Below are 72,089 nucleotides of genomic sequence, written 5' to 3'. Positions count from 1 at the left end.
GATAAGATAAGAACAAATTCAAAGCACCACGTGTCGACCCTTAGAAAACGATTAAAGGCATTATTATGTATTAATTATCATCCCTTTGTTAACATATTAAATGTGATTTTTACGGTTTCCAAATACTGTTGTTTGAGTATTCATATTTCTAAAGATATTAATTAATTTCTTAATAATTAAAGTATCAATCGGAGTACCAAACTCTTGACGGAAGACTGATTTCCGAAACGAACATCAACATCAAAAAATAAAATCACAAAAATACTGAACTCCAAGGAAAATTCAAAACGGAAAGTCTCTAATCAGATTGCAAAATCAAAAGCTCAAACACACCAAACAAATGGAAAACAGAGTTAATTGGTGCATGGACTAAATTTTTGGGCCGGAAAAATCTAGGTATTTGGTGTAAAAAAAGTGCAAAATATTATATAAATAATCTTTATATTGAATCGACTTTAGTCCTCAATTGACAGAACTGGTCCAATCCAATTAGTTATGATAATGATATAAGATAAAACTTAATAGTGCAGTTGATGAAATTGAATATCTTTTAAGTGCAGTTGATAAAATGGAATATAATCTAATTCATTTTCAAGACTTGATTTTGAAAATCGTGACTATCAAAGTTGCATATACTTACAAAATAGTTGTTTGCCTCATCTCAGATAGGGATTTAAACACAGCCTTTCACCTCATTTCCTCACCAATGAATTTTATGTCAAGATTCTGACTTTTACAGACGCATCTACTGACAAAATATTATTTCTAAATAAACGAGTTGTATCTCATATATGGACTCTAACGCAAAATTTATTCAGTCACTCATATGTGAAATGTAGGTCACAATAACCTTATTTTTATCAGGACCCTTTGGTTATTCAAGACGCATCTCTGAACAAAATCTCATCAACTATAACTTATACTTCCACAGATAGATGTGGAATCGTGGTGTAGTGGTTAGTGCATCGAACTACTAACACAAAGGTTCCTGGTTCGATCCCCGTTCCGGCTCTTCCTTGACACCATTTGTAAGTGTGGTCTTAAGAATGATGATAGTCCGTCGCAAGGGGACGACAAATGGCTGACCCGTCTTAATAGAGAGCCATATCTCTTGCACGTAAAAGACACCCTTGTAGATTTCGAAAAAGAGAAAGCTAATTCCGCTAAAAGGCAGCATTCGCACCCTCAAAGTGGAAAGGGATTAATATAAGTTGCGTTAACTTGTTTCCCAATCCAGTATAAATTAATATGTTTAAACTAGATAGATGGACTTTAACTTTATGATGGACAGATGAAACACTAAATCCCTTCCCTAACTTCGTTTGACAAAAGATATCAAAATCTTAAATATCAAATTATTCCTCCCAGGAAAGGTTGAGAAATCCTAGACATAATGTTTTCATTTCTATTCGCTTTTGGTGAAATTTAAAAGTATAAAAAAACAGTCATAAAAATAATAATGTAGCTTTGTATGACATGTAACCATAAATTCTGCTCAAATCAATGCGAAGGGTCAACTTGAACTTACTACCAGTTATGAGAAATATTGATCATTGTTGTATGCCTTATGGTGTCTTGCAGATAAAGGACACCAATAAAAACGTTCCATATTTGTGTTTTACCATGTACTGATAACTAATAGTGTCTCGTGTACATTTACTCCATATCCCTTTCATATTTTCATTGGGTATACGACAGACTAAAAAGACTGCTTCATACTACAACTTAAAATCAGAAATCTTCAGACAGTATAGCAAATTATTCTTTTCGTAACAACTGACAAATCCTTGACAAAACGTTTTTATTTCAATCTGTTTGGTTGCAGTAAAATTGCAAAGTATTAACAAACACCAAGTGGATATTTGAGAGGTTAGAAAATGACTTTCAGTTACTGAAACATGTTACCAATAAAAACTCCGGAGATCGTTTAGGGGACGACCATTTGATATTCCGGGGGAGGGGGAACACGAGGATTTGATTTTGATCGGTTATTTTTTTTTGTAAGCTAAGAGGACATGTTACCTATTTTCTGCACTACCGAAGCAAGATTTTTTATTTTCATTAAAGCAAGGGACTGATTATTTATTTTCACAACTGTATTTATAATATTCGAAAACATACAATTTTTAAATAATTTGTTTATTATAAATAATACATGTATAGTCAAGTCATTATGTATCATTTAATCACAATTAATCATCATCCTCTGCAGAAAAGAATCTTCTATATTCTGAACTGCATATACATTTATTGCATACATACACAGTATTGAAGTTTGGTGGTATTTAGACTTTTTTTTAAAGGTTTGACGAACATGTTACACTGAGCGGAGCGAGGCAACTTTTTGGGGCCACTGAAGGCCCAAGAAGCTATAGAACAAAGGATGCAACATCATGCTTCCTGGGTGTTCCCCAGATCCTTTCTTAATCTGAGAATGAAAGTTCTGTTTTAAAAAAATTTTGACAATAGTTTGGTCTCAAAGCAAAAGGTATAGATTCAGTGTAAGACTTAAATTTCTACGGACAACATCAAAAGACCAATATGCATGATAAAGCAAAACTGTAATCCACATACTTAAGTCTGTGGCTTCTGTTTTTTTTTTAAACTCATGATCAAGTTAATAACACAATTACTAAATTACAGAAGGAATGCAACACTAACAGAATACAGAAAGGCATTTCCCTCAATGTAGTTACGACCCTGTAATAAAAGTGAGGTAAGTGTTCCTGAGAAAATATACTTCAAGTTAAATGAAACCAATTTTTATACATTTCAAGAATATTTAAAAATAATTATACTTTTCTTATTAAAAGATTTGGGAAGTGTTTCCCGATTGCTTTTAGGAAAAAAAGATGAATTTATGAAGAATCTGGTGCCATTTTATACTTTTTATTAGACCTGCTAAGTTATTTATTTTCAATACATTGCAAGTCAGGTAATTTATTTTCAAACTACCACAGAACAAACCATTTATTAGTGTGATTATCAAGGCTGAGTAATTTAAAACTTCCAGTCCCCCCCCCCCCAGAATATCAAATGGTCGTCCCCTTACGTTTAAAGTAACGATATCTGTATTATGATTATTTTTCTAAATGATGAAAACTGTATATACTTTAATCAAAATAGAATATAAAATGATAAAATATCGCAAACTATAAATCATTTCCCATGTTTCGACGACGAGTTGTGGTAAGAACATGGTACCTTGTTTACATTTCTAAAAATAACCTGGTTAGGGCGAAAATATAAAGAATAGAAAACATTGGATAAAAAGATAGAGAACAGAAAATAATGACATATAAAACTATATAATACAGAAACCAATATCCTTATATCCAAACCCACTTATATCTAATAAAACTGCGACAGTTTAGTTGTAATATAGGTATGGTCATAAATATCGTTACATTAAATTTGCAGAGAAATTATTAAAGGGACAATTAAATCCAGCATTGACGTTAACTTGATCAAGTCTAAATTCTAGACCAAAAACATTGTCCAGAAACGGGTCAATTTCAGTAAAAAATACCAAAAACAGTAAATTGTTATTCAGTCTTGTATTACAACATGTTAACTCAAATAATTGAAGAATTACTAAACATAAAACTAAGATGTGTATTTTTTTTTTAAATAACGTTATTTATATGACATAATGTAACGTCATAATAATGATCAAGTCACGTCCTAAGTAAGTTTCGCGTTTTCCAATGAGCTAACGTCAAGCACTTTGCAGTGTTTTGAAGGAAAAAAAAAAGTTTAGTTTTTGCAAAACAGCACTATACTTTACAAAATGTCAAGACAGTTTTACTTATTTTCGGAAGGTGATCTTAGATCAAATCAAATATTGCATTGGATAAAAAAAAAAAAAACATATAAAAAATATGACATTGCGTAATCCAAGTGTACTACAACATACATGTCATATATATGTTCCAGACCGTATGAGTATTTGGACCGTACGCGTACGGTCGGACTGATTTTAATAAGTAGATCAAGTTCATAGATACGAATGTATATTACAGGTCAACATAACTGAAATCTCGAATTAATATAAAATCTTAAATGGTAATTGGAATAAAAACATAATATTTTAATTATTAAAAAAAGTCGCGTTAATTTAATCCGTTAATCTCATGTATTTAGCATGTCAGAAATACATGTACACGAAATTGAATATTGCTTACTGAATTGAAGTTATTAGATTATTTAGAAGTAAACAAAATGTGGGAAGAAAAGTTTTTCGAATATTTAGGAACTTTACTAGAAAATCCGTCAAACCAGCTGTTTACTTGTGAGAAAACTGAGAGAATTAGAAGTGTTTTGATAAATGGGAAAATTGATTCAGCGAGATTCCGACAACATGTTAAGGAAAAGCAATTCGCATTGATCAATTGTCCTGAATTTGGAATGGAAAACGAACTCTGCATTCCAGCAAATGAGGTGAGGTTTAAGAATAATCTTTATTTAGTATGCCTTACATATAATATTATCAACTTCTTGTGTTTTCTCCTATCATATTAACTTTCGTTCAGTGGTGAAATGGTTAGTTAGCGTGCTGAATAGGGGTCCAACCTATCAACCATCCATTATCACCAATAACCATCATAATCATTATCAGCATCATCATCATCACCATTCAATTTGGCAGCGATATCTATCGTTTAAACTTGTTTAATCAAAAGGGGGAACACACTACTATTCCTTTTTTTGTTTTTTAAAACTTTATCTCTTTTGATATGAGTATCATAATACTTTTTTATATAATTTAAGATTTTCTGTTGTTTCCCTTTTAAAATTGAGTTTTTTTTCCCGTAGGAATCTAGAAGAATGGGAATTCTCGCCAATTGGAAAAAAGTTGTTACAGTTGATAAGATATTTGAAGTACTTAAGTCTGTACACGAGGGAGCTAGGGCGCATACAGGATACCATAAATTGTACAAGGACGTTGAACAAACGTATAATGGGATTCCCGGAAAAGCTTGCATGGAATTCATCAAAGGATGTGTTCAGTGTGCATGTAAAAAGCCACAAAGAAACGTTGCTCCACTGACGCCTATCACATCCAAATATTTTATGCACAGGGGGCAGTTAGACTTAGTTGACAAGCGTGCTGACCCAGACGGGCAATACTGTTGGATCGGTCACTACATTGACCATTATACAAAATTTAATTTCTTCTGGCCTCAGATGAATAAGTCTGCAGATGAAGTAGCACACAATTTATCAGTGCATGTGCTTTCTGTTGTTGGTCTTCCGTCTATTCTACAGCATGATAACGGGAGAGAGTTTTGCAACGCAGTAATAAGAGAAACTTTAAAACTGTGGCCCGGCGACGGAGATGTTAAGATAATAACAGGAAGACCTAGACATCCAAGAACACCGGGTTTAGTGGAACAGGTTCATGACTCACTTCATAAACTGTTGGCATCAAAACGAGCAGACAAACCTGGCTCAGGATGGCTTTAGTTTTTGTATGGGATACAGTATTCACTAAACACACAGTGTCATTCTAGTATTAAAATGACGCCTTTTGAAGCTGTATTTGGTCAAAAAGCTAATGATGGTATTTGTGTAGGTTCGCAAGAGACTGATGAGTTCATTGACGAAGAGAATATTGAGTACATGATTGAAGCAGAAGGAGACGTAATAACTGACGGACAGACGGAAAACGAGACTGACTCACAGACAGAAAACGAGACTGACTCACAGACGGAAAACAAGACTGACTCACAGACGGAAAACGAGACCGACTCACAGACTGAAGCTGAGACCGACTCACAGACAGATGCTGAGACCGACTCACAGCCGGATGCTGAGACCGACGTACAGACAGAAACTGTTCAACCTGCCCGAAAACGACGACGAACTGAAACGTCAGAAATATCTACAGAGAAATACGATGGTACAGACTACAGGCCAACACACGACGAACTCATGGCAGTTGATGATTTTATGATTTTGAATGACATTATAACTGACCCTCCTGAGGAAAACAACTGTACCGGCATAGCAACGGACGACGGAAAATTACTACTCACGACAGAATACGAAAGATACTTGACAAAAATTATAAAAAATCTGTCGAAAATACAATGAGAAAATATAATAAAAAAGTGTCAAAAACTAATGCAAAAATTGAAAAAGGTAGCTTTGTCACTGTGCGAATACCAGTTGTTGATAGGGCATCGGGAGATCTTCCCAGATTATTATGTAGGGTTGATGATATCATCGGTAAAGATGAAAGTTTGTACAAGCTATCATGTGAATTTGGTATACTGAACTCATGTTATGATATGGGTGATATTGAACTTTTGACAAGGAAAATTGAAACTGAACATTGGAGTACAAACGGAATTTCCTTGCATGTGGCCGCAAAAAAAGAAAGTTTTTCTCTTGCAAGTAAGAGATGCAAATGTAAAGAAACATGCACGAACAAGACATGCAAATGTAAGAAATCAGACGTTCCTTGTGGTAGCAAGTGTCACCCGGGCCGAGAGTGCCAAAACAGGATTTCGATAGACAATTAATTTCAGAACTATTCAATTCAATTTAATGTTCATTTATTCACTTTATTTATCTAATTGTAATAAATTAATGTTAATTTGTAAAACTCAATTATAGTTTTTTGATAAATGTTTGTCTAAAATAAACCCATACGGTCCAAATACCGGTATGGTCCAGCTCGTACTGGACCGTATGAGTATACTCGTACGGTCCGACCGTACGAGTATACGCATACGGTCCGGACCGTAAGCGTACGGTCCAAATACTCGTATGGTCTGAAACATATACAACATGACAAATAATGTACAAAAAACATAATGTTTAATAAGAGAAAATTAATTATATGCTGTATCTATAGCTACAAGTCTATTTTTTGTATAATACTTCCATTATTTATGGTAGACATGCTGACATTAAGGATTGTTTTTAACTTTAAATTGGGTTTTTCTCATTGTTTATGCCCATTCTGTTGCCTGTTATTGCTTACATCCACTTCATTTGAACTTTGGTGGATAGTTAGTTTTATGCCCCACCTACGATAGAAGATGGGCATTTTTCGATAGTAGAGGGACATTATGTTTTCTGGTCTGTGCGTCCGTTCTTCCGTCCGTTCGTTCGTCTGTCCCGCTTCAGGTTAAAGCTTTTGGTCAGGTAGTTTTTGATGAAGTTGAAGTCTAATCAACTTGAAACTCAGTAAACATGTTCCCTGAAATAGGATCTTTCTAATTATGTATGCCAAATTAGAGTTTTTATCCCAATTTCATGGTCCACTGAACATAGAAAAATGACAGTGCGAGTGGGGCATTCGTGTACTGAGGACACCTTCTTGTTTTTATTTATTTTTTCAATAGTCAGGATTTACCATCAACATTACAGCACCACCTGACTAAGGTGTTACAGGGTTTCAAGAATATAACAACAAAAGACTATTGTTTTACCAAGATATAAATAAACTAAATTATAAATATTTTTAAATCTGTTTTTTGTCTCTCTGATTCTCTCTTTCTTTGGTGGATAGTTGTATCATTGCCAAATTGACAATCATACCACATCTTCTTTTATATATTCAATTGTTTATCTTATTTATTTACAAATTTTATCAGCCAACTTATTTTGATTAATTAAATATGATACTGATTTGATAACATTATTTCTAAACAATTCTTTATAACTTAAACATAAATACTCCCGAAGGTTTTTATATTAGGGACATTATAAAAGGAAGTGTGCAAAATTATTCTGCATTATCTCCGAAATAAATTACAGAAAGTATCAGTTGCCAGTAACATCCCGTTTCAATAGCAATTGATGTACACTTATTTCTATTTTTGTGAGAAGTAAACTCTATTATTTTGGTATATAAAAAAGTGGGATCGCCCCGATATTCCGACACCCCATTGGTCCGACACCCCATTTGTTCGACACCCTAATAGTCCGACAAAGGTTAATAAATGCAGTATGATAGAAAAATCTACTTCATGAGGGTGTGAATTTGGGTTTACAGAATAATGGTCAAAATATAAAGAAAAATGGACCAAAAATAGAGAATAGAGAATAATGAAGTGCTAAAAAATAGAGATAAGAGAATAATGAGCAACAAGTATAAAGAATAGAGAAAAAGTCCTAAAAATAAAAGAGTACAGAAATGAATAACGCCCATCCCCCTAAAATTCAGAAACTCCTTCGTAGAATTGTTGACGTGGTATTTGAGCAACTCTTTCTTACAGAAACAGATTAAACCATCCCACCTATCTGGTAGTACTATGAGAAATCGAGAACCTTGCAAATACAAAGGAGGGGTGAAAGATATCAAAGGGACAGTCACAACTCATAGATCGAAAACTCGACTGACAACGCCATGGCTAAAAAAGAAAAACTACAATATGTGTTCCATATGTAAACACATTTAACTAAAAAAAATAAATGTCATCAGCAGTGCAAACTCTCATCATAAATAATAATGTCATGTGCAGATAAGGTCTCGGATATAGTCAAAACTGTAAAAAAAAAATCATTTTACCATAAAGAGGAACTATTGTTTCCAAGCATCATTATTTCCATTCATCTATGCTGTACACGGGCTTAAAGATCGAAAACTTAAAAAGAAACTGAAAACAATATTTCGAATTGTTAATTCACCCGAATATTAGTGAGTTTAAGTTTATATAAACATCGATGATAAAATTGTCCAAACGGTGATAATTTTTCTTTACAAAAAAAAGACTTTCTTAAGGAGGTAGACCTAGGTTAAGGGAAATAACTCTTAAAATCATCAGTACGTTTGTGTCAACCATTTTCAAAAACATATTCTAAGCTTCTAGGTTACATAGATTATTTTTAATCTGTTTCAGGTAAATGCTTAAAAAACATTGATGAACTTGACTTTTACAAACGCTTAACTGATTTAAAGAGTTATCTCCCTGAACCAAGGTCTACCCCCTTAAGGTTGAAACTTCTATAAAAATTGATGAAATGTACTGTCAGTATGAATTTGAACGGATTATAGTCGTGAAACATCTGCCTCTGGACATACGACAAATAAATTACTACCCAGCATGTACAAATATACATGTATTACATCTATACTACTAAGAGAAGATACTGTATGGTCTGATTTAATCGCAACTCCTCTGAAACTGTACAAAGTCAGAAATATTGTGATATGACGATATACATGTAATGTTATGTACTACATCCTAAAGTTGTCTTCGAAACAATCTTTTTCCACAGAAAACGACAATCTTTTAGAAAATATCAAAATTTCAAAGACCGTTATCGTTGATCCGTATCTCACATACGATTTCGCTCATGCTAAAGCGCCGTACTGAATGCGCAATCTATGTTTTGATGGATTATCCCTTTCGGTAATATCAATGGATTTTACGTAGCTCACACATTTATTCTGAGTTAAAAGGCTTACAAACTACAGAAAATCACACTTTAATACAATAAAGATAGCACACTCTTTTATTTACGTCCCAAGTCAGAAGCCTGTAATTCAGTGGCTGTCGTTGGTTCATGTCTGACACATTTATTTTACATAAATTAAATTGTTATAAATTATGCCGTTAGTTTTCATGTCAGTTTTACATTTTGTCATGTTTGGGACTTCTTTAGCTGGCTATACAATAAGGGGCTTTTCTCATTGTTTGGCTGATTCCTGCTACTAACAATTTTTGAATAACTCCATAGTCAATAGTAGCTATCAGTTTTTGCACATAAACTAAAGTTTATGATAGCTAATAATACATAAAAAAAATATTCAAAAAGCTGAATGCTATGTTATGCAAAATTTACAATTCGTGTCAGTAAATTAATTGTAGACTTATTTATTTATTAAATTCGTTGTTTAATTCATTTGTTTTCGAACAAGTAAAAAAATCAAGTTTAACACTTAGTATATATATCGGTGTCCTTTCTAACAATTGTTTAAAGTATTTATTTATTGTGGGTACAAGAACTAAAACCAATTAGCAAATATTTTTGTTTGTCAGTATTGCTCAATGACTATTTGTTCATAAAGGTGGGGTTTTTTCCTGTTTTTTTCTGTTTCATACTATGATTCTATGTTATCTTCATGATCTTATCAATAAGAATGAATAAACTTCCATTTCTAAAATTTTATAGCGCTATCTAGCCTTAAACCGAATTACGCCGTAAATTGCCATCAAATAATATATGACGTAACGATGACGTTTTATGAAAAAGATGGATACAAAGAAAACAACAAGATAACAACCACATAATGAACAAAATGTATTCAATAATTGAAGGAATGGTGATTGTTTTAGAAATATTACGAAATGGAAAAAATTAAATATTTTTTCACACAAAGGACAGATATGTCCTTCCCGCAGTAAGCCAGACCAATATGCATGATAAAGCAAAACTGTAATCCACATAGTAAAGTCTGTGGCTTCTGTTTTTTTTTTAAACTCATGATCAAGTTGATAACAAAATAACTAACTTACAAAAGGAAGGAATGCAACACTAACAGAATACAGAAAGGCATTTGCCTCAATGTAGTTACGACCCTGTAATAAAAGTGAGGCAAGTGTTCCTGAGAAAATATACGTTAAGTTAAATGAAACCAATTTTTATACATTTCAAGAATGTTTAAAAAATAATTATACTTTTATTATTAAAAGACTTGGGAAGTGTTTCCCGATTGTTTTTAGGAAAAAAAGATGAATTTATGAAGAATCTGGTGCCATTTCATACTTTCTATTAGACCTGATAAGTTATTTATTTTCAATACATTGCAAGTCAGGTAATTTATTTTCAAACTACCACAGAACAAACAATTTATTTGTGTGATTATCAAGGCTGAGTAATTTATTTTCAAAATCCTCCACGCCCCCCCCCCCCCCCCCCCCGAATATCAAATGGTCGTTCCCTTACGTTTAAAGTAAAGATATCTATATTTTGATTATTTTTCTAAATGATGAAAACTGTATATACTATAATCAAAATAGACTATAAAATGATAAAATATCGCAAACTATATAAATCATTTCCCATGTTTCGACGACGAGTTGTGGTAAGAACATGGTACCTTGTTTACATTTCTAAAAATAACCTAGTTAGGGCATAAATATAAAGAACAGAAAACATTGGATAAAAAGATACAGAACAGAAAATAATGACATATAAAAACTATATGATACAGAAACCAATATCCCTATATCCAAACCCACTTATATCTAATAAAACTGCGACAGTTTAGTTGTAATATAGGTATGGTCATAAATTTGCAGAGAAATGATTTAAGGGACAATTAAATCCAGCAATGACGTTAACTTGATCAAGTCTTAATTCTAGACCAATAACATTTGTTTTCATTCAACAATATGAATACGTGAAAAATTAATAAACACGATTGGTTTCAGATTGAAAGCAATTTATTAGCTTGAAAAGCTTTTAAACCAAGAGTTCGAAGTGGTGAAGTTGAGGTTTATTTGCTCAAATTATCAGTTCAAGTTTGACAACATTTTTGTTTAACTAAAATAATTTTCTTAAGGTGTCTAAACTGACAGATCTTAATTTATTATACAGTTCAAACCGGAAAAGTGTCATGTGCGAGCTGACTTAACTCATTACATAGTTGATATTTTTTTTAGTTCGAAGTATAGTATTAATCGGAATACCAAACCTTTATATCTTATTATCCTTCTCTCCACCCTTGGCAGACTTTACTAAAATTTGTTATAGCAATGTTGCTCCATCTATCAGTTGATTAAAGTCATGCCCATTCCGAATACATTATTCTTGACCAATGATTTGTTTAGGTGGAATGGAAGAAGGGGAGGGGGTAAAGACATGTTGCACAATCAGCACGTGTCAATTGATAACCTACATTTTCTAGATTTACACGTGATCATGATAAAGGCGCTTTTTGATTGGATACAGAACAGCCAGTTACGACTGCATTCTATGAAAAGAATTACATCGTGTCTATGAACTCTCTATTAATCCGCCAAGCGTGGAGAGGATGGAGTGGATTTTAACCCTCGGCTAGCGAAGATTTCATATCACTTGCGGGTCAAAGTAATCACAATCTGAAAAAAAGATTCACAATTGCATTTAAAGACTAAACTTCACAAAACGCACCATGTCATTTCTTTATCAAGAGAAATAAAATGGAAACAAAATATTGAGTATTATTTCTACTGGAAGATATAAATCAATATATGTTCCTAACGGAATAAAAGGTATAGAATATGTGTTCCAACAAGAACATATATTACGACATTATTTATAACAAAGTTTCTAGTAGAAAATAAAAGAATAAACATATCAATATCTTCATATCCGGACCCTCCCCATAAAACTGCGACAGTTTAGTTGTTGTATAAATTTGGTCATACGAGACAATGAATTGCAACACTGACGTCAACTTGATAAAGACAAAACTTTAGATCAAGGACATGTTATTTCATTTAACATTGTGACGTATTTAAAAATGATTTCAGAATGTTGGTTTCAGATTGATTGAAATAAGTTGGCTTGATAAGCTTTTACATATGATAACTTTATGGGATTTTACATATGGAAAGCCAACGGGGTCAAAATTCTTAATTCGTAACTTGTCAATTCGTTACTTGTAACTGTGTTATTTCTAAATTGTTAATTCGTAAATTGTTAATTTGCAACTTGTTAGTGTGAAATTCATAATGCTTAATTCATAAATTGTCAATTTGTAACTTGCACCTTTGTAGTTTCAACATTCTCAATCGGTAAATTGTCAGTTTGTTACTTGTAACTGTGCAATTTCATAATGCTTCATTCGCAAATTGTTGATTTGTAACTTGTAGAAAACCCTATCTTTGTATTAAAATTCAACATTCTTCATTTGTTAATTGTCAATTTGTAACTTGTAGATTTCAAAATTCTTTATTGGTAAATTGTCTTTTTGTATATTGATGTTTAGTAACTTGTAACATGTGACTTGTCGATTCGTGAATTGTCGATGTATGAAATGTCGAAGTGTTAAATGTCATCGCCGTTGTATTATGCTAACGATCATTATGACGACAGATGGCGCTCGGTTTTTTCTTCTGTGTATAAGCTTCATGTTAGTGGGAGCACCGCCATACGGAATATATACCAAAGGAGTTTAAATCAATTATGTACAGCGCGTACATATAAAAGATAACAAATAGATAAATGGAATACATTCATTTTGTTTGTTTTATATGGCATGTATAAAAGGGACTCGGTTTTATATTGAGGTAACCTCGTATAAACATGTTTCTTGTGTATAATTCGGAGTTTAGTATGACGTCCATTATCACTGTACTATTATGCATATTTTAGGGGCCAGCTGAAGGACACCTACGGGTGCGGGAATTCTCGCTACATTGAAGACCCATTGGTTGCCTTCGGCTGTTGTTTGCTCTATAGTCGGGTGGTTGTCGCTTTGACATATTCACCATTTCCTTTCTCAATTTTATTGTTTACTGTACTGGTCACCGAACCTGCAATGAGGTTTGTCACTTCCTTATTAAGGTATATAGATGTGTCGCTGGAACGGGCTTCCTTATCAACTTCGCAAATATATTACTGTCACTTGGCAAGAAATTTTTACTTAATATTTAACCGGGTCAAAACGAGACTAAAACATGAAAAATAAGACGGTGCTGGAAAAATACTAATATTGTCCTGGGCCCGCAAATTTTTTGACAACCATCATTCATTAATATTATATTCTCAATATTAAAATTTCAGAAAAGAATGTAATTATCTAATGATATGTTTTAATACAAGAAACAAATGGACGAACAGCCTTTATTTATTTGGCTCCTGAGTAGTTTCGTTTGTTTATGTAATTTATACGTGTTTCTCGTTTCTTATTTTTTTTTATATAGATTTGACTGTTGGTTTTCCCGTTTGAATGGTTTTATACTAGTAATTTTGGGTCCCTGTATAGCTTGTTGCTCGGTGTGAGCCAAGGCTCCGTGTTGAAGGCCGTATCTTGACCTATAATGGGTTACTTTTATAAATTGTTATTTGGATGGAGAGTTGTCTCATTGGCGCTCATACCACATCTTCCTATATCTATAAAAATGTTTAATGATATCATATAAGTACTTTGCAAAACAAACTGAATGAAAAATTATTTTAAATGAGTCACTTAGTTGATGTATACTATATATCAAAACTGTGTTGAATATGCACTTTTTTTGTAATAAAATCTAAAGGAACCAGAAAACTAATCGAGGCCCTAAAACTTGAGATATTGTCAACCGGAATTCGAGAAAACCGCATATATTTTAATGGTCAGGTCAATAATGGGATATGGTCAATAGTATGGGACCAGAACACATCTACAAACATCAATAAGCTTGAAAGAATACAACGACAACCTGTGAGGTTTATATAACAGGAGAGTACAAATCCAGAGAACACGCTCACAAAACTTAAACTACAAGACATACAGACAAGACGCTCAAGCCAGAAGCTAGTATTTCTGTACGAGGTGGTCGCAGTGCTATAGAACTAGACCATCTTCCTATATCAATTTAAAAAAAAAACTCGTCCAAAAAGAACACTAAATTGCTGTCAAGGGCCCGATTTAACAATGATCAGTCAAGAAATGTTGTGAACAAACATGCAGATAAAAAACTACACGAGGTGTTTTGAGATTTCAACGAGTAAAATACAACAATATTCTAAATCATTTTTCGTAAAATAGTATTCGAATAGAACCACATTGAAGAAGCGTAGTGCGTACACCGAGCGTTGACAGCCGTTCAGAAACTACTCTCGTGCATCGTCAATACATCAACGATGCTCTCTCTACCGTTGAATTAAAGTCGGTATTTGTATCCACAACGTTCTCCTACAGTAACAGATCTAAAATGATCATGGTACAAAATCGAAATATACTAGGAGGTGTCCCCTCTACATATTGTTAATGACCATGATCGTTAAACTATGAGACTGTTTATTTTTTACTATACACGCGTCACCTACATAAATTTGAGAATGAAGATGGGGAATGTATCAAAGATACAATAACCCGACCATAGAGCAGACAACAACCGAAGGCCACCAATGGGTGTTCAATGCAACGAGAAACTCCCGCCCCCGTAGGAGTCCTTCAGCTGGCCGGGGCGGCCCCTAAACAAATATGTATACTAGTTCAGTGATATACCGGACGTCATACTGAACTCCGAATTATACAAAAGAAACAAAAAATAAAAATCATACAAGACTAACAAAGGCCAGTGTTTTTTCGAAATCTTAAAACCCCATTCCTAATACTCCCACTTTTAAACAAATTGACGCCCTCTCCCTCTGACTTGTCAGAGAACAGATCTTGCTATGTCGCCGTTTGCATGAAAGAGGCAATTATCTCTTATATGCTAATACTATTAATCATACCCCACGCAACGAAGTTGCGGAAGGTGTAATTTTTGACTCGTCCGTCCGTACGTCAGCCCATAGGTCATGTTTCTTGTCATCGCAACTCCTCTCAAACCACACAACAGAATTTCATGATAATAAGGACATACTAAGTAGATTTGCATATCGACAAGAAATTGCAATTCAATTTTTTCTAGAAGTTACGCCCCTTTGAACTTATGTGCTTCGATATACCTCTGCAACAGTTTATCGTCGCAACTCCTCTGAAACCACACCACAGAATTTCACGAAACCTTGTAGATAATAAGGACATACTATGTAGATGTACATATCGACAGGAAATTATGATTCATTTTTTTTCTTATACTTTTTTTTTCTTTCAGTTATTTTATTTCTCCAGTGACAATGTGGGGACGTGGGGCATGTGAGCGCACTCACTAAAGTTCTTTAATTTTATTTCTCCACGAAAATATTTGCACATTATTTGGGGTTTGGCGGCCAAAGGAGTATGTATTTGGTCATTTTTAGAGTAAAATGATAGCCTGGGATCCTAGCTGACTTCTCGACAGAAGAGCCAGGCGGAATACAACCTGGTTTGTCAATAGGATATTAGGATGTTACGAATTCATTGCAAATGATTTTTTATTTTATATTTGACATGCAAATTAAAAAAAAAAGATTAGGTATATTGATTAACATCGTGAATCATTTTAGTTATTAAAGATTGACAACATGTTAGATTTAGTAAGGTTGCCGGGCTATAAGGAGGTGTGGCACCAGGTGGGGTTCATATCGGGAGTATGGGACATTAAGCAGCTTTTGAGATCGAGGGACTCGTGAATATTTTGGTCTTTTTGGTTGTACATTTTTATTGTAGGAAATCTGGTAGCGGCAATTTTTAAGCTTCTTGTCCAGAAAAATTCAGTAGGCATTTTATTAATACATAAAATTGAGAATGAAAATGGGGAATGTGTCAAAGAGACAACAACTTGACCATATAACCGACAACAGCCGAATATAATATATATGTCAGCCCTTTCCTGTCAGAATAAAATGGTCCGATAATAGCATTTTATGATTAATAGAAATCTTTTATTACTAGTACCTGGGGTTTTCAGTAATGATGTAGCCTTTTAAAGCCGACTATATGGTATACGGTTTTGTCATTGATGAAGGCAGTAGGTTGCCTATAGTTGCTTACATGGACTTTAATTGTACTTCGCGTTGGTGGATAGTTGTCTCATTGGCAATCATACGGTTTATCACCACATTTCCTTATTGTATATACATGAATAATCCAGTCGTAATATTCCACTGACCAACGGCTATTTCATTTACCTCGTAATTAGGAGAGATCTATTATGTTGAGGGACTGATCTAGTCGCGATGTTTTTTTATTTAGTTTCCGAACGAAAGTCCACGTCAGTAATAAAAATAAAACTGGGATCCTGTAAACATGCAATTTTTGTTTTGCTTTTTTTTAGACGCATTTGCTGTAATTAATGGATTAAAATTACTTAGGTACATGTATATATTCCACATGGAGGTACTCCGACTTACGGGAGGATTATACACCGAAGAAGAACCCGAGCGCCATCTGTCGTCATAATGATCGTTAGCGTAATACAACGATGACATTTAACACTTCGACATTTCACACATTGACAATTCACGAATCGACAAGTCACATGTTACAAGTTACAAAACATCAATATACAAAAAGACAATTTACCAATAAAGAATTTTGAAATCTACAAGTTACAAATTGACAATTAACAAATGAAGAATGTTGAATTTTGATACAAAGATACAAGTAACAAATCGACAATTTACGAATGAAGCATTATGAAATTGCACAGTTACAAGTAACAACCTGACATTTTACCGATTAAGAATGTTGAAACTACAAATGTGCAAGTTACAAATTGACAATTTACGAATTAAGCATTATGAATTTCACAGTAACAAGTTACAAATTAACAATTTACGAATTAACAAATTAGAAATTACACAGTTACAAGTTACGAATTGACAAGTTACGAATTAAGAATTTTGACCCCGTTGGCTTTCCATATTTACATACGTCAACTTTGATTCCCATGGGTTTTGTATTGTTACTACACTGTAAAGTATCTATTAAACTACAGACAGAAGTTACCTACAGTTGATTCACCTTTTGTCAATCAAGGTAAAAAGTCCAATCTTGATGAAAACATTTTGAATATAAATACCAAAGAGTCTCAACAATGCTGTTTTTATGTTAGATATTTGTAAGTCAAATCAAGAAATTTGCTTTGTCAGCACATAAATTTTATTAGTTGCTATTTTCTTTTGAAAAGTTTAACGTATGTCCATACAATCAAAATGAAAATGTGTTTATGTGCATAGAACCTATAACAAAAATAATTTCACTAATAGTTGATAGACAGTATTTTCTGTATTTTTGATAAAATTGTCGTTTTAGCTGAGGACGACATTTACTCCACAATTCCTTTTAAAATGCAGATGTACTTCAAATATACATTGTAGTCTCTAAATCGTTTGAAATTGCAGTTTTAAGCCATCTTTAAGAAATAATCATTACTAGTCATTATTTATTACAAAAATAATATTAAAATTACAAATGCAAAATACAGAAATTAAACTGGTATTCTCTAAATCAATCGTTGCATTTAAATAAACAGGTATCCAGGTCATTTGCTTATATTTTTCAGTTCGAGTTTATCATAATTTTATTCGAACAAAATTATTTGCTCAATATGTCGAAACTGTCAGTTCTTAGGTCAATCTTGACATTTATTATAGTGTTCAATAGTTATCAAATGTAACAATTTGATACGCCAGACGCGCGTTTCGTCTACTTAGACTCGTCAGTGACGCTCTGATCAAAATAGTTAGAAAGCCAAACAAGTATAAACTTGTCAAGTGCTATTTACGGGATGACTGAACTCATTTCGAAATTGATTTTTTTAGTTTAAAGTATAATATTCATTGGAATACGAAAGATTGGCGAAAGATACCAGAGGTACAGACAAACTCATAGATCGAAAATAAACTGACAAGCCATGGCTAAGAAAGAAAGATACCAGAGGGACAGACAAACTCATAGATCGAAAATAAACTGACAATGACATGGCTAAGAAAGAAAGATACCAGATGGACAGACAAACTCATAGATCAAAAATAAACTGACATTGCCATGGCTAAAAATTAAAAGACAAACGGACAAATAATAGTACACAATACACAATATAGAAAATGAAAGACTATGCAAACATTCGACGGAGAGTGTATCTGAAACGAACATCCATATCAAGCAAAACATCCTCAATCAACTATCTACATAAGACATAATAACAGGGAAATACAATAATTTTCATTGAGCATTATGATGCAGGTCTTCCCATATAAAAAAGGCTGGCATTTTTTTTTTCATTTAACCCGATTCTTGCAAAATAGTTTTTTTTATAAAGCAGAGGGAAATTATGATCTGTTTGAAGATTAACGCATGCTTCTTAGAGTGCAACTCATAATTCCATATTCACAGGGGAAGATTAAATCTTTCATTGTGGTTGTTTAAAATGTGCTCAAATTGCAACTTAAAGTGGTACCTAACACTACAGGGAGATAACTCTGTAATGTCAGCTAAACGTTTTAATTACGTTGTATTGTAAAAGGAATATTAAGCTTCTCAGTGATCAAAATTGGGGTTTGTCAAACCACTATATAACCAGTGTAATATTTCTGATAAAATGGTTGGTTTGAAATTTTTATATTTTTGTTAAAGGGTCAAAGTAAATACTTTGTCAAAATTTTTTGAAAATTAAACGAGCCAAATTAATTTTAGTGAAAGTGTTGGGTACCACCTTAACCATGTTAGTTCGTGAAAATGTAGTTATTTTCTATATGTTTTAGGAAGACCTTTTTTCGAGATATATTTGTCTATGTATTTAAACTTCATTTTTTTGGAATGTTGAGTGGTTACTTACATGTCTTTTTTTATAAGTGTATGTATTCAAATTGTTAACGTTGGATGCTATCTAAAATTAAAAATGAGAATGGAAATGGGGAATGTGTCAAAGAGACAACAACCGACCATAGAGCAGACAACAGCCGAAGGCCATCAATGGGTCTTCAATGCAGCGATAAACTCCCGCACCCGGGATAGTTCAGTGATAATAGATGTCATACTAAACTCCGAATTATACACACGTAACTAAAATAAAAACCATACAAGACTAACAAAGGCCAGAGGCTCCAGACTTGGGACAGGCGCAACATTGCGGAGGGGTTAAACATGTTTTTTGAGATCTAAACCCTCCCCTATACCTATAGCCAAATCATATTTGTTGTTCTTTGCTTAATTTGTATATAACTCAGGATGTTGTGTTTTTCTTGTTTGAATGGTTTCATATTTTGTCATTTTGTGACCTTTTAAAGCTTACTCATGCATGCATCATATGTATGTTAATTGTGCATTATTTAAAACCGTACGGTAACATGTAGATTCTTGCTTCCTCTATATATTGTTCTCTTGTAGATAATTTTCTCATTTCCAATCATACCTATTCTTCTTAAGTTTTATATCAATAAAACATGTTTTAAATCTACGGACAAAAGATACTCGTGCAATCATACCATTAGACGTATTCTCTATTCATACACATCTAAAATTCAATATAACACCTTCAGTGATTTTTTAAGTGTGATGTATTATCCTTTCAAGTTATATAAGAACCTGGTAGACAAATGGAGTTATTCTATATTATATTCCCGGAAGTGAAGTAATTTATAAAAATGTGCTTATATTTCCCGACATAGCGCAATTGGTTTTAAATCTTTCATTTTAGATTTCAAAAAGAAGCTTTCGTCATCTACTACTATACAAAATCATAATGCCTCGTGCTATTATTATAAGATTCTCAATATTCATTCTAACATAGATTTTCAATAATGGGTACAATACCACTTAACGTTAAAGCTCTTGACTACTAATACAAAATAAACCATTAGCAAGGATTAAGTGGTGTAAATAAACACTCAGTTCAAAATATGTACCTATTTAATAGAATTGAATCACTGATATGCATAAGACAGCTACGGTGTTCCATAGATATGCGTTCTTCAATTATTTGAAAGATTCTAAACAAAACATGTTTGGTACCATGTTTAGCAAAATTTTTCGATAATGGTACAATATCACTTAACGTTACAGCTCTTGACTACTAGTACAAAATAAACAATTAGCAGGTATGAGGTGGTGTAAATAAATACTCAGTTCAAAAAATGTAACTATTAAAAAGAGAGATTGTGTCCAATTGAATCACTTAAACATCTACGGTGTTTCATAGAAATGTGTACTACAATTTCAATATTTGTAAGATCGGAGACTTCACATGTTGGTACCATGTTAAGCAAAATATTTCGATAATGGTATAATAGCTCTTAACGTTAAAGCTCTTGACTACTAGAAAAAAATAAACAATGAGCAGGGATTAAGTGGTGTAAATTAACTCAGTTGAAAAAATGTAACTATTAAAAAAAGAGATTGTGTCCAATTGAATACTGCATATTCAGGAATATCTGACAGCTACGGTGTTTAATAGATATGCGTACTTCAATTTCAATATTTGTAAGCGCGGAGACTAAATATCTTGGTACCATTTTAAGCAGAATATTTCTCTGAAAGACAAAAAGACATTGTGCATCAATTTATGATACTTCTAGAATGCCTACACGATAGTCTTGGTGGGGTTTAAAGATTAGCGAGCAAAGGGTAGAAAACTAATGAATAGAGAGAAAAAGTCAAATTATTTAAAGAATAGAGAATAAAGGATGAAAAAAATAATATAGAGATGTAGGCAATAAAAAAAAGATAAAGATTACCAAATAAAGGGTAAACCAAGAATTAGAGAGATTAAGGCCAATAAGATAAAAAATAGACATTTGCAATAAAGGATAAAAAATAAAGATGTGGGCCGATAAGATAATTTATAGAGAATAAAGGATAAAAAGAAAGAATAGAGAAATTCAAGATATTAAGATAAAAAAAAAGAGAATAAAAGGCTAAAAAAATAATTAAGAGATTCAAACCAATAGTATAAAGACTAGACCCTGGAGGATAAAAAAGAATTAAGAGATTTAGACCAATAAACTAAGAATAGAGAAAATGGGATGTTGAAACATATAAAAAAAAAGGTAGAGAATAATAGTAAAAAGAGAAAAAATCTTTTAAGAATAGAGAATAAAGGTTGAAAAGATTAAGGCCAATAAGAGAAAAATTAGACAATAAAGGATAAAAAAAAAGATGTGGGCCGATAAGATAATTTATAGTAAAAAAAAGGATAAAAAAGAAAGAATAAAGAAATTCAAGATATTAAGATAAAAAAAAAAAAGAGAATAAAAGGCTAAAAAAAATAAATTAAGAGATTCAAACCAATAGTATAAAGACTAGACCCTGGAGGATAAAAAATAATTGAGAGATTTAGGCCAATAAACTAAGAATAGAGAAAAATGGGATGTTGAAAAATATAAAAAAAAAAAAAGGTAGAGAATAATAGTAAAAAGAGAAAAACTGTCAAAATCTTTAAAGAATATAGAATTTAAAGCCCCTCATCAAGACCCTTCTATGTACGATTTACAAAACATAAAGCAAAACTCTTTCATTGTTTTCATTCATTATTCAGAGTATAGCCTTCAACAAGGTGTACACTGCAATTTCACGATCCTAAAACATTTACTGTAACGGAGAGGGAAAAGGAGACAGCACATACTATAAAGTCCAACAGTCTCTGTAAATAAAATTTATAAAAAAAAAACAATGCAATTAGTTAAATAGTCCGGCATTGGGTTCATCTTAATATTTTATACATTAATGAATAAGTAACATTAAACTGATGGAATGCATACAAATATCGATCTACATACCAATCAAAGAAAGAAAGATAAGAAATTTTAATCAGTATCAAGAAAGACAAAAACTAAACGATTGACGCAAAGTCATCAAAAGTATTATCCATTATCAAAAATGATGTGTATTATATATTGTACTAAACTAATACAGTTTTGGTTTTGATCATTATTGAAGGCCCTACGATGACCCATAGTTCGTATAACTTTCATGTCATTTTGTTTTAGTGGAAAGTTGTCTCATTGAAAAACACACATATTCTTATTTCCTCATAATATCTCAACTTACTACCTTGGGTAAACTTGTACCCAGATGGTTTTAGCTATTTTATCTGATAGTAAAATTGAGAAAGGAAATGGGGAATGTGTCAACACAACAACAACTCGACCATAGAGCAGACAACAACCGAAGGCCACCGATGGGTCTTCAATGTAGCGAGAAACTCCCGCGCCGGGAACGTTCTTCAGCTGGCCCCTAAACAAATATGTATACTAGTTCAGTGGTAATGGGCGTTATACTTAACTCCGAATTATACACAAGAAACTAAAATTATAGAAGAATAACAAAGGCCAGAGGCTCCATTACTTGGGACATGCGCAACACTTGTTTTTGATGCCTGAAATACTTCATTTTCCTAAACACTAAGCGAACCCAAACAGGTTATTTCACACTAAAAGTCACGTTTCATGAAAAAGAAAAAAGAGACATCTGGTTTACAATGTTCAACAAGATGCGCATTTCGTCTATGTAAGACTTTCCAGTGGCGTTCAATCAAAACAATTTGAAGGTCAAATCAATCAAAAAGGGGCATATCATTCATAACCAAAACTTTCACAATTTGTTTAAATACTTGGGATAGATAGAAACCCAACATTATATGAACCAAAAATTATGGCCTCCAAATTATGTATAAGGCAACACTAATTTATATCACCTTAAAGGTTTATGTGGATTTATATTGCTCAGTCGTTGGTTTTCTGTATATATTTTTTCTGTGTTGTTTGTTTGTTTTGTCTTGTCGTTTTTTTTCTAAAACATAAAACTTCATTGATATTTGATTTTATTTTTCACTTATGATTTTATATTGTCCCTTTGGTTCGGTTTCTTTTGGCCCTCGTTTATGAACATACATGTAGGATAAACATATTTTGGTTTCTTGGCTTACATTAACAAAATCTTAAATTGTTTGATTATAGAGGGTCCAAATATATATATATATATATATATATATCAATATTTTACTGATTCTAATGTCATGAATGTAATAAGCAACGACTGTAAAACTGCTTTTTTGTCTGTAAAACCAGAACCAAAATCGTCAACTTTATATGAAAAATGAAATATAATTCCTCTAAGATTAAAAAAATGTTTTGGTAGAGAAAAACATTACAATAAAAAAAGGCTTGAACTTAGGACTGTTATTATCACAATCATTTCTTTCTGTGCCAACAACTAGACGATCATGGCTATGAACAGCTCACATGTTTCACTTCAAAATTGACATAATGATATATTCTACATTTTTAGCAAGAGCAATTTTGCTTGGATTTCTGCAAATAATGCTACTTTATTGACTGATTGATGATGGATGCCAAATGTAATGACGTTAAACTAAGCTTAACACTATTAAAACAAAGACCATTCTTTGCATGTGTTCCTCATCAACAGGAGTATTGCGACGACGTATTTATATCTCATTTAGAACTTTCACCTATTCATTCGTTCATGTACATGTTACAGGTGCATTGAAGATCTAACGACTTTGACTTTCAACTACAGTTAAATATATGGAAGTGTTTAACGACCTTGACTGGCTATACAGCCCTCGCACGGTCGGCTCGGTGCCCGAAGGCGATTGGTGAGCTTTATCATATATTGATGCCGTGGGTCAGGAACAGGTAGTAGAGGACGCCATATGTAGGCCGCCATCTTGGTTTTGGTAAGTTGTTTTTCTTTTGTTGACTATTTTGATGTTGGTTTACTTCACAACGGCTGCTTTCAGGGCCAGTTTGGTCAGCTTGGCAGCCCGCTAACCTCGATGATGGAGTACTGGTAGATGATATCGGACGTAGTTCGAAAGATGACAGGAAGTGTTATCAGGACCAAAGCCGTGAGGCAGTAAAATGAAGATCGTATCACCCAACAGCCTAGGATACAGCTCTCGGACGTTAATCGGCATAACACTCCCCATGATACAATGGTTTTGGAATGTATGTTAACGCGGGTACGCCAACTACTACGTCTATCTGTACGGCATGGACTGGTTTGTGTCATCTTAAGTAGTAAGTCGATGATATGTAACTGTAAACCCTCATCGAAGATAGCGGGTAAAGGAGAGCTGGCCCAGCACGTTCGTTCAGCTGTAATGACTGAGACGTGACTACTTTGACTACAGTCATGAAATGCTATACATTGTATAAGTAAATATTAAAGGTGTCTTAATGTTGGTTATTAATTTTTTGTAACTTTACAAAAAGTCTTTTAAAAAATCCGTATATTGATTATATGTCTTTATGAATAAATTATAAAAATTAAAATCTAATCAATGTAAATAATTTGATATGATTAAACATTCAATTTGATTGAAAGAATTATTTACAAATATAAAATCTGGTATTAAAAAGGGGAGATTACAACAGATTTAAGTTAAATTGAACTTATATTAAGTTAAATATAAATGTGAACCGTGTGGATCTAATCATTTCCAGCTATTAGAGAATAAAAAAGACAAAATACAAAATTATTTACATAAAATTCTGTTGATTGATTGTTAGATTATACAACAGATAGTTATTTTACTAGAAATGGGTTAAGCTAGAGAATTGATAAGAAGTAGTGGATTCGAAAACGATAATCAACTCGCGACTACAGTTCAATGCACCTGTAACATGTACATAAACCTACATGATAATGTACTATTGATATCAAGTACAATGCAGTTGACAAGATAGGATGTTTATTAATATATCTGTCGAGTACGTTTCGTGCAGAGACAATTAAAAGTAAACAATAGTATGGTGATTGTATTTTTTTTAATTGTTTGTAAAACTCCTACCGGGGGTAAATGTTATACAATCCCTTCTGTCAATGAATAGTATACAAAGAGTTAGATCGCTACTATTAATATTTTACCATTGATCAGAGATGGTTTCGCATTGGGCAAAATTTGGCATTATACTGTTTTACAAATTATAATGAATTGTTTGCAATAATAATCTATTTTTAGATACATGTATACGTAAATGAAAACACCTTTAAGAGTTTTACTTTAATACCAAAAGAATATTTATTGACAAGTTTTGTTCTTATCAATTTATAAAAAAAAATGTTAATACGTGTTTATGGTATTTCGGGATGTTTTTAGTGCAAGGCGCACGGGGTCTGGGGATTTACAACCTACTAGTATTATGAAGCTCTAGATGGGGGTTTATATAGAACAGGGAATAAATTACCATCTTACGAAAAATGGCCTACAAAATTAAGAATATCTACAAATAGGCCGTAAACCAGGACTAGAGAACAATAGGGTGCTAAAATTTTAAAAAATAATGAGAATAATTGTCAAAAATTAATAAAAATATATAGAAAAGAAGACCCCTAAACCCATCTACTATTGCAATAAAGATTGACTACGTGTACAAATGAATAGAATAGAATATTTTTATTTCCCAAATTACAGGGCCCATAAAGAGCCCATAAAGAACCCACAAAGGGCATAAAATCAGATACAATTGATTTACATAATTGGTAATAACAACAATAATAGCGGCATATACATATATATATTTGGAATATAAGCATTGATCAGAATCAAGTTAAAAACCACATACCGGGTATATATTGTGAATAAAATTTTAATAAAATTACATTATACAATGTATTTATTCTCATATTATTTACTTGACTCAGTGTCAGTGTTCATACCTAATCTCCTTAATTCAAAACAGTCACAAATATAACAGCCCAGTTTTTCCATAAGAGTAACAGTTTTATAGAAAAATAAGTACCAAATAAAGGCAACAGTAGTATACCGCTGTTCAAAACTCATAAATCCAGGGACAAAAAACAAAATCGGGGTAACAAACTAAACCCGAGGGAAACGCATTAAATATAAGAGGAGAACAACGACATAACACCGAAACGTAACACACACAGAAACGGACCAAGCATCAGACAAAACACCACGAGAATAACAAATATAACAAGAAAACCAAATACATGAATTTGGGATAGACAAGTACCGTGCCACGTCTGATCTCAATATCTAAAAAATAAGAGAAAACACAAACGACTCAAGCTTGCCTTTTTCGAGTTACTTGTTTGATACTTCAGTGTATTCCAAAATGTTAAATAACTTTTACATAGTTTATTTTTAACATACTGACATACAGAACAAATGTTAACTGTATTAAAGTTGTTCTGAAAAATTGTACGAGTCCTAAGATCATATTCGAAACTTTTCAAGACGATTCATATCATTTACACCACCGGTGAAAGTTTTTGATAGAAACCGTCCTGTCCCTAATTTAATCACAAGAATGGCATTTATTAAACATTCATGATTCATGATTCACTCTAACATTGGAATACTAAAAAATATGTGAGTGTTGCTGGCATCAATTGAACGTGAACTATCTCACTATGCGGTATGGGCTTTGCTCATTGTTGAAGGCTGTACGGTGACCTATAGTTGTTAATGTCTGTGTCATTTAGGTCTTTTGTGGATAGTTGTCTCATTGGCAATCATACCACATCTTCTTTTTAATATATTTACTGTATACGGTGCCTATAAACAAATAATAATATAGTACATGTAAAATATAGAAACAATAATATATGGGTGTCATGATCAATGACACCAAATTAGTACATGATGCAGAGCAAAAAAACATACAAAGAGCAAAGGAACAGCGCTTATATTGCGGTTCTTCATCTCAGTCACAGTGAGGCTTTCAGCACGGAGTTAAAGAAACTCTTACATCATTGCAAGATAAAGACGGTCATTGTACCAGCTTGAGCGGAATTCCTTTAAAAATATACACCGTATTTACTAATTCAACATGTACCTACTTTTCATTTTATTTACAATTTAGAAATACCATAACAGTATAATTTATGTAGTTTTATTTATATAAGTAGGACTTAATATCATCATAAATTAATACATATATAAATTATACAAAAGTATGTTCATTACCGTCATTATAATACTGAAATCCGCAACCTAATGTAGAGAAAATATGATATACAAAATGTATGTATACATGTTGTAGAGAAAATATGATATATGCCGGTATACATGTTGTAGAGAAAATATGATTTATGTATACATGTTGTAGAAAAAATAGGATATATGTATACATGTTGTAGAGAAAATATGATATATGTATACATGTTGTAGAGAAAATATGATATATGTATACATGTTGTAGAGAAAATAATTTATGATATACAAGTATGTATACATGTTGTATCTATGTTAATCTAGTAAATGTCAATTGGATAGATAATAAAGATAAAGAGCCCTATACATGATCAGTTATTGCAAACTACATGTAGATACTTGGGAAATGTTAGCTATACATATTGCGACCAGAAGACGTTAATAGATTAGTTATACTTGGGAAATGTCAGCTATACATAATGCGACCAGAAGGCGTTAATACCAGATACTTGGGAAATGTCAGCTATACATAATGCGACCAGAAGGCGTTAATCGATTAGTTGATTGATTGATTTAAGAATCGAAACAAAATTGCAGTGGCAAGTACTTGCCTACACGTCATTTGTGGGTAGCTGTACTAAATCATATCGTTTGTTCCTTAAGTCTATGTTAAACAATAGCGGATCCAGGGGAGGGAAGTAGACGGTTCGAACACCCCCCCCCCCCTTTTTATGGGTCGACCAATGAATTTGAATGGGGACATATTGTTGAACACCCCCTTTAATCCTAGGTTGAATACACCCTTTAAAAAAATGGCTGGATGCGCCCCTGTTATACTATGGTTATCCCCAAAAATAAACTTGTTGATAAAAAAAAAAATATTTCCGTCCCATTGGAAATCCTTTATTTTATTATATATCCAAATTCTTAGTCTGAGGAGGGGACGTACAATTGTGGATTGCTTAAGGTGGAAACGCTTGGTTGGGAATAAAAACTTTTTAAAATCAATAAGGAGCTTGTAATAATAAATATTTTCATCAATCTTACGTGAAACAGATTTGAAAATATGTGTTCAAAAATTAATTATAGAATCGAAGAATACAAATATAGAAAAAAATATTTTCCGAAGATATCTACCGGACAACACATTCATTCACGAGTGCGAGTAGCATTAAATCCGATTCAGACGTGATAACATTTACAATTAATTCAAAAGTTAGATTTTTCAATGGAATGGTTAATGTTTACGATTGCTCAACCTTCCCCTAACCAGGGACAGTGGTGTTGCAAACACAAAATAACAACAAAATGAAGGAAAAAAATAGTTGAAATTGAAAAAATCAGTAAATCCGTATGAAGCACAAATACACACACTAACATAAAAAAATTAATAGACACAAATTTAGATAGGGAGATGTGGTATAAGTGCCAACGAGACAACTCTCCATCCAACCGTGGTGTACTGGTTAGTGCATCGGAATACTAACACAAAGGTTCCTGGTTCGATTCCCGTTTGGGATGAACATTTCAGCAACTCAATTTTCGGCTCTCCCTTGATACCATCTGCGAGTATGGTCTTGAGGAAACGATGATAGTCCGTCGGAAGGGGACGATAAGTGGCTGACCCGTATTAAGAGAGAGCCATAGCTCTTGCACTTTAAAGACACCCTTGTAGATTTCGAAAAAAGAGTAGTTAATGCCGCTACAAGGCAGCACTCGCACCCGCAAAGTGGAAAAGGATTAATATAAGTTGCAAAATTTGTTTCCCAATCCACTATAAATAAATATGTTTAAACTTTAGACTAACTCTCCATCCAAGTCACAATTTATAAAAGTAAACCATTAAAGGTCAAGGTACGGTCTTTCAACACGGAGCCTAGGCTCACACCGAACAGCATGTTATGAAGGACCCAAAAATTACTAGTGAAAACCATTCAAACGACAAACACTGAACATCAGATTCCTGACTTAGACAGGTGCAAACAATTGCAGCGGGATTAAACGTTTTAATGGTACCAAACCTGCTCCCTTTTCTAAAACAGTAATATAACATCACAACATAGAAAGACACACTATAAACAAAGCATTGATTTAAAAGTACTCGCAGTGGCTTCATAACATCAAAGCCAAATCCAACCCATAAGTACAGTGGAGATCACTTCTAACCTCTCATTAGAACTGTCAGAATATTCTGTCATAGAACTGTTCTAACCTGTCCTAGAACAGTTCTAGCTAGAACAGTTCTACCCTAGAACTGTTCTAGGTAGAACTGTCAGGATCAGTTCTAGGTAGAACTGACTAAATCAGTTCTAGGTAGAACTGTCAGGATCAGTTCTAGGGTAGAACTGTCTAAAACTGTTCTAAGTAGAACTGACCAAATCAGTTCTAACCGTAGAACTGTCAGCAGAACTGACTAAATCAGTCAGGACTGTAGAACAGTTCTAAATGACGTCACTGCAGAAAGGGCAATTTAGAATTTAGAAGAAAAAATCAGTTCCAATTACTTTACTATATATAATAGCAGATGTTTCTATATTTTTTACTGATCAAAAGTTACATGTACAAATATCGAAGTGGATAGGAGGTTATCCAACTCATCGGAGAAATAATTTTATGAGATTGCAAATGAAACATCATTGTTTACGTTTCTTCGTTCCCCGTTTTTAACAGTCTCTTCGTAAATATAACTCTGCATTTAATATTCAAGTAAATTTAATCTGAATTTACCTTGTTTGCCTTGGATTTACATTCATGATTTAAGATTCTGTTTTGACAAAATGTTCAAAGGAAAATTGTACAGTGGATGAATTATGGGATATCATAGTAATGAATACAGTGTTGTTAAACGCAAGAAAACTATGTACATTTGCACTGAGGTCTCAGATTTGCATTATCTCGTTGCCAAACTTATCCATAACGATAATGAATAATATCTGGGAGTCTGGAACGTCAGAAAAATATACTCGATCTGAACATGAATGAAATATTTGCCACTGGACGTAAGGCTACAAACAGAACCAATCATTTTCCTTCTTCAAATTATATTAACAGTAGAGTCAGTATACCTTTCCAAGAAGAGAACTTCTCATACATGAACTTTTCATTTTAAAATAAAGTATATGAACCAGTGATGTGAGTGCATGTTGGATTAAGCCGTTAAACAGTTTTGTTTAAAAAAAAACATCATGAACTACTGACCATGCTGACTTAAAAAGTCACTTTTTGTGACGGTTCATTATTTAACAATTTAAGTTTGGATGTAACGGGTCTTCTGTCGTTATTGTGTTATCAGCGCCCATAGACATAAGTTAGTCATGTGACCGTAATGTCATCAACGTTTTTTCATGGTTTGGCAAGGTTTAAAATGGAATTTAGAATTAAATTATAAGAAATGACTTATCATTTTTTTCTGTCTATTCGAAATAACGTAAAAAATGTGGTGCACACTATTAAAAAACCAGCTTCACACTTTTTACATTAAAAAAAGCAAAATGGTCAGTTTTGGCTGATGCAGTCATCATATATGGTCAGATTTGGTTGATGCTGTCAAATATGGTCAGTTTTGATTGATGCAGACACATATTTTTGTTACATGAGTCAGTCTGAGGTATGAAAACTACTGAAGTTTGTTCAATTTCCAATATTTCAGTTATTTATATATACTACAGTAAAAAAAAATATAACTGAAGTACTGTGCAACTATATAGACTCACATAAAAAAAAGCAAATATGGTCAGTTTTGGTTGATGCGGTCAAAAGATTTTTTTATACAACTCAGTCTGAAGTATGAAAACTGCTGATATTTGTTTACGATTCAATACTTTGAATAAAAAGAGGATATACTGGCACTATAAATTCATGCGAACAAAATTTTGAGGTAATTGTTTTCCAATATTGCTGTAACTTGTATATTACAGTCCCTCTTGACCTAAAATTATAATTGAATTACTGTACAGCTATATAGATTTGCAGAAAGAAAGAGCAAATAAGGTCAGTTTAGATTGATGCGGTCAAAAGATTTTATTACACGACTCAGTCTGAAGTATGAAAACTACTGATATTTGTTTAGGATTCAATACTTTGAATAAAAAGAGGACATGCTGGCACTATAAATTCATGCGAACAAAATTTTTAGGTCATTGTTTTCCAATATTGCTGTAACTTGTATATTACAGTCCCTCTTGACCTAAAATTATAACTGAATTGCTGTACAGCTATATAGATTTGCAGAAAGAAAGAGCAAATACGGTCAGTTAAGATTGATGCTGTCAAAAGATTTTATTACACGACTCAGTCTGAAGTACGAAAACTACTGATATTTGTTTACGATTCAATACTTTGAATAAAAAGAGGATATGCTGGCACTATAAATTCCTGTGAACAAAATTTTGAGGTAATTGTTTTCCAATATTGCTGTAACTTGTATATTACAGTCCCTCTTGACCTAAAATTATAATTGAATTACTGTACAGCTATATAGATTTGCAGAAAGAAAGAGCAAATAAGGTCAGTTTAGATTGATGCGGTCAAAAGATTTTATTACACGACTCACTCTGAAGTATGAAAACTACTGATATTTGTTTACGATTCAATACTTTGAATAAAAAGAGGACATGCTGGCACTAAATTCATGCGTACAAAATTTTGAGGTCATTGTTTTCCAATATTGCTATAACTTGTATATATTACAGTCCCTCTTGACCTAAAATTATAACTGAATTACTGTACAGCACCCTTTTTATGGACGATCAATGCATTTGAATGAGGACAATGAATTTTAGTTGGACCCCCCCCCCTTTTTTTAAACTGCTGGACCCGTCCATGGTGGTTCGGGCCGGAATAACGTATTACATTAAGGTCAGATAATTTTGTAATGTAATACGAGTCATCCTGACTCCCCGAATGACAAATGTAAAATAAATGAAATAATAATGCCCCCCCCCCCCCCCCCCCAATATTAACGGCTTAATTTATGTTAAAAAAATGAAAGAAAAACAAATAATTTATGTAACACATCAACAAAAGAAAATCACTGAATAACAGGCTCCTGACTTGGAACAGTCACTCACATACATGCAGAATATGGCGGGGTTAAAACCGGCAAAATAGCAAAACTCTTTATAATATTAATCGGTATTTTGCCGAAGCCTTTATATTAAGACAAAGAGTTCTTAAATTTAAACCAAATCAATTCTAGCCGTAGAATTTATAAATCAATTTTAGCTGTAGGATTTATAAATCAATTTTAGCCGTAGAATTTATAATTTAATTCTGGCCGTAGAATTTATTATAAATCAATTCTAGCCGTAGAATTTGAAATCAATTCTAACCGTAGAACTGTTCTAGAAGTAGAACTGACCAAAGATCACTAGAACTGTCTAAAACTGTTCTAGGGTAGAACTGTCAGGATCAGTTCTAGCTAGAACTGTCCAAATCAGTTCTAGGTAGAACTGACCAAATCAGTTCTAGCTAGAACAGTTCTAACCCAGAACTGACTAAAAGGTGTCAGGCTGACAGTTCTACATACTGTTCTAGAACAGTTCTCCTGACAGATACTGACAGAATTTATGAGAGGTTAGAACTGATCTCCACTGTAAATAACGTTTTCCCGGAATAAAGTAAGTATTTTTGCGCCTGTTCCAAGTCAGGAGACTCTGGCCTTTGTTAGTCTTGTATTATTTTAACTTTTAGTTTCTTGTGTACAATTTGAAGTTTAGTATGGCGTTCATTATCACTGAACTAGTATATATTTGTTTAGGGGCAAGATGAAGGACGCCTGCATGTGCGGGAATTTCTCGTTGCATTGAAGACCTATTGGTGACCTTATGCTGTTGTCTGCTCTATGGCCGGGTTGTTGTCTTTTTGGCACATTCCCCATTTCCATTCTTAATTTTATATTCTTTGCTAAAATGATCATGTATATAACTTTCACTTCAATTTACGAAAAACTGTAAATAACAGCTTCCATCCATTTGGTATCATCTTTAATTTAGCATCGTTTTTGATATCCATGTGCAGCGTGTTCACATTCAACGCTTATCAACTTCGTTGTTCATCTTTTCTAATATACTGTAATTTTAAACGAGATTTCATGTTCCTATTATGATGTCAAATTATCCATAGGCAATAGACAATACTTTATTAATAAACATCAGACACATAGGTGTACAAGAGGACATCATATATACACATATACACATGTTTATACTCAATACATTCACACTAAACATAATAATACTACATTCATGGTAAAAATATAGAAAAATGTCAATTTACAAACTACCATAACATTCAATTCAAGAAAGACTAACATAATTCACAAGTATCGTGTAAGAATTTTTTTAAATATTGCCAAGTTTTTGTAAAGTTTTTCATGACAAAATGTTAAAAGCTGTTTCAATGTGTACTCTGTTGGATTTGCAGTATAATATTGTGGAATATATTTATTTCTAAGCAGTTTTATTTCCTGTTTTCGACATTTGAATAGATAATGAAATTCGTTTATCCTGTAGTAAACAAAAACAAAAAATCTCAGACTTATAGACAACAGTACCTTTGTGTACTAACAATTCTAAAAAAAAAAGGTCTACTGTAACACTTTAATCAACATCAACCGTTTTTCGTCGCATCAGAGCCGCCCCCTTATTTTTCTACATGACTAACGTTTAAAAGGTACTTTAAAAAAACATTATTTAGAGTTACCTTGGTACAGATAATAAATCAACCTATTCATACAAGTGGGAGTGTTAGCTAGCTATAAAACCATGCTTAATCCATCATTTCCTATATGAGGAAATGCCTTTACTAAGTCAAAAATATGACGGTTGTTTTCCATTCGTTTAATGTATTTGAGCTTTTGATTTTGCCATTTAATAAGGGACGTTCCGATCTGTAAGCCAAAACCCGCAAAATATGTGAACGCTTCAGACTATTTTTAGACAAAAGTAAATATGTATTCCAGTCGACACATAATAATTTCTACACTATTATTTGGAGAGAAATTGAAATGAATCAAATGTCAATTCGAACTGAACTTTTTATTATTTATTTGGCTTACACTTCCGGAGCACCTAATTTCACTCCCGGTTTTTAGTGGAGTTCGTGTTGTTTTTTATTTATATTATTTATAACGGTTGATGTAAATATCCTTTGGTTTTGTGAGTCTTTGTTTACTGCTTGGTTTTTATTGTTATTGTCTTATTAAAAACTAGCTGTTATCAAACCCCATCTGTGGTCGGTTTTAAATATAACTAAACATTGATTGAAAGATTGGTGTTTGCTAAACGCTGCTTCAGCACGAAAACAAAACTAGTATAGCACGGCGATCTCAAACTGCAAGTCTGTGATATCTTCATGCAAAAAAATGCTATATAATGATCAGTGAACATTCTCATAATTATATAAGCTGTATTTTCACAAGTCGAAATATGTTAGTTTCTACATTTATAGGACCTGTCACACTTGTATGACAGTCGCATAAAATTCCTAAAACGAGTACATGTTCTCATTTAATATAGATCCTTTTCATATTGTGTGTGTTTCTTTTGGCTTATTTTGTTGTGGTCTTTTTTACGTTTACCACTTAGTTTCCTTTTCTACGTGTAGCCTCTTTTAGATAATACATCATTATGTTTCTTTTTAAGAAATAGAACCACTAATGCAAGCCCGGTCGGAAAGAACACACAAGAAAGTAGTTCATACTTTAAACAAAATAGATCCTACGCATAGCTATATCCTTGTCAAAAGTGGGAATATTTGAGTAGCTTAAGTATCAAATGTAAGCTTAGGGACTTGGGAACTTAAGATAAAGTAGCCATTAATGCTTGAAATTGCAGAATTTAACATAGAAAGCAATGGGGCTATGAATTAGTGTTTTTTTACCTTAAAGTATGTTAATTATTTATTATCCAACAAAATGTTGTAGGAGGTTACGGACAGATTAACATTTACCAGAGATACGTACTAAATTTACATATATTTTGCGTATTTTTTTTGTTTTTGTTTATATTAACGGTAGTTAGTTTTCTCAATTGAATAATTTGACATTGTTCATATCAGAGGCTTTTTAAACCGACAATAAGTTCTGAGTGTTATCTTTGTTGAAAGCTGTAGGTTGCCTACAATTGCTTACTTTCACTTCATTTTAACTTTGGGTATTCTCATACCACATATCCTTAATTATGCATATAGACCTACGAGCAATTAAAACTTTGCGATTTCGACTAGAGATGAGATTTTAATTACTTTATTTAAAACCATAAAATTAGTAATATTTTCATTGTACTATATGTATTTAGAGTGTACACAATTTTCTCTTGTATAACGGTGTTCATAACGGGAAAAATTGGCATGCTAAGATATGGTTCAATTAAAAAAATAAAAAACAAAAATAGAATATTCAATATTTTTTTCTCTAACAGAATGATGCCTACGTCATATTTTATGTAAACTATAATTTTATTATTTATTATGTATTTATGTATTTCAATCATAATTATGATCTCAAAAAGCGATACAAAGAACTCATACAAATTGAATGTGTTTTATGAAAGTTTTTTTTTTTAATTGGCGCGAAAACAATTATCATCATGCTGCCTTATGACAGACTTCTGTCAAATATTTCTTAATGTATTTGTTTTTTACACATAATTTGCATTTTAACGTCAAACATCTACAACGAACTTTGATAATCATGTGGATAAAATCACTTAAAAACTGAACAAAGACGGAAATCAATTCCGATTCAATTAACCAATGACGTAATATCAAAAAGAAAAATATGAAGAAACAAAACGATAAAATTAGACCAATGATTTTATCGATAATTAAAGACCAACTGCTAATTGCGTTAATAAATTCGAATATTTAATAATCTGTTAAAATCATTAGTAATTTAACTTTACGAGACGTGAAATAATAATTATTCCTCAGATACTGTTGATCAATATAAATATTTTATATAGCATTTAACAATAAGAATGATCTCTAGGATTGTCATAGAACTAAAGAAACAAACTGTTATACGTAAAGTGCGTGGTCTGGAACGATGCTATATAAGAAGAGATTTTATCGGATCTCATTCACTTAGATTGTCACTATCGTACAGTACTGATAAGCTTCAACATGATCAAAACATTTCTGATTTTACTTTGCCTCATTGAGAGTTCCATCATCAACGCACTTCCATTTAAGGTAATGTCACTTTCATTTTTTACTTTGCCTTATTGAGAATCATCGTCAATGCACTAACGTTATAGGCAATGTAACTTTTATTTTATACTCTGCCTTATTGCGGATCATCAACACACAAACTTTTGAGGTAATGTAACGTTCTTTTTTTATTTTGCCTCTTTGAGAGTTCCATAATCAACGCACTTTCATTTCAGGTAATGTCCCTTTCATTTTTTTTTAAATTTTGCATCATTGCAAAACATCGCCAAGTCATTAAATTTTAAGGTAATGTTTCTTCATTTTTACTTTGCCTAATTGAGAGTTTCGTTATCAGCGCAATACCATTTAAGGTGGTATCACTTTCATTTTTTACTTTGCCACATTGCAGATCAACGCGCTAACTTTTAAGCTAATATCATTTTCATTTTTACTTCATGTCTGATCGAAAGTTCCTACGTGAACGAACTACTATTTAAGGAAGTATTTAAATCATTTGTACTTTGCCTCTTTCAGCTTTCAATTGCCTATTTCAAAGTTTCTCCGTCAATTTACTAACATTAAAAGTAATGTTTTGGTTTTGTCAACTGTAAAATTTTTTTTTAAAAACAATGCATACATTTCTTGCGTATGCTATGCAAAAGTGTGAATCATTTCCGGTATACAATTACATGTTTGTAGGCTTAATTTACAGTTTTTTTTTTGTTTTTTTTTTTTGCTGATACAGTTAAAAAAAGTTAAATGCTTATTGAAGAAAAAAGATAATCGTCAAATTAAACTTGTCAAAATTTTCTAGTAATAATGGTGGATGTGCTTAATTAGTTAAATAGTTTTTGAAGTAGAAGAAAAATGGGGGGGGGGGGGGGGTATGAACTATGTTATTCATAAGTGGATAGTTTTTGCAGAAGCAATATTGTAGAAGAAATATGTTATTTGCTGGAGATATTAGAACGTAGAATACGTGTACCAAGGGAAACATATTTGTTCCTAAGAATTTATAAATGTAAACGTACACCTATAATTTAGATAGATTTAATGCCCAATAATTCAAATACATCAGATTTTCTTTCGACGCGAGTCAAAATTTCGAATATTTAATTGACGGATTTCTAATTCAGAGGGGTTGTTGCATTGCCGGAAATATCTGCTGTGTACGTTAAGAAGTCAGGTCTGTCCGAACAGATCATTGGTTAAGATATTTTGAACGAAACAAAACCTACAAAGTTTTAGAAAAAATAGAAAAGTGAATGGCGAGGATGGAAGCGTGTAGATTGATTTATGTGCATTGATTTTTTTTTTTGTTGCAAAAGTTTATATCCTTGTCTCTTTTAAAATATTACCAAGATCAATTTGTTTTCTTATCTAAATTTAAATCATTTTCCGAGTTACATCAGATACGTTATTCAGTGCTTTCGAGATAAAAATATAGAGTCTTTTTCATTGAATATTTGATGAAAAACTTTGAGAATAATGTTCCAAATACACTTGTGGCAAACAGCCGCGAAAACGTTAACAGCGAAGATTTTAGCCAAAGACGACTGATTTTTCAGATCATTGCTATAGATACACGACGAATAGGTGAAATTTCCTTCTTCACAAATATTTCAAACATTTGACCTCTGTCTGCCAGACATAATACAAGATATGCATATACAGCCATCTACTCAAAAATAATTTATATTATTCCGAAGTTTTCCGATGATTTCAAAAGTCTCGTATACGTGTTAGGTTCAAAATTTACCCCAAACAAAGTTACAAATTTTTCTTGACATTGACCACCCGTATTGCATTCTAAACTCGATATTTCGTGCTATATTTTGATAGGTATTCTTCATTTTCGACTTCACGTATCAAATTCGTCCTAAGGAATATGGTAGAATACTTGCCACTGGACATTAAGTAAACAGCAATGAATCAATTATTATACACTTTTTTTAAGCAAGTTGTGTTTGAAAAAGTATATGAACGATAAAATACAAGCCTATACAAGGAATGTTGCTGCGACTCATAATTTAAAGGAAAAACAACTAGAGATTTAATGATATTGAATCCTTTTTATCAAAATTACTTCTCCACGAAAAATGTCCAGGGACAACATTAAGGCATCCCCTTGAATGCGTGTAAACTCGTTTTATTAATGTTAAATAAATGTACATGGATTCAGAAATTCTCTGAAATTCTGAAAAAAAATGATATTTTTGTAGAATTTAGTTTCAATAGCCCCTTTCACGGTTATTACAACCATGTTGAATAAGGAGCAATTTTTAATTATCGATTGAAAATACGGGAAATAGAACATTTACATGGAAACATGCGCATAGGATTATCCGTACTTTCATACTATTTCTTCATCTATCCAAACAATCTGTTCCAATTCAATATGACTGCCCTACCGTTCAGCTCTGTGCCTAATGATAGTATGTTTATTATTTAAGATATTTCATATACATATTTCATTGATATAAATGTACCCATTTCAGTAACCCTATAGGGCATGGCTTAGTACATGACCTAAAATGGAATATGAACAATAATGAATAATGAAGCATCAGACAATAGCTCAATTAAATACCGTTAATAGACTGAAACCAGCAATAAGGTCTTAACAACAACGCACCAGGCGGTGGCAATGTATTGATCATTCCGTTCCTAATTGCAATCTTTAATCGGCTACTTATTATAAAAATTATAAAAATGTATGCACTTAACGCACTTATTCAATCAAATCGCCTGCTAGCGAATTGGCGGGAATTGTCTTGCTCACAAATAACAGTACGGTCATGCTTTGTACAATAAAATTTGCATTATCAACATGAGATGTTGCTTCATTGACAATTTTGTCGGGATGAAATGTTCATTTCAATTTAAATCCGCCTTATGAAGTCATGCTTTAAATCAAATCCCTGTAAACTGATGTTAACAAGTTATTATTGAACTTTGAAACGTATTACAAATAAATGAAGTTGGTTTTAAACAACACTAATCTTGTTTATTCAGGTCGCGTTGAACTTTTTTTAAGTAGGGTGCCAGGATGGGTTTTTTTTCTGCCTCGCCTTGGCTATATTAAGATTTAAATCAACACTATAGAGGCGTCTAAAACTCTCTTTGTGTAAAATTTATTTCTTTTCAAATAGCTGAAAACACGCTAGGTGTGTTTAAACAGGGTCATTCAAATATCTGCGGCTTGACTTCGGAATTTAAATTTACTATGACTTATTTGTTTTGAATTTGTAACCTTGAAAAAGACTTACTGTTAAAAACAATTAAAAGTAAACAAAGAATTAATCATGCAGGAAGTTGTCACTACATGTATCTCTTTTAAAGCGAAACAAATTAGCTTAGTAGAAATTTGACTAAAATGAACTTTTATTAATCCTTATTTTAAACTCTAAATCGCTTATTCTTTATAAAATCTCATCAGCATTTTCATTAGCAAAGTCAACATGTGGTCTGTTTTTCTCGGTTTTCTGTTTTCTACAATTAACAAAAAAACAACAACATCAGTAAGATTAATCAAGCACCCCCGATTCTACTGTATGTATTCAATTTAATTCAAAGGATAGATTAAACTGATCCTGATTTAACATGTTTATTCAATTGCACAAACATAAATGTATTTCAAAACGTTAATAATTAAAGATAAAAATATAAAGCAACTTTTATTACTTAAACATAATTCATCCTACATGTACTTTGCTATTCTGGTTAAGCCGCCACTTTATGTGAAAAGCATAAGGTGATATATTTCTATCGTTTCTTACAAAGCATATTGTGTTGTCTTCAATCGCATTTTTAAACGGGAAAGGTTAAATACAATCTATAAAAAAGAAGATATGGTATGATTGCCAAGAGACAAATATCCACAAAAGACCAAAATGACACAGACATTAACAACTATAGGTAACCGTACGGTCTTCAATAATGAGCAAAGCCCATACCGCATAGTCAGCTATAAAAGGCCCCGATAAGACAATGTAAAACAAGTCAAACGAAAAAACTAACGGCCTTATTTATGTAAAAAAAAATGAACGAAAAACAAATATGTAACACATAAACAAACGACAACCACTGAATTACAGGCTCCTGACTTGGGACAGGCAAATACATAAATATTGTGGCGGGGTTAAAAATGTTAGTGGGATCCCAACCCTCTCCCTAACCTTGGACAGTGGTATAAAAGAATACTTTTCCGATGCGGATGTGTGACAACGTCCTTTTTGTGTGTTACAATAGAGCGGATGACTCGGAGTATACAAATCTGCTGGTCGCATAAACATTTTAGTAACGTTTGAAAACAAACCCTACGCTTTGATCATCCACTTTGCTCTGTAAGGTGCACAAATACGCAGTAAGGTCCAATCGGCCCAGTAACAACTTTTAATATTATGCCTAATTTGAGAGAACTGACACACTTCCTATACATGACAGAGAATCAAAACGACAGATATTCTCATATGTTCATCCCGTTGGACTTACTTTGAGCAGAATGTACCTTTCAGTTTGTATGATATTTTTATCGTTTTGAATTGACATGGGATATTGGCTACTGGACGTTAAGGGAGTTCGCTTCTCAGTTTCAAAGTAATTAACTTTTCAAAGCACTAGTTTATATTGATAGGGAAGTGATAAAGGAATCCAAAGAGCAAAAAAATATATAGGTCACCGTGCTTGTTTTCGAGATATGAGCCATTGAAAGTTTGGTGGGAAAATGTTCTCTTTTGACTTTTCATAGCTTTATCATTGACAAGTGGAAGTTCTCAAAAACTGTTAAAAAGTAATTAAAATTTTATAAGACTTTTACAGATGGCTTATCATTATACATGTAAAAGATTTTCAAAAAGAAAAATGGGGGTCACCGGGCAATTTTTTTCAAGGCATTCAAATGGATAAAACCAGAGGATTCCGAAAATCTGACAAAAAATCCAAAACATGACAAGCCAGCTTCCTTAAGCCAACAATCAATCAAACAATTATCTGTGTATTGATGGCCAGACATGACAAATGACAACGACAATTGTCTTGGACATCAGTCAACGTATATGCTACATTTACGCAGCAAGATATTATGTTCCGGAAAAAATAAATGCCTTATTCACCAAGGATGTCATAGAATTATCTCTGTAAACCGTATTTATATCTTCACGCAAACCAATGCTGTTATTGTAATTGTTTTATGATTATATCTGCAAACAAATGTGGCAAGGATCTCCCCTTTATCTGTCTTCCTCTTTTTCTCCCTCTCTTTCTAATAGTCAGACAAAATCAAATTGTCTACTCTGGGACTCGGGTTAGAAAAATACATTTCGCGTTGAACAAAAATGTTGATTTGAAAAATGATTATTTTCCAGTAAATATAAAGATGTCAAACGAACTTTAAGCTTCTTTTTTAATTCTGTAAAATATGGATACTTACAACCTATAAGTAGAACCGAATATAGCAAATGCGTTACTGATTAAAAAGCGCCATCACTCTTAAATCAAACAAATTCCGTTAAAACATGTCCATGTAAATATCACATATACATTTTTAACAACGTGAACTTCAAAGACGATATATATATTAAAATCGTAAATCTGTTAAAAACTAAAAATGTGGTAAATTATAGTCATAATTAAGTTAGGAGGTGTCTAGGCAACCAACGTAAAAGACGGATATAATACCTTAATTACCGCCCAATTATCATTTAAACCATCAATATATTAGTAAGTGCAGAAAAAGACTGAGTGATTACTTCAAAGGTGTCAGAATATCTGAATGCTGGTCTTAGAAATCCGTAAAAATAGTGTTAATGTAGGTCATCGATGTAAACATAAACAGCCGACATGTATTGTTCGTGTGTCATTATCTTGCTCTATAATTGTTCTCCCCCACTAAAATTAATGATCTTTTAGGTGTCTATGGGGCTGATAACAAAATAACGTCAGCCAATCAGAAGACGCGTTACATCCAAAATTAAATTATATATAGATATATGAAGGTGTGATATGAGTGCCAATGAAAAAACTCTGCATCATAGCCAAGTCAATTTGTAAAAGTAAACCATCATAGTGTGTTAAAATAAATTAAAAAGAAACAAATCAAAAAATGTGTATGCAACATGAATGATAAAGCGTTCCATTTGTTACATGTAGCTGTACTGAAATATTTCATTTAATAAGGGTGTATAAATTTTATACGATATTTCCTGAAAGTTAAATACGGTATGAATTGTCATGATTGTAAAAACTGTGAAATCAACAGAACACGGATCATGCAATAATAAAAGATTGAACTATATTATGCGGAATGATTGTTTTGTTCTTTTGTAATACGGGTTAACTAAGCTTATAAACTTGTGAAGTTTGAAATTCTGCGCATATTCAATCTGCCACGCTTGACTAACTTATTCTGTGGAAGTGATATTAAACTATGAAATCGACAAAACATGATTATGCAACAATAAAGATTGAACTATATTATGCGGAATGATTGTTTTGTCCTTTTGTAATACGGGTTAACTAAGCTTATAAACTTGTCATTGTGCTGTTTAGAGTTCCGTGAATATTGCCATACTCGTCTTACTTATCTGTAGAAGTGAACACAGTCATTTCCTCAGTAAAATCACGAAAAAAAATGTCGACATTCTTCTGAATTACACATTTAACAAGATATTTTTGTAGGGTAATCATAGGAAATAGGAAAATAAATAGAATCAACGGGATTGTGGAAATGATACGTTATTTGATGCTGTCGTCATGTCAATATTCATCAATACATTAATTTGTCGTTAAATTTAGCTAATCAGTTTTCTTCTTCTTCAACACGATTCTTTCAGTAACAAATGAACTTGCATAATTGATATTATTACATAAAATGAAGTTCTTTCTTCTTGCTTGGACCATTTTGGCCTACAATAATTGGGTTTCTTACGTTTCGTTTCGTTCATGGAAAATAATTATTATCAATGACGAACTTGAATTAGCAGTATCACATTTGTGTTTGGATGATAATTTTTTTTAATGAAAATAACATCTTATCTTTGAATTGTTTTCCGGCTCACCTGGTCCTAAGGTTCAAAAACTAATATACTTACAGCAAAGCAAACCTGACACAGAAAGGAACTAACTGAATGATTTTTTTTTTCTTCTAATTGTAGTCTTTTTACCTAACATCTAGAAAAGTATAAGAAATACACTTAAACTTTAAAAGCAAGAATGATCAGCAACAAACGATCTGCAAATAAATCTATTGCAATGAAATAATCAATCTGCTCCTTAGGATAATATCAGATTATTACATGGCATTTTTCATATCGCATGTATTATCAGCCCTAGGTTCAATATCAGCCCAAGAGCCGCATGGCTCGAGGGCTGATATTGACCGAGGGCTGATAATACATGCGATATGAAAAATGACATGTTATAATCTTTTTATCATATGCTTCAACAGTAGAGAAAAATAACAGATTCATATATTGATCCTTTTACGTGGTTCCCGAAAAGAAGTTGAAAGAGTAAAAAGTTGACAGACGTCGGACCCAAAATTTGATACATTCAATATGAAATCTTTCTATCATATATGCCTTAACAGAGAAAAAAAACCACATTTTAATATGAACGAATCGACAAAAAATAATTCAACAATATACATAGTGAACATTGTTTGGAAAAGTCAACTTTTTTAAAGTAACTTTCTAAATAATGTTTCAGAAAAACTTAAAAAATGCATTTATGTAATATATATATTTTTTTTTAATTTAATTTAATTATTTTACACAATATACTTTCTAGTATTCAAATAATTGTTTTGTACACTACTTTGTAATGTTTTTCACTGAAAACGTAGCATTGAAGTGTATTTTCCGGAATTTGCCGAGTATCACCGGAATGCCATGTGATAACGTTACGGAAAGGCATGTGATAACAATCGAAGCATGTGATAAACTTTTCTTATCACATATTTTGTACTGATATGTACGTTTTTGCATGGCCAATAATAGCCGGAAGTCAAGGCTGGTTATCAGCCCTCGGGGCCGATATCGATATCAGCCCTCGAAATCCATATCAAGCCCCCGAGTTTAACTTCCGGTAACCTGTCAATCAAAGACTATCTGTAAACAAGTTGAACACAATGAAAAGAAATTTAGAAAGTTACGAATCTGTTGTAGTAGAAAAAAGGAGAAATCAACAGTGAACTGAAATCACAAAAAATTTGCCGTCATAAAGAATTTAAAAAAACATATATGACGCCACACTGGAATGAGTAGCGATATAGGATTCTTCCTAAGCATTTTTTAACATTTGAAATGTAACACTTTAAAGTCGTTTAATATTTGCAATTCCTAGAATTAATATGTTTATTGTAAATCATTTCTGAAAATTTTCACAAAACTTTGTTTACCTACTGTGATACCAGAGACATATATACATATATGTCTCTGGTGATACGAACTTTTTTTTTTAACTCACAGTGATACATATTTTAAATTTTTTTGGGTTAAATATCTTTTTGATTTTTGATGAAATATCAAACATTATTTGGTTTAAGCTATTTATTTTCTCTTGCTTGAAAATATGTGATAAATAGATTATAACATGTCATTTTCCATATGGTCCATGGTATCAGCCCACGACCCATATCAAGCCCTCGGGCTAAAGCCCTCTGGCTTGATATGGGAGTCTAGGGCTGATACCAGGGCCATATGGAAAATGCCATGTAATAATCTATAAATATCAGCCCGCTACGCACCAATTCGAAAAATATGGAAAATACTTTAATTTAATGCTATTATCATACGGTAAAAATCATATGTTATTTAGTCTAAGTATATGATAATCTAAGTTATTACACATTGTTCATTTCTGCTGATAATTATAAAGTTATAATTGATAATCAAACACTAAATTGGTCAAGCCAAAATAATTATTAAGTTAAATTTGATTCCATAGATTTTATTTTCTGTTGATATCCAAGTCACAAAAATTTTAATTTCGATTCTGTACGTTTTACTAGTATATGATTGTCCGCATATCCGTTTTGTTTGTTATGTAAATACTGGACAAGTATGGTATTTTCAAATAGAGGCGTGCTACATGTACCCACCAATCATTCAAAATTTAAATACAGTTGTATTTTTCTATTTTCTTGTGAATTTCAACTTTAAAATTCACTTCGACTGTCGTACAAGTGAGATGTTTAGTTAGCTATAAAACCAGGGATAATCCACCATTTTCTACATAAGAAAATGTACCGAGTCAGGAATATAACAGTTGTTATTCATTAGTTGTTTTGTTTGAGCTTTTTTTGCCATTTGATTAGGGACTTTGAATTTTCTTTGGAGCTAGGTATTTTTGTTATTTCTTCTTTTACTTTTTATATTATCCATAGCCATTTTAAAAATAAAAGGAAAGACATACCATTTATTCAAATCACAATATACTCATTACAGTATAGTTTATTTATCTTCACTTCCGGTAAACATGCTTGTTCTCTAATCCCTTCAATATCTCCAAATCACTGAATTGCTCTTAAGTTCGCAAATGTTAATGTAAAACGATATATGTTACTTAAGCATGATCAATCTTTATCATTTCTAGTCTTTCTCAATTGAATATTTGTGATATTACGGTAATTTACAGGATGGAATTAGAATCTATTGAAAATCATGAATAGGGACAAAATGACCCAAACATTTGTCAATCCCGTACAAATATCAATATAAATCTACTTTAGACAGACAATTGACAGCATATAAAAGATATTATTTTGCATTGAAAACCCAGATTGACGTAATCAGAACCGACTATATCCACCGTTTATAGGTACCCAGGGTCATGACTATAATCATAACAGGACGTATACCAACGGATTTACGACCAATAATTATTTACAATGATAACGAAAGATAAAACTGCTTCATCTGAATGTTTTTATTAACTTATTTTATACGATTAGGAACTTGTCGTCATTGGTTTCATTTGATAGTTGTATTCGTTTGTCTTTCGCATTTTTGTTTTGTTTGTCTAATAATAAGTATAAAGGAATCACCAAAATGGCGTCAGTCGTCAATATATTTTCGGATGAGGAATCTTTGGGACTAGTTGATGAACTATTTTTATGCCCCACCTACGATAGTAGAGGGGCATTATGTGTTCTGGTCTGTGCGTCCGTTCGTCCGTCCGTCTGTTCGTCCGTTCGTTCGTCCGTCTGTCCCACTTCAGGTTAAAGTTTTTGGTCAAGGTAGTTTTTGATAAAGTAGAAGTCCAATCACTTTGAAACTTAGTATACATGTTCCCTTTGATAAGATCATTCTAATTTTAATGCCAAATTAGAGAATTTATTCCAATTTCACGGTCCACTAAACATAGAAAATGATAGTGCGAGTGGGGCATCCGTGTACTGTTGACACATTCTTGTTTTATTTTTATTTTGATATTTTAATTATTGAGTTAATGGCCAGCATTGTTCATTGTTAGTTGCAGCATTCGTTCTTCAGGAAATTCGCTCCTCGTGTTTCTGAACTTCCCCCCCCCCCCCCCCCCCCCCGATATTTGAAATCCTCTGGTTTTATTTATGTAGTGCCATTGAAATTTTTGCTTACTAACCCCTGTTTTTTTCTTCCATAATTTGATTATGTATAGTTTGAAATATCATCTATGAAAATCTTTTAAAAACCTTGTTATTTTTTCATCGTATTTTAAAGAAAAAAAATGTGCCAAATAGGATGTTAAATGCATGAAATACCTAGAGAGAATTATTTTATGTCAACTTTTCAATCGCTTATATTTGGAAACCTAGCAAAATGACTTGTCATTATTTTCTGCTATTACATTTCTTTATTCAAATACTATCAATTTAAAACAGTCTTTTAAAACGCTTGTTATTTTGAAACAAAGTAGCGAACATCCTTGACAATGCTTGAGGTAAAACTTATCTAATTTTGATTGCCTAGAATTGTATTTAAAGACAGATGTTCTTTTGAGATTTGTTTCCCGCCAAACAACTTGTAATCAATTGCAGACATTAAAAGTTAAATAGATTTTTATCTTGAGATAAAATGAGGCCCCTCATGGAGGGGGGTCCTAGTAATCACATAATCACCATTTTTTTGCCAATATAATCACATAATCATTAAATATTTGCTTATCTTTAGTAATCAAATAATCATAAACTAAAAATACAGTCCTAGGTAATCAAATAATCATGAAATATTTGGCTTAATAATCAAATAATCATTAAAAAACGGCCAAGTAATCACATAATCAAAAACCCCCATGAGGGCCCTCTAAAATGATTAAGAGTACCAAATCGTTATATGTTAATCTGATAACGGATGCTAATGGTAATATATTTTTCTACAAATTAATCGTTTAATTTTAGGGTTGTTTACGTCAGACAAGAATTTTTGCATTTAACTGTATCTATATCCAACATGCTTATTACCAATCTGGTCTTTTTCCAAAGAAGATCAGTTTATATCAAATACATTGGAGTATTCCGTACTTAAATTTGGAGATAGTATAACACTTGTCTTCATTGATTTGTAGTTTCCCAAGACCACTTTACACTGTGGCGGCTGTTTTTTTTAATTTTCTCTATCAAGTATAAAACAACAATAATTGTTTGCCTGGCGAACATTTTTCAGTTGTCTTGAACTTCACAATTTACATCGAATGCATTTTTTGTACACATGATTAGAATATGTCATTGAAACCTATATTTGAATTGCAATTTTTGAAAAGGCGAACCGTTTATTAAGTGTTGATGGTCTTTTAGTTTTTAAATTCACATATATCATGAAGATAAACAATGTACATGTGCATGTACAATGTACATTGAAATCAGTTCATTTTCGTGTGTTTATGGATGCTGAACCTTGTGTTTGTGCTATCTCAAATTATACGAACACAGTTCTGTCTTCGTACAGCGGCACATAATTGGAAGCTTACCTGAGTAAACTAATGCTACAATGTAACATTATGAACAATTAAATAAACCAAACAACCATTGCAGACAGAAGAATTACCGGCGTCAACTTTAACTTTTAAAAGTTTATTATTTTTGAAATTCTGAGATAAGCATTTATAATTCTTTTGTGCTTTGCATATCTACAAATACTTGTATATTATAACATAGTTACACTACGTCGATCTCACTGCGGTATACAAAAAAAGCACCTTCCGTTCGAAAAAAAGTTGAAATTGAAATGAATAAGTAAGAAATGTTTGGAATGATAGATATTTGTATACGGCTTGAACACAATTTCCTACATGATAATAATGTGCAAACTGGGCGCATCGCAAAATTGAATAAAACTTTCGGATTTCTGTTCAGTATGTAGGTTAATTGGCCCACTTAACATTTAGAAACAATTGTTTAATCCTATATTTTGTCCATTAAGAAATGTCATGATGATCCTAATGATAAAATACGTTGAACAAGATAAGACAAAATAACTATTAAGATACCATTGAAATGAGCTAATATTTCCAATAGAATGACAATCTGTGAATATTAAAACCATGCCAGGAACACATGACCTATTGAATTAAATTTGACATATTACGACACTGTTGTGACTTGGTAGATGAAAACATAAAGATTGATTTATTGTTGGTTGCTTAACGTCCAGTGACAAATATTCCATGCATGTTTTTAAACAGAATTTAAGCAGCTGGAATAATAAAAAAAATAAACTATTATCATGTCTATAGGCATCTTAAGCTCCCATGGTGGTAGTGGTTTTATTAATTGTTCTAGGCCGTACGGTGACTTTTATTTGCTAACTTCTCGACATTATTACCCTAATGGAAAGTACAGTGATTTTTTTAACTATTAACCCATTGACCTTAAACATTGATAATATCTTCATAGTTTAATTTACGTTTACAATAATGCAAAATTCACGTCACCAGTATTGATATCAAACAACACTGAATGGTTCAAGTGCGAGATTTAACGGTAAAAGTACAACAGAGGATTAATAATGATCCTTGACCATTAAAATGACCATCCTATAATACAAAGGGAAGTGAGATATTAATTACTGCTGAACTACATAATGACCTTATATTTCTTATAACAAATCACCGTAATATAATTCCTAATTTCCGTGGCACGTAGTGTAACGTAATTGTCTTCTCACGTAGTATTTCGAAGGCGTATGAACTTTTTGGGCGGGAAAAATTATTGTGTTAAATGATATTGTCATTACTAGCCCGGCCTTGCTTGAGTGAACATCAAATTTTTTAACATGTACGTTAAGAAACGTTTGTTTTGGTTTTTTTTAAATATTTTGTATAAAAGTATGTTCAAACTAGTATTAAAGTTAAAACTTTTTGCTATATATAAATGGCATGGCTATACAAACGTAGCCGGATTTGTTTATTCAGACTCATTTCTGTCTTCAAATTATTTTTATTTTGCTGCAGTCTTTTGACTGATACATTGTAGCAGAATTTTTGCATTTTATTTAATAAATGTTTTCTTTAATATTTTTCGAACATTCTTATATCAAGTGCGGTACAACACTTGGGGTTTCGCCTTGCATTGACAAAAGGACACAGGTTTATAAAAGGTATTAACAAAAACACATTTCTAATGCGAATTGGATAATGCGATTTAGCCAATTCGAAACAATTCGAAACAAAAAAAAAAAGATTTTGTAATCGCGATTAGCGAATTCGATTCGCATTCGAATTGAATTCAATTCGAATCAAATGTACGTGTAAACGTGGCATGAAATGAGTAGATGTGGTATGGATGCCAACTGTGACAACTCTCCATCAGAGATTAAAATAATTGATATAAGCAGATTGAACATTTCTGGCAAAGGAAAGGGTGTGAATCAAACGGTTTAAGGTGGTACCCAACACTTTAACTAAAATTAATTTGGCTCGTTTAATTTTTTTTTTAAATTTTGACAAAGTATTTACTTTGACCCTTTGACAAAAATATAAAAATTTTAAAAATTTTGAACCAACCGTTTTATCAGAAAAATTACACTGGTTATATAGCAGTTTGACAAACACTCATTTTGATCATTGAGAAGCTTAATATCCCTTTAACAACACAACGTAGTTCAAACGTTTAGGTGATTTTACAGAGTTATCTCCCTGTAGTGTTAGGTACCACCTTAAGTATTCTATACAGGTACATGTAGACATCACTCGTCCCGAATGAATATGTTTCAATCAATTGAATAAATAGAAGTTCGATCAATCTGCCATAAGGAAGAATAACAAAGAGACCAACAGTAAATGAGTTTTCTATGGTATCTTTAAACGCATTGTTATGTTTCATTATCATAAATAAAATAACAAGACGTGATATGACTGCTACAATGTAAACTATTCTCAATAGACCAAAATTCAAAAGACGAACAAGTTGACAATCAACAGTCCATTATCAACGAAGGCGATACCGTAAGACAAGCTACAATCTAGTACATAATACCATGAAGAACAGAACATGAACAAAATAAAAATTAGATAGCATAATTTAACTTTAGTCAAGCTAGGGTTAATAAGGAACTAAACATTTACGTTTGTGTCAACAATTTCCATGAACTCAATCTTTGCTTTTAAGATATAAAATATGTATTTACAAGAGTCCTCAAAAGCATTTGTGAAACTCACTTCTGTAAATTCTAGATAATTGAGAGGTTTTTATTGATCAAATATTGCGAATGGGTGCGTTTCACAATAATAAGAACTCGCATTGTTGTCCATTCGTGAACAATCGCAATTATAATAAATGGTAAATCTATGCAATATTTTTTCAATATGCAATATTACAAACTTGGAATTATTATGTTTGATTTTCCCGATGATAGCTTCAGGATTTTTTCTTTGTCTATTTACCATCGTCTTATTATATAAATCAATTTTGATGTCCCATTTTTGGCCATCATGTTTTCTGGTCTGTTCGTCCGTCTGTCCCGTTTCAGGTTAAAGTTTTTGGTCGAGGTAGTGTTTGATGAAGTTGAAGTCCAATCAACTTGAAACTTAGTACACGTCATGTTCTCTTGATATGATCTTTCTAATTTTAATGCCAAATTAGAGTTTTAACCGGTCCACTGAATGTAGAAAATGATAGTGCGGATCGGCATCCGTGTACTTTTGACACATTCTTGTTTAATTACGATATTGCTAATGCTAAATATTTGTTTGATTGTTGTTTTTTGTCTTATTGAAGGAACAGGCATTAAATCTCGATGAAGTTACTAATAAAAAAAAGTACATCGTGAAATATAAACGAAATTATCAAAAATAAACGCATGTACTATGTGACTTAGAAACTTCATTTCAAGTCCATCAGTTCTGGAAAAAAAACCCAGAAACCAAAAAACAAATCGAACTCCAAAACATTTCTATAAATGTCGCATGTATATACCTTCTTGTCTTTAAGAAAACATGCATACAGTTACATATTGATAAAACATATCAGTTAATACTGTATCTTTTTAATAATAAGTATCACCGTATTGTCTGGAAATTTTCCTAGTAAGTACATTGTAATGCCTGTAGTTCATTTGTATTTGTAATTCGATCAAAAAGACAATAATTGACCAAAGCTTTTACAATCCAATATTTGGTGCATTACATGGATATATTCGCTTTCTAATGTTTTCATTTAATGATTCGTGGTAATATCAGATTTATAACCTAAAGGAATACATTAAGAATGTGCTAAATACCATTACTCGGTCTCCAGTGTACATATAAAGGATTTTTTTGTAACGTTTCTTCTTCTTCTTTGTATAAGCTTCCTATACACAGGAACACCTCTAATAATATTTGAGTATATATGAATTTCAATTGCGTGTAAGAAAGCACTGATACATGTACAAGAAGAAATACACCACTTTTATATCGTATTATCTTTATTTTTTTAGACGGATAAGTTAACTCCCTTCTTACTCTTCAATTTGTCTCCCGTTTTTAAACTCCTCTCCGTTCCTAGAAGTAAAACCAGCCGAAGAAACTATTTCATAAGACCTTCATATTATATTAATTTGGTTCCTTAACGAGTCATTCTGTTTTATTTTTTTTGCAAGAGTAAAATCTTCCTGAAGAAAAAAAAAATGGTCGGCTCTCATGTTTTCCCTTTAACCCATCTTCTCCATCTTTTATGTACGTGGGATTTTTTATAGTCCATGTGACTTTTATGTACTTGGACTTATTATGCCAGAATATATATTTTTTTCTAAATCAGAATTACCGGAAAACCATGTGTGAATGTTATTATTACCGGAACAAAATATGTGAATTTCTTTTTGCTAATTGGTCCGCATTGTGGTTTCATCCAGTGACTACTTCGTACTCTTGAAACATGGTCCTTAATTCTCTTAAAGTAAATATCAATATAAAAAAAAATTGAAGTATTAATATACAACATTAATATAATGTTTCCGATATCAGATCTTTCAGCAGAAGTAAATATTTATCTAATTGTTTAAATTTCTTCCTGTTTCTATGTCTCATGGTATTAGCCATTTATTGCGGAATCATAAGTTACTGACATGACTTCACACGATCTAACAATTGAACTTGACACATTATTATAACTACATTGATTCAATATTCCGAATGACCGGAACTGACAGTTATACAATTATTAATGGCTTCCTTTGATAAATGAAATCACGCATGATCTAAATGGATAATTACCAGAAAATATGATAGATTATAGTTGGGCAAATTTAATAAATAAGTAAAAGTCAACTACAGAAAATTTATCTGACCAAAGGGAAATCTTGTAAAACAATTAACTTTTGTGTTGTGTAAACCTGACAATATTTACAAATTAGAAGTCAAGCTGGTTCCCATGCAAAGCGATTTGATTTAAACCAAAAGAAACTACAGAAACATACGTCCGTATTGCTCACGTGGGAGACAACGGCCTACATTATTTTAAGGCATATATATTTCAAATTTCAATTACAATTGAGCTGGGTCGGATATAAATTGACCTAATGAAAGTGCGGTACGTGCTTTGCTCATTGTTGAAGGCCGTACGGTGACCTATAGTTTTTAATGTTTGTGTCATTTTTGGTCTCCTGTGGAAGGATGTCTCATTGGCAATCATACCACATCTTCTTTTTATACCCCACTTACGGTAGTAGAGGGGCATTATGTTTTCTGGTCTGTGCGTCCGTCTGTTCGTGCGTCCATGCGTCCGTCAGTTCGTCTGTGCGTCCTTCTGTTCGTCCGTCTGTCCCGCTTCAGGTTAAAATTTTTGGTCAAGGTAGTTTTTGATGAAGCTGAAGTCCAATCCACTTGATACTTAGTACACTTGTTGCTTATGATATGATCTTTCTAATTGTAAAGCCAAATTAGTCTTTTGATCACGATTTCACGGTCCACTGAACATAGAAAATGAAATTTGGAGTTTCAGGTTAAAGTTTTTGGTCAAGGTAGTTTTTGATGAAGTTTAATTCCCATCAACTTGAAACTTAGTACACATGTTCCCTATGGTATGATCTTTCTAATTTAAATGCCAAATTAGATTTTTTTACCCAATTTCACGGTCTATTGAACATGGAAAATGATAGTGCCAGTGGGGCATCCGTGTACTTTGGACACATTCTTGTTTTATATGTATACATGGTTGTTTTTTGGAACATTCAAATACGAATTAAAAGATGAGTTTTAGTCTGTTTTGTATTTTGTTTTAATAAAATAAATTTTCAAATAATATCTGATTTATATATATCATTGTTTATTCATGAGTTATGAATAGCTGAACTTAGAAAAACATTGTTTATTTATTTTTTACAACTTGTGAAAATTTTATTCAGTTTTGAAACATTGGGATAACGTGTCTTGTATATATATATATATATATATATATATACACGTGTACTTGTCGAAATTGAAACTTGCAGTTTTTGATTTAACAAATAATTGAAATTCTTTGTTCTCACTGTCGAATAACACCACATGACATCACATGTAAATTGACATTACCAGATCAGACTTTGATTAATTCTATAAAATTATACAAACTTCATGTAGGAAGTAAATAATTAAAAGTTCATATCAAGTTTCTTAACACGGACTTTCAGGAGTGACGGAACCATATATTGGTGTTATTCAACATGTAAAATGCCAAACACAACATAGCTGAAGGACGCATTTGTTTCAAACATGTCATGTGGTAATGGCTTTTAATTGAAACCGAAACTCAAGAACTGCTGTTGTGTGTAGTTACGTAAATTTTATTCATTGAAATTATATAAAGAGAAATCAATACAATATAATACCTTGTAATTTCAATTCATTAAAGAACAGATGTTTTGACATGCATATTAGCAATTGAACATCTTGCGTATTATTAAAAGTACTTACTACTTGACTATTAACGTAATTTTTTATTTACGATTTTACCTAAAATGTTGGAAGTTATTGTATCATCCCAGGCGTACGTATTCATGAGTTCAGAACAGCTACGCATACTTGAGTGTACGAGTGAAATATAACCTAATAGTGACTGCAGTACCGTAATTTTTTGTCCTTCGTTTATGTTTGTTTTGTTGACACATTGTTTATATTTCAATGGAATTTTACGCGACTGTCAGTGGGAGGTTTAGCTAGCTACAGATCAGGTTTATATAATCTACCATTTTCTATATAAATAAATGCCTACAACAAATCAGGTTATGACAGTTGTAATCCATTCGTTTGATGTGTTTGAGCTTTCGATTTTTACCATTTTTACTTTCTTTGAAGTTGGGTATGTTTGTCATTTTACTTTTAAAAACAGCATTGACGTTCTTTTAGTTTGATTGAATAAAATACATGTCTTCCTTAGATACGGCTTTATATTCATTTGTGCTTACACCTTTATACCGGTATTTCAAAGGTAAGAGTTTTTCCTGTTTTCTTTCTTGTAATTCTTCTATGAATCTCTTGCTAATCCACTGGTACAGAGGCATTTTTCATTTCCTCCAGTTCTTGTTATACCTATCTAAAGGATTAACCAGCTGTTAGTTCAATCTGGGATATTGATGACATATCTTATAAAGTCTACATTTGGAGCTTTTATATTGGCAACGTTTGACATACCGCATATCTGCTTTTTTGAGGTATTTGTCATCAATAAATAGTTTCTGTGTTTGATTTTTTTGTGTACTCATACTGGTATCCATAATAACCTGCTCAATATCATGCTAAGACAAGCATGATTTATTATATCATATTACATGTGTACACCAGTTTTGTGTTATAAAAATGTTTTGTCTTCTTTTGTAGAATACAAAGAAATATGACTTTCTGAAAAGAAAAACAAGAAGTACAAATGGAGACATAGGTAAATAGAAACTAATTATTTAAATCATAAAACAAACTGCAAAAATGACAATGCATACTGCACGTCTTCTATTTAGACAATATATTCAGACTCCAGGGGTAATGTACATTTGTTGTAAGTTAGCCGACTTAAGTTACTGACATTCAAAAGGAAAATGATAAGTAAACAAATCAAAAGAAATATCGACTTGTTAGGTTTTCATTCTTGCAAAAGCAGAACATTCGGCTCAAAGTTGAATATGACAATTTTACTATACATCATCTTATGTCCGTATTATACTATTATGCATCTGTTTCTATGCATTCGGATACTGGTTGTCCAATTCCAACATTCGTAAAATGACAAAAATACAATTGCAAACAAAACGTATGATATAAAAGGAAAATGGAAAACATACAAATATAAACAAATACGCTAGGACAGCAGATACAACGTAAACAACAATACTTAGCAATAATATATTGTTGATGGGGACTATCCAACTCCACATTTGACAGCGGTCGCAATTCTCTACTGTACTACATCACCGAATAATATAGACGATAGACAAATGTTTCGTCTACATTAGGCATAAAAAAGACGTGGTATGATTGCCAATGAGACAACTCTTCACAAGAGACCAATTGACACAGAAATTAACAATTATAGTTGACCGTACGGCCTTCAACATTGAGCAAAGCTCACATTGCATAGTCAGCTTTAAAAGTCCCCGAAATGACAAATGTAATTTTAACGAGAAAACTTGCGGCCTAATTTATGCACAAAAACTGATAGAAAAACAAATATATAAAACATCAACAAACGACAACCACTGAATTACAGGCTCTTGACTTAGAACAGGAACATACATACACAATTTGACTCGTTAATGGCGCTCGAATCAAAGCAATGAGAAGGCTAAACCAACAACAAAATTGCAAATCTCTGACTATAAAAATGGAAGAAACGTGTGACAAGTCCCGTCTCTTGCGGTTGTAAAACCGCTGTGTTTCGAGTAATTTTTATCGTTTTTCGAAGTGAAATATTATAGAATTATTAATGACAATTGAAATGACATATCATGCCAGCACAAAAGTGCTGACTACTGAAATTTCGATACCCACGGGTAAAACATGCACAAAGAGTGACATTGAACGAGTGAGTTTAAAACTACATTATTGATAAACTACGGTTGAAGTTTTGTGTCAAAGACAGTTATCAGTCTTATTAAAAAAGAATCAATATAGGAAAAAAGAAGGTAAAAATTCTAAAATCGTATGATGGTGTTAACTTTCATGCAGGATCAGTGGCGTAGCTGGGTCATTTTTACGTGTACGCCCCTTGGCGAGGAATATGAGGGGTGCCAACCGCTCAATGTTAAAGCACCTGCTGGTAGACTAGTGGGTTCGAAAGGGACGAAGCCCCTGATAGCTATCGAGAATGAGATACCATAATGATTCCTGTCAGTAAAAAATCTACTGATAGCAACATACTTTTGAATCTAAAATGATAGAAAAAGTTTCTTCGGCATTTTCATAAATTCGATGAAGGGTTCCACAAGTAGTTAATGTAATTGAGAAATAACAAAATGTAAGCCCAAACTGCGACCACTTAGAAAGAAATACATTTTGTCCTTAAAACGCGGGAAAATTAAAGATATATTTGCATTATTATAATGCTCTGAATACTCTTTTCATCATAAACAGTTTCTGTCCAACTTTCGTAAAATTTCACGGAGAGTCATTCAAAAGACTTTATCCACATTCGGAACCTAAATATTGACGCCGTTTTGTCTCGCTTTTGGGACATAAATCACAGGCTCGACCAAAATACAAACAGCATATCAAATCTGAGCAGATAATGAATTGCTTTAAATATATAAGAAAAGTACGTAGAATTCATAGTAGATTCAGACTTTTAGAAAAGATTCGAATAAATATATTAAATGATCTATTTGAGTAAATTTAGTCCCTTTTTATTCAAAATTACAATCCATTGAAAAAAGAAGCACAAGGCTGATGTGCTTTTGACCAGTTTTTCTTATTATATGTCGATTATTTGTTTAATTTTCCAAATTCAAGTGTACGCCCAGGCGTTTTGACGTAAACGTAGCTACGCGCATGAGGATATTCCCCAGTTGCATACAAGTTCACCTTAAGCATACATCAGTATCAGAAATAAAGTATCGGTACCCATATAAAGAAAATAGCAAGGCGACATAAACTTATACAATTCTAAACATTCATTGTCAAAAACAAACGTATTGCTTGTTCAAAACAATATTCTTAATTTCCTCTCAAGATTAGACCGATTTATCTTCCAATGATCTTGGACAAACATCTCTGACAATGATTAACCTATTGTCTTTTCCTTAGGGGTTCTTTCAGACCACGACAATAAAAATGTCATCTTTGTTCAGAACAATCAAAAAGAATATTGTATTGCAGAAAATGCTTAGTACGTTTTGCGCAGCATTTAGCGATCTATTTAGCAATTAGCTTTGTCCTAAAGTTTAAGGCTCGTATTACTAAAAACTTTTTGAAGTTTTCAATTTAGTATAGAAGAATTACATCCAGGCACAATAATTGAGTTTCCTTCATACACGTCATATTTTAAGATATTTTTTAACTAGATTTTGAAAGGTTCGTTAGCAGTTTATGTTAGTTGACTTTTAAAATCTTCAAAAAAAAAAATATTTGATAGACAAAACGTTTTGTTTATATTTCTAAAGGGTATTTTAAGACTATCTATTGCTATACTGACAATTAATGAATTCAAACAAATATATCTAGATATAACAGATGCACTTCGTTCATTCGTTTCTTAAAGTAAGTTTTGAATATCATTTTGCTGATTAAGTAAGGCGACAATAGTTTACCGATGTTCTAAGGTAATTGCAAACATTGAAAGATATTTACTGCTAACTATTTTAGGTGTGCCATATTTTATTACACATACGATGAAATTTACTACACACTGGCACCAATCTGTAGCAATTCTCTTCATTTTGTTTTGGTTTTGCTAATATTATGCACCCTTTATGTTTTCGTATATGCTTTGTACAACTTACCTAAACATATGTCACATGTATGATAAAGATATGTTTGTATGTCGTTTACATATAATACAACGTACTACAATTCGCTGTTGGGTAAATAAAATAAATATTAAGCCTTATTGTTCCCACCTCCTCAGACAAAGTTGGCAAGATATGACTTTGTCTATTCTATTTAGAATCTTTTTTTCTAAAAGCGCGTCACTTCACCAGGTATTTCATTTCATTTTTTATTGCTTTTTAGAATTCATCATGGCATTTACTAAAACATATAACTTTATAAAGAAGTATTTCATTCACGTCCCGATCACATATTAGTTTTTTTTTATTTTGCCATTTGATTAGGGACTTTGCGTTTTGAATTTTTCTCGGAGTTCAGTATTTTTGTTATTTTACTTTATACTAACAATAGTGTTTTTATCTCCCTTTATAGGATGCATGCATATGGCAGCTAAACCGGGAGATTACAAATTTTCATCTGACGGAAGTGGTTCCGTATGCGGCCTGTATTTTATAAGTCCACCAGAAGACGTCATTGAACTACAATTTTTAGATTTTGATATAAACTGTGAATCAGGATTATTAGCTGTAAGTTTTTTTATTTTTATTTTTATATTAATATTTGTTTATAGCGATACACTATTCTACACTATACTATATCATTAAGCGATAAAAAAAATGTATCCACAATTGCTGTAAGACGAAAGGGCCGAGTTCCTTTAACCATTGTCTCAGTATTTATGGTTTGTTTTAAATTTGCTGTAAATTTCAGAATGTAAAAAATGATTTCCTTCTCCTACTGTTACTCGTTTTGTGATCAAACTTCCATAGAGTGGTCTGATTGATCAAGTAATAATTTTGCACATTTGCTATACTTACTAATATATTTAAGTCAAGTTCACATGATTACCCTGATTACAGGTTTATCTAGGTTTAAACCAGACCAAAATATAAGAAATCGTCATAAAAATAGTTTTTCCAATGGGTCCGTATATGTCTGGCAATAACAACACTTAAAAGTTTAACGGCTGTAAGAGTTATCTTGAGAAATAAGTATAATAGACATTTCAGACAGCACTGATGATTCTAAATAACACCCCCTATAATCAAGTTAAATGAGACTCGGAAGAAAAAGCTAAATCACTGGTAACATTATCGAATGGCTTTTTACTTAAGTGTCAAGCCAAGATCAAATTATTGTATATCTGAATGCGGAGGAGCAGAGCATGCAAACTAACCAGCTAAATCTGAAATGTATGTCGTCATGTCCGATTAAGTAAACCAAAAGCATCTCATTGTCAGTAATACGGTATAATCTAATATATGTTTTACCATCAATGAATTCGTCAGTGTATACCAATAATTCTCTATCTGTTAGAGGAAAACTTAATTCTGAAGCCTCTCAAAGTTAGTTATATAATTTTTTCGACGTTTTACTTTGAAATAATTCGTCAATGTAAACCAATACTTCTCGATCGGTTAGAGGAAAACTGAATTCTAATGACTCTCACAGTTAGTAATATAGTTTATTCGATGTTTTACAACCAATGAATTCGTCAATGTAAACCAATAATTCTCTATCTGTTAGAGGAACACTCGATTCTAATGAATCTCATATAAGTTCTTACAATTGCCAATTGATTAGCATTGTTTATATATTCCGACTTAATATTATAAGATTACATTAAGGAAACAAGCTTACCGGGTCATGGAGAAAACAGTCATTATATGTCGTTTGATGTTATCCATTGATGATTTGTAGAAATCTTTTATTTCGGTCTTATCTGTTCATCGTTTATTTATTAACAGAAATAGATTTTAAGGGATAAACTTCGGTCATACAAGTGTTTTTTTTAATCAATTTTGCATTTGATATGTCACTTTTGTGCTGTGTATTGATTTATATATAAAAAATAAAATAACAAGAATGCAGAACTATTTTAGCTTTTTTCGAAAAAGTTAAGTGCATATTTACAAAATGAAGATTTATCATATCACCGACGAAAGGAAAACGACTGACATTGTTTTAGCTTGGCACAGGTATTTTTTTTTTTATCAAAATGTTGGGTAAAACCTGAATTTAAGCTTTTCAACCTGAAAGCATCTGAATTCGATATAAATAAATTAGGTAGTGAGCAAATGTGAGAAATTATTACTTTATCTGTCACAAAACTCTATGGACGTTAGACAAAAGCATACTTAAAAGTAGGAGATTGAAATTATTATCAAGAAAGAAAATAATAAACTCTTCAAGTGTTTCGTGTCTATTGAACCTTTCAGATGCTTGGCTTTGATGTCTCTTGAATCACGAAACCGCGACAGATGCATAAATTATAGTCTTATTTATTTTTATTCAAGTTCGTTTGGTAACCGGTACACAGATTTATTGTATCTGTTTGTCCGACGTAGTCGGTATAGTTTCGGTTTGTGCCCTTTGAACTTAAGGACGTTTAACTATGGCAACAGAATACGCATGCTTGAAAATCCTTTCTGTGATTGGACAAAATGCTGTCATGGTGGATGATTTGGTTGTGTTTGAAAAAACGTCTCGTTAATTATATCGTGATGGAAAGCCAGTGAAAAACTATAAATATTTGAACTAGATCTTACAAAGATTTATATTTTTTATTAAAATAATTGATTCTCCAATAGCTCTTTGCATCCGTGACAGCTGTTTATTCGGGACAATTATATAATTTTGAATGTAAACTTTGTTGTACGAACCTACATGACTTTTAGAACGCACCTACGCATGTGAGATTTCCGCGGGGTTTTGGTGAATGTAAACAGAAAGATACGAGGACCGAGAATACTGAACACAAACAGAGAAAGCGTTATTTAAATGGTATCCTTGTGCTTCTGAAGGCTTTCGAAATGATAGTTTTAAACATATACTAAAATTTAAATACGTCGGATATCTTTTTTAAAGAAAGTTCTTGTTTTTTTTCTAAGTTGTCATTAAAATGAAATTTGTTGCGACTGTCATACAAATGAGAGCTTTAGCTAGTTATAAAACCAGGTTCAGTTGTTATCCATTCGTTTGAGATTTTAATCTTGCCATTTGATTAGGGACTTTTTTTTTTAATTTACTCGGAGTTTAGTATTTTTGTAATAATTATTTTGCTTTTCCCTTTAGTTTCATTTTGACTATTTCCTTATGACATTTTGTGTACAACTTGTTCACTGCCATTTTTACTGTTTTTCATGTGCAGTAAAAGTACACCTTCGAAATTGAACCGTATAATTCTTAATGCATGCATAAAAGAGATGCCTTTCATGTTCAACTTGTATAGTAGACTTACTTCCTCCCAAACAAATGAAGGGTTTTATATTAAGTTTGTAAATGACATGGCGAGTATTACTTACATTGTATAGTTCCATTAAAATGCATTTATACATAAATGATTATTTACATTATATTTAATTCCAATAAAATGCAATAGAAAATAAATACCAATCGAACAATTTCATTTTTCTTTACCTACCATATCTACCCGTGTATTAATTCATGACTGTGACGTCACGTAACATATTTACAAATGTACAAGTCTTTTTGTTCCCATGTCGTTCACTAGTTGAATTTAACGTACTGTGGAATTGTTACCGGATCATCTCTAAAATCATCTTAATGATTATATATAATTAAAATGTATGACGGGAAATAAGAAATTATTGCGTGATTAAAACTTTTTATCAGTGCTCTAACCCGGAAGTTTGATAATGCATCGTGGGATTGCTTTAAAGTTTTAAATGACATTTAAAACAACGCACAGAAAAACACTTACATAATGTAAGAAAATAATTTTAATATTTACTTCATGATTATATACAACTTAGGTGCATACTACAGAACACAAAAGCATTTCTTGTTCAATGGCTATTCCTGTTTTTCTAACCTAGTTGTATTTGACATTCAATTTAAAAGGCACACAGTGTCAAATATTAACTTTTATATCACTGATTATATATAATTTAGGTGCTGACAACGAAACACAAACGTATTTCGTGTTGAATGGCTGTTCATGTTTTTTCTAACCTAGTTGTATTTGATAAGTTTGCATCTGTACAATTTGCTTTACATTTTGACATTTGATTTCAAAGGCACACAAATTCAAATATTACTCTTATATTTTCCCAATGATTATATATAATTTAGGTGCTGACAACGAAACACAAAAGTATTTCCTGTTCAATGACTATTCATGTGCTTTACCTAGTAATATTTGTTTTCACTGAAAGATGCTTTAATGTTTGACATTGAATTTAAAACTACGCGCAACAACACGAATATGTCATGTCAGAAATTAACTTTTACTATTTAATACATGATTAATTATTACTTAGGTGCATACTACTTAATACAAAAGCACTTAGTGTTCAAGGATTATTGCTGTATTTCTAAGCTAATTGTATTTGAAAAAATTGCATCGTATAACTCTCGAATTTGGCTTTTAATTTAAAACTCACCAAAATACACTACGCAATGTCAAAAAGTTACCTTTGATATTTATCCATGATTGTATATGATTTTGGTGCATACTACGCCTCTGGGTGCGGGATTTTCACGCTGTGTTGAAGACATATTGGTGGCCTCAGACTGTGCTCTGCTCCAGAGTCGGGTTGTTGTCTTTTTGACACATTCCTCATTTTCATTCACAATTTTATTCATTTTCATGTTGTACAAAAGTCTTCGTGATCAATTACTATTCCCGTTTTCTGAACTGGTAGCATTACATATATGTGGTTGCTTTTACATTTGACATATAATTAAAAACAACTCGCAAGACCTCACATAAACAATATCAGAAGAAAACTATATAACCTATGATATACATTTTTACTTGAATTTATATGTAACACATATGTATTATTTTCCAGTTAGTCGATGGTTGGGAAATGAATGAAGAGTTTTTTCCAAGCCCAGAAGATCATGAATTATCTTTAGAAGAACGTTATCAGACTTTCTGTAATCTTAAAAAGCCGTCCAAAACGATCGTGGTTTCACAAAATGTTGCCTTAATACAACACCTTATTACCGAAGCTGGACAGGGATTTAGAGTTAGAGTTAGATTTGTTAAATCGCCACAACGTAAGTATTAATATGTACTGTGACAAGCTTTGTCATGCCACAAAATAAGGTTCAACCCGCCATTTGTTTTAAAATGTCCTGTACCAAGTCAGGAAAATGGCCATGCTATATTATAGTTCGGTTCTGTGTGTTACATTTCAATGCTGTGTTTTTGGTGTGTCATTGTTCTCCTCTTTGTTTGATGCATTTCCCTCAGTTTTAGGTTGTAACTCGGATTTTTTTATTTTTTTGTTCTCAATCGATTTATGAGTTTCGAACAGCGGTATACTACTGTTGCCTTTATTTAAACACCTGGGTGAAATTCTTCTACTTTAGTTTTCTCTAACTCGTATTGACATTTATCTTTTTGTTTTGTTTTGTGGTCCTTTATTCTGTATTGTTTGTGTATGTTATAGAACAAAAAGGATATTGAGGTATCCATTCAAAGACACAAAATCAGTACACGCACAGCTCGAAAGACTTTGCAAGATGTAACACCAATATAAACTAATAGCGGTCTGAACGGAAATCTTTGCAAAATATCTCATGTTACATGGAAAATCCTATTTAAACTTGCTTTGTCACACTTTTGATAATTTACAGATCAGTTAAGGTTGTAAATCATTTAATTGAAAACAGTACTTTAAAGTGTGTTCTTCATTTGTACCTGATATTAAGATGGATGAGGATATAATATTATAAATTTATTCAGGAACATAACAATTGTTACTTTATAATTTAATCTACTTTCAAACGCGTTAAAATTAAAGATCATCAAATTACAATTCTATTTGTGTTAAATACTTGTCACAATGCAGCGGTATGTGGCACTTTGCACAAACCAGATAACAAATTATGAGATTTGTCAGATCGAAATTGAAATTTTCACGTGCACGAAAACATGAACATGTATAAAACTGAGATCATGTACCAAAAATCCTTATCACAATTGTTTGTACATTAATACACGTACTTCCTTTTTTCAATGAATAGTACGAACAACGATATTTGATTGATTTTTTTTTAATGCTACTTTTAAACGTCACTTTTATTTCTCGGTGGTCAATTTTTATCGGTGGAGGGAGCTAGGATTGCCATCGACCGTCGATAGTAAAACTGACAATCCTAGTCAATTAAGATTTTACATTTGTTAGTGACTAGTACCCCCTCGCGGATGGGAATCGAACTCACAACCTAAGTGATGACTGGTTAGTGATTACAGTAGAAACACTTAGACCACTTGGCCACCGATGCCCCGATCGATATTTGAAGGATACACGCTTAACTATAATGTTCTTGGAAAATGTAAAGCATACTCTCTATCTGAAAAAAGTCACGTTGGGTGAAGGAAGGAGAATGTATGCCCCCGTCTCTTTTTTTGGCAAACATTTGTAAGACAAATCTTGCAACGATATGCTCGTTAAAATTTGTTCAATTTTGTGGAATTACGATCTTAGTTTGGAACAATCTTGAATCCGCCCCTATTATCATGCAGTTTTAGACCATTGACAAGAGAATCAGAAATGTATAAAGTCACCATTTTCTATTAATATTTATAATACGTAATTCTTTATGACACAAGAGTCGTCTTCAAAAATTATATAAAATTGCATTGATATATATATATATATATCATAAACTAACCATATTGATGTAATCTGTGTTGTATTGTCTGTGTATGAGTGTGTGGGTTTGTACTTGATAATGACATATTTCATGAATGGGAATCATTTTTATTACATAATTGTAGTGATGGAGTACGTTCTTTTGTTTTGGCTTTTGTCAAATAATTGACCATATTGCATGTAGTTCCATCATTAATAATACTAACTATTTCAATTTCCGATGCACTGTGTTTGACGTTAATACGATAATGGAATATTAAGAGAATTTCTATATTCGAGTATATTAGAAACTTATTTTAAGACATCGTAAGATCACTTAAGATCAAAAATCAATTTATATATCTTTAATAATCGTAATGATTATTTCAGTGACGTTATTGGATAATTCCCTGTTGTCTAATTGTTTTATTTGTATTTAGTATATACCCTCTTTCTGTACATTTATAATTGACCGTATGTTTTATTGGAGTCATATAACTACTAGGAAGTAAAACAGTATGTGTCGCCTAGTATACTTAAAATGTATATCATATTAGTCGACTATGGGCATTTAGGAAATAAATGTGGAAGTAACGAGTCTTTCTTCATGATCTTAGTCAACTTGCAAATTATTGTATAAGGTAATCTCAAGCTCATTGTTTAGAGAACGTTTCAAATGTTTTATGCATTTAGCAATGTATAGTTTAATTAAACAATGCTTTACCAGCATGCTTTACCAGCATCCATATATTTTATAATTGTTTTTTTTACATAATAAAGTTCATCAATAATGTATGTAAAGACTTGTTAAGTTTTGCCAAATAACCCAATTAATAAAGAATTAGATATTTTTATTTTAATATTTGGAATGCATAAGTTACTAAAGTGGACCAATATCAAATGATTGTTTTATTCATTTTCTCTTGTTTTTATGGTCATAATTGTCGAAATCTTTTCTTGTTTGTAAAACCAATTCATTAAGAACTGAAACTTTTTTTTGTAACTGAAGTACATAATATATTGAAGTTCTTTTAACATTGTAATATGATATTGTTTCTTCTGTTTTATTAAAACAAAATGAGTCGGTTAAGATATCATGTTAACTCATGTTGTTAATAATGAGCATCTTTTCGCTACATTACTCGAACCTTTAATAAAGATTGTAATCTTCAAACAACGCGTTTCTAATTCACAACTGGTTTATCTAAAGGTTATGCTTTTACTAAATACATGATAATTCCCTACATCTGCACTTTCAAAACAGTTTCAATTTAATTTAGTACATGTAGTAGAATCGTATTGATTCATTATTTTAAGTCATATCGTAATTTTCGATTATTGGTTGTACTTTTGTGGTCAAATAATTATTATATTTGATTGTAATTTCATATGGGTTATTGTAATTGTTTTTATGAGTTTCTGACTATGACAGACTTCAGAATTCTAATTATGGGTCGATATCTTAAGTCAAGGATGCGACAGTTGTTATCCAGTCGTTTGATGTGTTTGAGCATTTGGCATTGCCATTTGATCAGAGACTTTCCTTTTTGAATGTTCCAAAGAGTTCAGCATTGTTGTGATTTTACTTTTTATTGTATGGTTTATGGAAATGGTATATTTTTTTGTAAATACTATCAATAAATAAATATTCAGTTGATACTGATTTGCATCATAAATGCAATCAAAAATACACAAAAAAGAACAAATGCGTGATAGGCATGTTCCAAAAATGTGTTAATACTTAAAAATTAAATAAACAAAAATACCAGTTTTATTTTAAATCAAAATTGATATCCATAAAAGAGACTAGTACACAGTACTTGGTAAGTTATGTTCTACTGGCAATAAACAAAATATACTTGGGCGGGAAAATCAAACATTGATTTGGATTTTTTTATGTTTCAGCTTGCAACGTGGTTTCATCAACAGAGACAGGAATCCACACACTGAAGAATTTTGGATCTAGACGAAACTGTTCTGTATCCATTATCTATCCAGAAACTGTCAAACTAGACTCTGTAGACGTTGGCGTAACACCTAAAGGTGCACTCATGGAGGCAGACTTTGGAATAACTAACAAAGTAAGTTGAATATGAAATAAGACGTTGTAATTCTAATATTTAATGACAATTTCCCTTTCAGTCATTTGAAATCCATTAACTGGCGTATAATCAAATATATTATATATATTTGTCTTCATTTCATTCGAATTAGTCATGATCATTTAGATTTTGCCTAGACATGTTTTTCAATGGAGAACTTTTCTCGACTACATCACCCGATGTTATAACGTAGCCAGGTACCTCATGTATCTAATTTGAAATATATATCAAGAAAATTATGTAGACGGAATACACGTGTCTAGAAGTAAATGACAGTCCTGGCATTCATCAGTTTTAACAAGCTGCTGCTTAGAAATCTAATATTCATGTAGGTAGACGGTTTTGAAATAAACGCAAATCTCAAGTCTGATTTTTTACATTTCAGTGCATGACTTCCAATGGTGCTGATTTTGTTGAGGTTATGGGAGGGAACAGCTTTGAACTGAACAAATCAAACGACAGAAAAGGAATCGTATGTGGAATGAAGTCAAACACAGGTATGACAGAACATACATGATATAACTAAATATAACTAAACCTTAAGTGTATATTGATTTGTAATCAAGATTACATGTACAACTCGCGTTTTCTATAGAAGAAGTATGAAAAATGTTTGATTTTTTAAAATTTTAATTCAGATCCATACACCATTTTGTAATAATAATTTGAAATGATACATGATGTTTAAGAAAACTGTTAATGAGTATTAAATATAGTTTTTGTAACTGCTTCATGTGTTTCCTTCATAACACGACCAAGACCACACTAGTGAATACAGTGTGCCAAAGCAATGCCAATTATAAGACATGTATTGTCTCTTTGGCACTCATACTACATCTTCCTATATTTATATACGAACTTAAAATTAGATTGTCTTGCATGTATTTTCAGGACCACTGGAAACAATCGTTGGGTGTCAGAACACTGTTATTAGATTAGTATCAAGTGGAAACTTCTACAACACAGTTACCTTCTCCTACCGACCACCACATGGTGAAGAATTTGCAATGAGCAATGCTGTTTGCTGAAAAAAAATCTTGTAAGTATTTGATTTACGTACGAATATACAATGGGGGGAAAGTTGAAAAAAAACATTATAAAAAAAACCCGATTAGACATACAATTTACCACGGAGCTCTAAATAGTTATCAAAGGTAACAAGCTTATAATTAGATACACCAGACGCGCTTTTCGTCTACATAAGACTCATCAGTGACGCTTAGATCAAAATTAGTTATAAGTTAAGTTGAAGAGCATTAAAACACTGATCGACACAAAACCTTGAAATCAGCAGATTTGATGGCAAGGGTACCGGACAAGCGACTAGTTTCCTGTCTCACTATATATAGCGTCAACATTGTTGCTCATAAGAGTTCAAATGTACATTTCATTATATATATACTTCGAGATGAGCTATCTATAGTAGGTCCAGAAAAACACCAAATGAAAAAAACTTAGCTATATATATATACATTTGTACGCAAAGAAATGTCTACGTTACATTTGCATATACATATATTGATGTTGAAAAACGTATACAGCTGAAATTCATTATTATGCAACAACAGTTGAATTAATGTACGCTGTCAAATTTGCCATGTACTATAATAACGATATATTACATAATGAAGTGTACTTTTTTTTAATTTGGTAACGGGATCATTTGTGATTTAGACTAAATGTACCTAATGTGTGTTGGTGGATATATATAACATGTTTTGTGTATCAGGTAGATATTATATTCCGTGTGATATTAAGCTGCATGAAATTACCTGTAATGTATATTGCTGTGAGTAAGTCTTTTATATACTAAAATTGAGAATGGAAATGGGGAATGTGTCAAAGAGACAACAACCCGACCATAGAAAAAAAACAACAGCAGAAGGTCACCAACAGGTCTTCAATGTAGCGAGAAATTCCTGTATGAATCAGGTATATTGTTTCTAATTTAATGACGCCATTCTTGTTTTCTTTTATAGATCAACGTGACACATGGATGTTGGCGAAACTTTACTTGCTACATATAGCACTACTGTTAAAATGACAATCAATGCTAGGGAATTGACTAAAGAATTTCATAAAACTGAAATCGAAAATATGAAATAACATACAACTGTAGATATTTAACTGATTTAGAATAAAATAAAATTATCATGTGATATATAAACTTCCAATAAAATAAAAATGTGTTACCAATCTACTATTTTTAAACATTTGTCATGCTTGATTTAGCTATGTATTGAAATTAAAATTAATAGCTTCACATTGGTTTGTTAACAATTTTGTGACATTCATAAGTAAATTGACACATTCTTCTCTATACAGGTGCTATTCATCCAAATCATAGTACGTCACTTCCGATTTCACACAAAAAGGGTACAAAAAGAAAGATTTCATTGAATTTGTAGGCAAATAATCCAACATAAAAAATATTGTGCTTGGTCTTCAACATATATTTTAGGTTTTCATAGAATATTTGATACTTGAGGTTGCATGCTTACAAAATTTTGAACACAGCTAAACAAGAGGTGAAAATTTGATTGACTTCAAGTGATAGTTATTTTTGTATATGTAAATGCAATGTTTTGTGAAATTTTGTCTACAAACCTCGACAGGACAAACCTTTGCTCATGCCGTTTATTTCTTTATTTATAACAAAGATAAATTCTGAATAATTTGGATAGTGCAAATTTAACAAAGACTAATGATGGAAAGTCAATAGTGGTATTGCACATTTAGCAAGGCTTCCGTTTGTTTTAATAGAAAATACGAATATATCTTCCGAAAACACGCTTTAAGTGTTTATAGATTAATACTTCTAGCAAGTTTGTACTGGACAAACACGTGTCCATCTTTACAACAAGTATCTCGTAAGCATTTGAAGGAATGTTTCCATATGCTTATTAAACTAGGTAAATACGTCAAGATGATAGTTACTTTTAATGACTGATTATTGTAAACAAGTAAGCGATAGTAAAAAGTAAAATTACAAGATAGCGTCATAAAAACAGTAAATTGTTTTGATATAGCTATATATAGTAAAAAGTAAAATCACAAAAATACTGAACTCAGAGGAAAATCAAATGGGAAAGTCTCTTATAACATGGCAAAATGTTTTGTAAATAAAAGCCATGCAAGAATATCATTACAGCAAACAGCTATTTGTAACTTATCATGGTGAGTCTTTAAAACATTCACTAAACTTTATTCGAAAGAGAGGTTATCAAAGGGTATAGTATTAGTTATGTGGAATATTAATTCCAAATTGCCTTTGAACCAATGCACATGTCTGCAATTATATATATATATTTTATATTGGATAGGGATTATGAATTGAATTTAGAGGAGTATTATATACAGTCTGCTAATAGAACTACTTAGATGACAATCACTGTTTATGAATAAACTCATTATAGATACGAGGATTGAATTTTTATATTTGCACTAGACGTGCGTTTTGTCTACAAAAGACGCATTAGTGACATCAGATCACAAAAGTAAAGCCAAACAAGTACAACGTTGACAGGCATTGAGGACCCAAAATTCCAAAACGTCGTGCCAAATACGGCTAAAGTAATATATTCATGAGATAAGAAAATCCTTAGTTTTTCGAAAAAAATAAGTTTTAAAAGAGGGACGAAAGATACTCACAAATCTAAAACAAACCGACAACGCCATGGCTAAAAATGAAAACCACGAACAGAAAAACAAAAACACACATGGCACAACATAGAAAACTAAAGAATAAACAACACGAACCCCAACAAAAACTAGGGGTGATCTCAGGTGCTCCGGAAGGGTAAGCAGATCCTGCTCCACATGTGTCACCCGTCGTGTTGCTTACATGATTACAAATCCGGTAAAGTGTCTAATTCGGTAGAACACATTCATGAAAGGGAAGGGGATTGTAGTTACGACGTAAGGAACATATCCGATGTCATTTGTGAAACGGTTATTCCATAACGGTCAACCAACTCGTGATGGCGTCCGTAAAATTTATGAAGGGATGATTTCAACTTCACCATTTGGAACTCTTGGTTTAATAGCTTCCTTGTGAGCAGCAAACCTCTATCAAGAAAATCATGATAGGAAATGCAAGCACGGGAATATCGTATCAATTGGGAGATATATGTGCTGCTGGAATGTTGCTACTTAGAAATGGAAAGTTCACAATTGGAAAGCTGAAATCATCTCTTTTGTCGTAAATAAAATTGAGAATGAAAATGGGGAATGTGTCAAAGAGACAACAACCCGTCCAAATAAAAAACAACAGCAGAGGGTCACCAACAGGTCTTCAATGTAGCGAGAAATTCCCGCACCCGGAGGCGTCCTTCAGCTGGCCCCTAAACAAATATATACTAGTCCAGTGATAATAA

The 72,089-nt window shown here is 32.1% G+C and overlaps 2 protein-coding genes across 2 annotated transcripts; both read left to right on the top strand.

The window, feature by feature from the left end:
• Positions 1-4,221: 4,221 nt before the first annotated feature.
• On the top strand, positions 4,222-5,466 carry LOC139494408 (SCAN domain-containing protein 3-like). Its single transcript, XM_071282572.1, has 2 exons — positions 4,222-4,440; positions 4,816-5,466. The coding sequence occupies exons 1-2, from the start codon at positions 4,222-4,224 to the stop codon at positions 5,464-5,466; spliced, it is 870 nt and encodes a 289-aa protein (XP_071138673.1).
• A 31,014-nt stretch (positions 5,467-36,480) lies between these two features.
• LOC139495868 (corticotropin-releasing factor-binding protein-like) lies at positions 36,481-70,016 on the top strand. Its single transcript, XM_071284274.1, has 8 exons — positions 36,481-36,638; positions 55,848-55,905; positions 59,373-59,527; positions 63,818-64,028; positions 67,517-67,692; positions 68,099-68,210; positions 68,605-68,752; positions 69,693-70,016. The coding sequence occupies exons 1-7, from the start codon at positions 36,570-36,572 to the stop codon at positions 68,739-68,741; spliced, it is 918 nt and encodes a 305-aa protein (XP_071140375.1). The 5' UTR covers positions 36,481-36,569; the 3' UTR covers positions 68,742-68,752; positions 69,693-70,016.
• Positions 70,017-72,089: the final 2,073 nt, after the last annotated feature.

The sequence above is a fragment of the Mytilus edulis genome, chromosome 11 (genome assembly GCF_963676685.1).
Source record: "Mytilus edulis chromosome 11, xbMytEdul2.2, whole genome shotgun sequence".
Classification (NCBI taxonomy): domain Eukaryota; kingdom Metazoa; phylum Mollusca; class Bivalvia; order Mytilida; family Mytilidae; genus Mytilus; species Mytilus edulis.
Note: the sequence above shows the minus strand (reverse complement) of the source record. Positions and strands in the feature narration are given on the sequence as shown.

Coding starts and splice junctions, on each gene's coding strand:
- LOC139495868 (XM_071284274.1), top strand. CDS start 36,570: ATGATCAAAACATTTCTGATTTTACTTTGCCTCATTGAGAGTTCCATC. Junction 55,906..59,372: donor AAGTACAAATGGAGACATAG/GTAAATAGAAAC, acceptor CTCCCTTTATAG/GATGCATGCATATGGCAGCT. Junction 68,211..68,604: donor TGGAATGAAGTCAAACACAG/GTATGACAGAAC, acceptor ATGTATTTTCAG/GACCACTGGAAACAATCGTT.
- LOC139494408 (XM_071282572.1), top strand. CDS start 4,222: ATGTGGGAAGAAAAGTTTTTCGAATATTTAGGAACTTTACTAGAAAAT. Junction 4,441..4,815: donor TCTGCATTCCAGCAAATGAG/GTGAGGTTTAAG, acceptor TTTTTCCCGTAG/GAATCTAGAAGAATGGGAAT.